This window comes from Oncorhynchus mykiss, chromosome 30 (assembly GCF_057628025.1).
Source record: "Oncorhynchus mykiss isolate SJ-2025 chromosome 30, ASM5762802v1, whole genome shotgun sequence".
NCBI lineage: Eukaryota > Metazoa > Chordata > Actinopteri > Salmoniformes > Salmonidae > Oncorhynchus > Oncorhynchus mykiss.
The window spans coordinates 38,744,865-38,805,812 of NC_143051.1; the positions used below are offsets into that span (position 1 = coordinate 38,744,865).

Consider the following 60,948-nt stretch of genomic DNA (forward strand, 5'->3'; position numbering starts at 1 on the left):
TTTGTTATATACCCATTGTTGGCAATGACAGAGGTCAAACGTTTTCTGTAAGTCTTCACAAGGTTTTCACACACTGTTGCTGGTATTTTGGCCCATTCCTCCATGCAGATCTAATCTAGAGCAGTGATGTTTTGGGGCTGTTGCTGGGCAACACGGACTTTAAACTCCCTCCAAAGATTTTCTATGGGGTTGAGATCTGGAGACTGGCTAGGCCACTCCAAGACCTTGAAATGCTTCTTATGAAGCCACCCCTTTGTTGCCCGAGCGATGTGTTTGGGATCATTGTCATGCTGAAAGACCCAGCCACGTTTCATCTTCAATGCTGATGGAAGGAGGTTTTCACTCAAAATCTCATGATACATGGCCCCATTCATTCTTTCCTTTACACGGATCAGTCGTCCTGGGCCCTTTGCAGAAAAACAGCCCCAAAGCATGATGTTTCCACCCCCATGCTTCACAGTAGGTATGGTGTTCTTTGGATGCAACTCAGCATTCTTTGTCCTCCAAACACGACGAGTTGAGTTTTTACCAAAAAGTTATATTTTGCTTTCATCTGACCATATGACATTCTCACAATCTTCTTCTGGATCATCCAAATGCTCTCTAGCAAACTTCAGGCAGGCCTGGACATGTACTGGCTCAAGCAGGGGGACACGTCTGGCACTACAGGATTTGAGTCCCTGGCGGCATAGTGTGTGTGATGGTAGGCTTTGTTACTTTGGTCCCAGCTCTCTGCAGGTCATTCACTAGGTCCCCCCGTGTGGTTCTGGGATTTTTGCTCACCGTTCTTGTGATCATTTTGACCCCACGGGGTGAGATCTTGTGTGGAGCCCCAGATCGAGGGAGATTATCAGTGGTCTTGTATGTCTTCCATTTCCTAATAATTGCTCCCACCGTTGATTTCTTCAAACCAAGCTGCTTACCTATTGCAGATTCAGTCTTCCCAGCCTGGTGCAGGTCTACAATTTTGTTTCTGGTGTCCTTTGACAGCTCTTTGGTCTTGGCCATAGTGGAGTTTGGAGTGTGACTGTTTGAGGTTGTGGACAGGTGTCTTTTATACTGATAACAAGTTCAAACAGATGCCATTAATACAGGTAACGAGTGGAGGACAGAGGAGCCTCTTAAAGAAGAAGTTACAGGTCTGTGAGAGCCATAAATCTTGCTTGTTTGTAGTTGACCAAATACTTATTTTCCACCATAATTTGCAAATAAATTCATAAAAAATCCTACAATGTGATTTTCTGGATTTTTTTTCTCATTTTGTCTGTCATAGTTGAAGTGTATCTATGATGAAAATTACAGGCCTCTCTCATCTTTTTAAGTGGGAGAACTTGCACAATTGGTGGCTGACTAAATACTTTTTTGCCCCACTGTATTTTTTAAATTCTTCAAGCTCTGTCAAGTTGGTTGTTGGTCATTGCTAGACAGTCATTTTCAAGTTCCTTTGCCACATTGTTTGCAGTTTTACTTTAGTGCCTTATTGCAAACAGGATTCATGTTTTTGAGTATTTTTATTCTGTACAGGCTTCCTTCTTTTCACTCTGTCATTTAGGTTAGGATTGTGTGGTAACTACAATGTTGTTGATCCATCCTCAGTTTTCTCCTATCACAAACATTAAAAACTGTTTTAAAGTCACCATTGGTGTAAGGGTCTGCATTTATTTTCTTAGTCAACCTTGTGTTCTGTTTCGTTGTGTTCTTGAACGTAGCCCTGTTTCTTTGTGTTCTTGAACGTAGCCCTGTCTGTCATTTTTGTTCATTGATTTCACCTGTATTTGTTACTCACCTGGTCTCATCAGCTCCTTATTTAGTTCAGTTCATTCTGTTTGTGCCTTTGTGAGGTATTGTTCGTTTTGACTCTACTAAGCCTTTTCCTAGCTCGTTTGTGAGAACCAGTTGTAGCCTTCAGTCCTAGTTTTGATTCACCTGCCTGTTTGCCTATCTGTGTATGACCACTGCCTGCCTGTGACCACGATTCCTGCTTTCTGCGAAGGCGAAATAAACACCTGCTGCTCTCTGCTCGTGAATCTACACCTTTTTCTCCCTGAGTATTCATTACAAACGGTTTCAAATCAAAATCAAATCAAATCAAATTTTATTTGTCACAAACACATGGTTAGCAGATGTTAATGTGAGTGTAGCGAAATGCTTGTGCTTCTAGTTCCGACAATGCAGTAATAACCAACAAGTAATCTAGCTAACAATTCCAAAAACTACTACCTTATAGACACAAGTGTAAGGTGATAAAGAATATGTACATAAAGATATATGAATGAGTGATGGTACAGAGCGGCATAGGCAAGATACAGTAGATGGTATTGAGTGCAGTATATACATATGAGATGAGTATGTAAACAAAGTGGCATAGTTAAAGTGGCTAGTGATACATGTATTACATAAAGATGCAGTAGATGATATAGAGTACAGTATATACATATACATACAGTGCCTTGCGAAAGTATTCGGCCCCCTTGAACTTTGCGACCTTTTGCCACATTTCAGGCTTCAAACATAAAGATATAAAACTGTATTTTTTTGTGAAGAATCAACAACAAGTGGGACACAATCATGAAGTGGAACGACATTTATTGGATATTTCAAACTTTTTTAACAAATCAAAAACTGAAAAATTGGGCGTGCAAAATTATTCAGCCCCTTTACTGTCAGTGCAGCAAACTCTCTCCAGAAGTTCAGTGAGGAACTCTGAATGATCCAATGTTGACCTAAATGACTAATGATGATAAATACAATCCACCTGTGTGTAATCAAGTCTCCGTATAAATGCACCTGCACTGTGATAGTCTCAGAGGTCCGTTAAAAGCGCAGAGAGCATCATGAAGAACAAGGAACGCACCAGGCAGGTCCGAGATACTGTTGTGAAGAAGTTTAAAGCCGGATTTGGATACAAAAAGATTTCCCAAGCTTTAAACATCCCAAGGAGCACTGTGCAAGCGATAATATTGAAATGGAAGGAGTATCAGACCACTGCAAATCTACCAAGACCTGGCCGTCCCTCTAAACTTTCATCTCATACAAGGAGAAGACTGATCAGATATGCAGACAATAGGCCCATGATCACTCTGGATGAACTGCAGCGATCTACAGCTGAGGTGGGAGACTCTGTCCATAGGACAACAATCAGTCGTATATTGCAAAAATCTGGCCTTTATGGAAGAGTGGCAAGAAGAAAGCCATTTCTTAAAGATATCCATAAAAAGTGTTGTTTAAAGTTTGCCACAAGCCACCTGGGAGACACACCAAACATGTGGAAGAAGGTGCTCTGGTCAGATGAAACCAAAATGGAACTTTTTGGCAACAATGCAAAATGTTATGTTTGGCGTAAAAGCAACACAGCTCATCCCCCTGAACATACCATCCCCACTGTCAAACATGGTGGTGGCAGCATCATGGTTTGGGCCTGCTTTTCTTCAGCAGGGACAGGGAAGATGGTTAAAATTGATGGGAAGATGGATGGAGCCAAATACAGGACCATTCTGGAAGAAAACCTGATGGAGTCTGCAAAAGACCTGAGACTGGGACGGAGATTTGTCTTCCAACAAGACAATGATCCAAAACATAAAGCAAAATCTACAATGGAATGGTTCAAAAATAAACATATCCAGGTGTTAGAATAGCCAAGTCAAAGTCCAGACCTGAATCCAATCGAGAATCTGTGGAAAGAACTGAAAACTGCTGTTCACAAATGCTCTCCATCCAACCTCACTGAGCTCGAGCTGTTTTGCAAGGAGGAATGGGAAAAAAATGCAGTCTCTCGATGTGCAAAACTGATAGAGACATACCCCAAGCGACTTACAGCTGTAATCGCAGCAAAACGTGACGCTACAAATTATTAACTTAAGGGGGCTGAATAATTTTGCACGCCCAATTTTTCTGTTTTTGATTTGTTAAAAAAGTTTGAAATATCCAATAAATGTCGTTCCACTTCATGATTGTGTCCCACTTGTTGTTGATTCTTCACAAAAAAATACAGTTTTATATCTTTGTTTGAAGCCTGAAATGTGGCAAAAGGTCGCAAAGTTCAAGGGGGCCGAATACTTTCGCAAGGCACTGTATGAGATGAATAATGTAGGGTATGTAAACATTATATTAGGTAGCATTGTTTAAAGTGGCTAGTGATATATTTCACATCAATTCCCATTATTAAAGTGGCTGGAGTTGAGTCAGTGTGTTGGCATCAGCCACTCAATGTTAGATGTGGCTGTTTAACAGTCTGATGGCCTTGAGATAGAAGCTGTTTTTCAGTCTCTCGGTCCCAGCTTTGATGCACCTGCACTGACCTCGCCTTCTGGATGATAGCGGGGTGAACAGGCAGTGGCTCGGGTGGTTGTTGTCCTTGATGATCTTTAGGGCCTTCCTGTGACATCGGGTGGTGTAGGTGTCCTGGAGGGCAGGTAGTTTGCCCCCGGTGATGCGTTGTGCAGACCTCACTACCCTCTGGAGAGCCTTACGGTTGTGGGCGGAGCAGTTGCCGTACCAGGCGGTGATACAGCCCGACAGGATGCTCTCGATTGTGCATCTGTAGAAGTTTGTGAGTGCTTTTGGTGACAAGCCAAATTTCTTCAGCCTCCTGAGGTTGAAGAGGGGCTGCTGCGCCTTCTTCACGATGCTGTCTGTGTGGGTGGACCAATTCAGTTTGTCTGTGATGTGTACGCCGAGGAACTTAAAACTTACTACCTTCTCCACTACTGTTCCATCGATGTGGATAGGGGGGTGTTCCCTCTGCTGTTTCCTGAAGTCCACAATCATCTCCTTAGTTTTGTTGACGTTGAGTGTGAGGTTATTTTCCTCATAGGTATTCCTCTTGTCCAGATGGGTTAGGGCAGTGTGCAGTGTGTTTGAGATTGCATCTTCTGTGGACCTATTTGGGCGGTAAGCAAATTGGAGTGGGTCTAGGGTGTCAGGTAGGGTGGAGGTGATATGGTCCTTGACTAGTCTCTCAAAGCACTTCATGATGACGGAAGTGAGTTTCCTTCCTCTCCGGCAACTGAGTTAAGAAGGATGCCAGTATCTTTGTAGTTACTGGGTATGTTGATACCATCCAAAGTGTAATAATGTTACAATACACAAAGAGATAGTCAGTGTCTACATTATTATTCTTTGCTCATCTACCAATAGGTGCAATTCTTTCTGAAGAAACTGTATAGCATATCTTGCAATAAAATCTTCTCTAAAAACAGTTGTACAATTTCCTCTACAATAAGATAACCAGAGTTTGATGTTTAAACCAGATTAGTTCTCAAATAGCAACTGCCCAACACCATGATGGGCATGCAGAATGTTGGACGCGTTGGAATAAAAGGTGTGGAGAATGATACAGATCCTGTAGGATTATAGAAAAAAACAGTAGGGAAATTAATGTTTGAGTTTCAAATAGTAAAGGTTCAGTGAATGTGAGTATATTTGGGTGGTTTACATTATTACATTTCTTACTAACCTTTTAAAAGATGACAGTGCCAAAATATTATATTCTACTAACTATGACTGAGTGTGGTTCTATTGTTAGGTTCTGAACAAACAGAGTAAAAATACGGACGACTCGAAAAAGCTCAAACCAAGTTTATTCACCCACTGGGTTCAACAGCTGCACAGATCAAAAAACGTTTTTACAAGCACATGTATTTATACCCACCTACTAGGCGGAGGCAACTACTTTCACATCTAGACAGCCAATACATCTCTGTTGCTAGGCAGGAACTTAATTGGTTCCTTTCATTGGTGTAGTCATGGCCCTGCCTCATGCCAGAGCCTTCGTGGGTGTGGAAATATGTGTGTGGGATAGGACTGTTCCTTCTCACTTCATCTGATCTGACCTCGGGCCGAATTCCTCACTCTTCCCTAATCCAAGGCTGTCCTACCTTATCAGTCACTGAAACCAGACAGTTGCCTTTTCCCTCCCTCAAATTAAAATCTAATTTTATTGCCCACATACACATGGTTAGTAGATGTAGCGAGTGTAGCGAAATGCTTGTGCTTCTAGTTCCAACTGTGCAGTAATCTCTAACAAGTAATCTAACAATTTAACAACAACTACCTTACACACAAGTGTAAAGGAATGGATGAGAATATGTACATATGAATATATGGATGAGCAATGACTGTGTGGCATTGGCAAGGTGCAGTAGATGGTATAGAGTACAGTATATAACTCGGACAGGAAGAGGTTGAAAATGTCAGTGAAGACACTTGCCAGTTGGTCAGCGCCTGCTCGCTGTACACGTCCTGGTAATCCGTCTGGCCCTTTGGCCTTGTGAATGTTGACCTGTTTAAAGGTCTTACTCACATTGGCTGCGGAGAGCATGATCACACAGTCGAGCTTAGAAGTAGTTTAGCTCGTTTGTTAAGGCTTGTGTCATTGGGCAGCTCTCGGCTGTACTTCCCTTTGTAGTCTGTAATAGTTTGCAAGCCCTGCCACATCCGACAAGCATCAGAGCCGGTGTAGTACGATTCGATCTTAGTCCTGTATTGATGCTTTGCCTGTTTGATGTTCGTCGGAGGGCACAGCGGGATTTCTATTAGAGTCCCACTCCTTAACCTCTTTGATCTCTAGGGGCGCTATTTCATTTTTTGATAAAAAACGTTCCCGTTTTAAGCGCGATATTTTGTCACGAAAAGATGCTCGACTATGCATATTCTTGACAGTTTTTGAAAGAAAACACTCTGAAGTTTCAGAATCTGCAAAGATATTGTCTGTAAGTGCCCCAGAACTCATTCTACAGGCGAAACCAAGATGATGCGTCAACCAGGAAATGAGCAGATTTCTGAAGCTCTGTTTTCCATTGTCTCCTTATATGGCTGTGATTGCGCAAGGAATGAGCCTACACTTTCTGTCGTTCCCCCAAAGTGTTAGCAGCATTGTGACGTATTTGTAGGCATATCATTGGAAGATTGACCATAAGAGACTACATTTTCCAAGTGTCCGCCTGGTGTCCTGCGTGGAATTCGGTGCGCAATTGCCAGCTGCTTGTACTTTTCCATTTGATTGAGGGGAGAAACCATGCTTCCAAGAACGATATATCAATGAAGAGATATGTGAAAAACACCTTGAGGATTGATTCTAAACAACGTTTGCCATGTTTTCAGTCGATATTATGGAGTTAATTTGGAAAAAAGTTTGCGTTTTGAGGACTGAATTTTCGTTTTTTTTTTGGTAGCCAAATGTGATGTATAAAACGGAGCTATTTCTAATACACAAAGAATCTTTTTGGAAAAACTGAGCATCTGCTATCTAACTGAGAGTATCCTCATTGAAAACATCAGAAGTTCTTCAAAGGTAAATGATTTTATTTGAAGGCTTTTATGTTTTTGTTGAAATGTTGCGTGCTGGATGCTAACGCTAATGCTAACGCTAAATGCTACGCTAGCTAGCTACTTTTACACAAATTATTGTTTTCCTATGGTTGAGAAGCATATTTTGAAAATCTGAGATGACAGTGTTGTTTACAAAAGGCTAAGCTTGAGAGATGGCATATTTATTTAATTTAATTTGCGATTTTCATGAATAGTTAACGTTGCGTTATGGTAATGAGCTTGAGTCTGTATTCCTGATACCGGATCCGGGATGGGGAGATCAGAGAGGTTAAAAGCGCCAGCTATAGCCTTTAGCTCAGTGCGGATGTTTTCCTGTAATACATGGCTTCTGGTTGGGGTACGTACGTACAGTCATTGTGGGGATGATGTCATCGATGCACCTATTGATGAAGCCAATGACAGATGTGGTGTACTCATCAATGCCATCGGAGAAATCCCGGAACATATTCCAGTCTGTGCTAGAAAAACAGTCCTGTAGCTTAGCATCTGCTTCATTTGACCACTTTTTTATTGATCACGTCACTGGTGTTTCCTGCTTACATTTTTTCTTGTAGGCAGGAATCAGCAGAATATAATTTTTGTCCGATTTACCCAATGGAGAGCGAGGGAGTAAAGGTGGTCCAGAGTTATTTTCCTCTCGTTGCAGATTTAACATGCTGACAGAAATTTGGTAAGACCGATTTAATTTCCCCTGCATTAAAGTCCCCGGCCACTAGGAGCGCCACCTCTGGGTGAGCGTTTTTCTGTTTGCTTGTGGCGGAAAACAGTTCATTGAGTGCGGCCTCAGTGCCAGCTTCAGTCTGTGGTGGTATGTAGACAGCTACAAAAAATACAGATAAAAACTGTGGTCTACAGCTTATCATGAGATACTCTACCTCAGGCGTGCAAAACGTTGAGAATTCCTTAGATATCGTGCACCAGCTGCTTACAAAAATACATAGTCCGCCACCCCTTGTCTTACCAGATGCCGCTGTTCTATCCTGCCGATACAGCATATAACCAGCCAGCTGTGTGTTGATAATTCCGTCGTTCAGCCACGACTCCGTGAAGCATAAGATATTATAGTTTTGAATGTCCCGTTGGTAGTTTAATCTTCCATTTTTCTTTATTATAAATGTCGCCAGCCAAACAAGAAACAACAAAAATGAACGTGAAGCTTACAAGGGCTATACAGGCCACTAACAAAGACAACTACCCACAAAATACAAAAGCAAAAAAGGCTGCCTAAGTATGACTCCCAATCAAAGACAACGATAGCCAGCTGTCCCTGATTGAGAACCATACCCGGCCAAAACATAGAAACACAGAACATAGACTTTCCCACCCGAGTCACACCCTGACCAACCAAACATAGAGAATAAAAGATCTCTACGGTCAGGCCCCCCCAAAGGTGCGGACTCCGGCCCCAAACCTGACACTATAGGGGAGGGTCCACAGTATAAATCAAATAAAAGAAAATGTATTTATATAGCCCTTTGTACATCAGCTGATATCTCAAAGAGCTGTAAAGAAACCTAGCCTAAAACCACAAACAGCAAGCAATGCAGGTGTAGAAGCACGGTGGCTAGGAAAAACTCCCTAGGAAGACCAAAACATAGGAAGAAACCTAGAGAGGAACCAGGCTATGAGGGGTGGCCAGTCCTCTTCTGGCTGTGCCGGGTGGAGATTATAACATGGCCAAGATATTCAAATGTTCATAAATGACTAGCATGGTCAAATAATAATAATCACAGTAGTTGTCAAGGGTGCAGCACCTTAGGAGTCAGCACCTCAGGAGTAAATGTCAGTTGGCTTTTCATAGCCGATCATTAAGAGTATCTCTACCACTCCTGCTGTCTCTAGAGAGTTGAAAACAGCAGGTCTGGGACAGGTAGCACGTCCGGTGAACAGGTCAGGATTCCATAGCCGCAGGCAGAACAGTTGAAACTGGAGCAGCAGCACGGCCAGGTGGACTGGGGACAGCAAGGAGTCATCGTGCCAGGTAGTCCTGAGGCATGGTCCTAGGGCTCAGGTCCCCTGAGAGAAAGAGAGAAAGAGAGAATTAGAGAAAGCATACTTAAATTTACACAGGACACCGGATAAGACAGGAGAAGTACTCCAGATGTAACAAACTGACCCTAGCCCCCGACACATAAACTACTGCAGTATAAATACTGGAGGCTGAGACCGGAGGGATCAGGAGACACTGTGGCCCCATCTGATGATACCCCCGGACAGGGCCAAACAGGAAGGATATAACCCCACCCACTTTGCCAGAGCACAGCCCCCACACCACTAGAGGGATATCTTCAACCACCAACTTACCATCCTGAGACAAGGCCAAGTATAGACCACAAAGATCTCTGCCACGGCACAACCCAAGGGGGGGCGCCAACCCAGACATGCATATAATTGGTACCATTGGATAGAAAACACTTTGACATTTGTAGAAATGTTTAAATAATGTATAAGACTACAACACAATAGATATGGTAGGATAATGTTTTTTGAGAGCCCATGCTCTTACAATGGAAAGTATAGGGGCATATCCAAATCCAGCTCCCGGATTGCAATTCCTATGGCTTCCACTAGATGTCAACAGTCTTTGTTCAAGGTTTCAGGATTGTTTTTTCCCAAACTAGGAATAATTTTGAATTTTAGGACTGGGACTCAGAGTTGGAAATCAGTCTGTGCGCACGTGACGAAGAGGACGAGCACCTGCTAATATCGTTTTCCTATTGAACATACTAATTTTCGTATTAAATATTATAGTTCAATTACATTTTAGGGTACCTGAGGATTAAATAGAAACATATTTTGACCTGTTTTAAAGTTTAGTGGTAGCTTTTTGGATTCCTTTCTCAGCATGTGGAATGAGTGGATTACTCAAATCGATGCCGCCAACTAAACTGACTTTTTGGGATATAAGAAGGATTTTATCTAACAAAACGACACTACATGTTGTAGCTGGGACCCTTTGGATTGCAAATCAGAGGAAGATTTTCAAAAAGTAAGTGAATATTTAACTGCTATTAGTGATTTTATGAAGCCTGTGCCGGTGGAAAAATATGTTTTTATGATTATTTATTTGAATTGCGTGCCCTCCAATTTCACTGGAAGTTGTCGACTGATGTCCCGCTGGCGGGACGCCTAGCCCTAAGTTAAGCAGTCCACCATAGTGCCTGTGCCCAAGAACACTAAGGTAACTTGCCTAAATGACTACCGACCCGTAGCACTCACATTTGTAGCCACAAAGTGCTTTGAAAGGCTGGTCATTGCTCACATCAACACCATTATCCCAGAAACCCTAGACCCACTCCAATTTGCGTACCTCCCTAACAGATCCACAGATGATGCAATCTCTGTTGCACTCCACACTGCCCTTTCCCACCTGGACAAAAGGAACACCTATGTGAGAATGCTATTCATTGACAACAGCTCAGCATTCAGCACCATAGTGCCCTCAAAGCTGATCAATAAGCTAATGACCCTGGGACTAAACACCTCCCTCTGCAACTGGATCCTGGACTTCCTAAAGGGCCGCCCCCAGGTGGTAAAGGTAGGTAAAACACATCCGCCATGCTGATTCTCAACACAGGGGCCCCTCAGGGGTGCATGTTCAGTCCCCTCCTGTACTCTCTGTTCACTCATGACTGCACGGCCAGGCACGACTCCAACACCATCATTAAGTTTGCCGATGACACAACAGTGATAGGCCTGATCACAGACAACGACGAGACATCCTATAGGGAGAAGGTCAGAGACCTGGCCATCTGGTGCCAGGACAACAACCTCTCCCTCAACGTGATCAAGAGAAAGGAGCTGATTGTGGACCACAGGAAAGAGGCCCGAGCACGCCCCCATTCTCATCAATGGGGCCGTAGTGGAGCAGGTTGAGAGCTTCAAGTTCCTTGGTATCCAAATCACCAACAAACTAACATGGCCTAAGCACACCAAGACAGTCGTGAAGAGGGAACGACAAAACCTATTCCCCCTCAGGAGACTGAAAAGATTTGGCATTGGTCCTCAGATCCTCAAAAGGTTCTACAGCTGCACCATCGAGAGCATCCTGACACAGACTGTTCTCTCTGCTACCGCACGGCAAGCGGTAGATGAGTGCCAAGTCTATATCCAAGAGGCCTCTAAACAGCTTCTACCCCCAAAGCCATAAAACTCCTGAACATCTAATCAAATGGCTTACCAGACTATTTGTATTGCCCCCCCCCCCCTTCTTTTACACCACTGCTACTCTCTGTTGTTATCATCTATGCATAGTCACTTTAATAACTCTACCTACATGTACATATTAATTCAATTACCTCGACTAACCGGTGCCCCCGCACATTGACTCTGTACGGATACCCCCTGTATATAGTCTCGCTATTGTTATTTTACTGCTGCTCTTTAATTTACTTGTTACTTTTATTTCTTGTTCTTGTTAGTTTTTTTTTGTATTTTTTATTTAATTTTTTAAACTGCGTTGTTGGTTAGGGGTCGTAAAGTAAGCATTTCACCTGTTGTATTTGGCGCATGTGACTAACATTTGATTTGAAATGCACTCAATCTTTATGTGGGCAGTACCACGTGTAATAGTACCATGTCTTCTGAGCGTATTCAGCGGACATTGACTCATGCATGTTTTAATTACATCTCTCTGCACTTTTGATACTGATTCATCTGACATGGTTAAAGAGGGAACATTGATTGTCCTCAGGATGTTTTCAATGCTGAGATGACAGAGTGAACCTATCATAGTTACATATATGCCAGATTATGAAGGCTGTGTACTTGGCCACGTTGCATTTAATTGTATTTATATACAAATAAACATGCTGTTTTTAGCCTGCCTCCTATTCGCCAGCTATGCACCATCCATAAAACTGTTGCTCTCCAGACTTCCTCTATTTAACCAGTATGTTATACATTGGATAACTCCTTATGAGTTACAGCATACAAAGACCAATAGGCATCTACAGTGAGCTCCAAAAGTATACTCCAACACTTTGGATTTGAAATGATACAATGACTGCGAGGTTAAAGTGCAGAATGCCAGCTTTTATTTGAGCATATTGTCACCCGTATTGGGTGAACCGTTTAGAAATTACAGCACTTTTTGTACATAGTCACCCCATTTTAGGGGACCAATTGTTTTGGGACAAATTCACTTAACCATATTCAATAGTATGCAATGATTACATCAAGCTTGTGACTCAACAAATTTGTCGGTGTTTGTTTTGGTTGTGTTTCAGATTATTTTGTGCCCAAAAGAAATGAATGGTAAATAATGTATTGTCTCATTTTTTAAATCACTTTTATTGTAAATAGGTATATAGTTTGTTTCTAAACACTTCTACATTCATGTGGATGCTCGCATGATTACAGATAATCCTGAATGAATCGTGAATAATGATGAGTGAGAAAGATACAGAGGCATAAATGTCATACCCCACAAAAAAATTCTTACCTCCCTTATTATTGTAATGGTGAGAGGTGTGTGTGAAATCCTTTCTACAAGAACAAATCGGACTGTTTTCATAATACCCCTCCTCATGTTTGTAACCGGGTGGAGGAGTTTTTTGGCCATTGCAGTTGTGCAAAGGAACTTTCGTAAGCACAGCATCCTTTATCAACCTCCATCACTGTGTACTTGGTCAACTTTAGAAATGTCTGTGCGCTTTTAAAATGTGAAGGGATTCAATCACAACTTCCTTGCTCCATTCCTAGAAACTTGGGCTTTTTAAAATAAAATTACAATACAAGTAGAGTATCCAAGGAATATTCACCAGTCAATGATACTCTCATGACATCACAGTGAGCCCTTAAAGGACTGATCAAAGAAAGTCCTTGAGATGACTGGAAATAAGACCTACGTGTACTAATAAAAATAAATAAAAAAGAGCCACAGTTGAACAAAAGCTGTGGCTTCAGAGTGAGGAATAGTGGGGAAGAGAAGAAAAAGAGCCCCAGTGTTCATCTGCGCATTAGCCGGTCTCCGCAGTATAACTGTGACAAAGATGGACTTCCTGCCAGCCCAAATATGGGCAGCCGTAGATGAGGTGTGCAACCGATGACTCATCTGCTAGCCACCCACGTACAATAGCCTCAACATGTGACAGATTTGGAAAGAGATACTGTAGAAGGGAAGAGACGGAAAATAAAGAGAAGCTAAGATGTACAGTACCACTGCACTGGTTTCCTTTTTTTAAAGTAACCTTGTGGACAGATATTGACCTGCAAACCGATATGCATGTTGGGCTACATCCATAGATCTGACAGGAGAGACAAAGATGCAGAGGGAAATGCCCAGTTTCTGCAGACTGTGATGTTATGGCTATTGTGCAGAGAGTCCTTTGTTCCAATGTAGGCAGTGAGATGAAGTACATGTTGTGAGCAGTGGTATGTGGAGTCCACCTACGCTGATTGCTCTATAGTTTGTCCCTGATACATCAGTATTATCCAGAGAGCTAGACAAAAATGATGCCCTGCATTTGTTTGTTCACAGGAGAAATATTGTGAGAGGACAAATCAGAGACGCCTCCTGCGATTGATAGTAAAGGGAGGCACAGCTGGACAATACAAATGCTGATCAATGTGCACAAAACCACCCAGCTCATACAGTAGTTTCGCATTTTTAACCACGTTAGATGGTGACAATCAATCAATGACATGGCCATGGATGTTTTGAAATCTCTGTGTTCGATGCCCAACACAAGTATCTCTGTCATCTGCAACTCAACGTGAGATATACACAAGGCACTCTTGTGTCAATGACACAGCTATTTCAAAGTTATATCAGGTTTTTAAATAAGCGCGGAAAGTGAATACCTGAAAGGTGCGTCGGGTGAACCTAAACACAACTGTAGACACCTTCGTCGTCTTCGGAACCTATTATTGACACAGCAGCGCTACTGTAGCTATGGAAGTGTAGGAGCGGTTGCAAACTAACTGCAAGCAACTTTAGCTAGCCCCCCCCCCCAAAAAAAGATCTTTCGACAAACATGTTATTGCAAATCCATTGCTTCAATGTGAGCACCATTGCATTGCTATCAGATGGTGCAGCATCTTTACAGGACCAGCACTACGGCTTCCTGGCAGAACTGTATAATCATGTATAATCAGGCCAGAGTGGTTCCCTTCACATGACGGCGTCGCAAAGTTATCTGTTCACCTCCCCCTCCATGTAAAAACGTTTCCTCAGTGCACTGTCCAGCCAAATGATAATGACTCAGAATTACATGATATGTTATAAGTTCCTTCTCTGGCACTGCTGTTGTTATTGTTGATCGAGAGACGAACACCAGGCTGGTGTCTTACAGATTTAAACAGGGTTTCCTTCGTTGGCAGGGTCTGTGGCAGCAGCGTCCTGCTGATCAGCACTGATACCAACACAAACACAAGCACCCTGTTGTGTCCACATTGACTCAACTCGGCACTGAGGCCCCATAAATTATCAATTGGAAAGTGATATTGACAGACAGCATTGCCACACAAGGTATCTTTCCACCTGTAAAAGTCATTCATTGAGCTGGACCTTGTGGTTATTATGTGGTTATGAAGTAAATGGTAATGACCACGCTGTTTCAACATATTATACTACAGCTGCACCATCGAGAGCATCCTGACCGTTTGCCTGGTATGGCAACTGCTCGGCATCCAACTGTAAAGCACTACAGAGGGTGCATACGGCCCAGTACATCACTGGGGCCAAGCTTCCTGCGATCCAAGACCTACAGTTGAAGTTGGAAGTTTACATACACTTAGGTTGGAGTCATTAAAACTTGTTTTTCAACCACTCCACAAATTTATTGTTAACAAACTATAGTTTTGGCAAATCTACTTTGTGCATGACACAAGTAATTTTTCCAACAATTGTTTACAGACAGATTATTTCACGTATAATTCACTGTATCACAATTCCAGTGGGTCAGAAGTTTACATACACTAAGTTGACTGTGCCTTTAAACAGCTTGGAAAATTCCAGAAGATGATGTCATGGCTTTAGAAGCTTCTGATAGGCTAATTGACACCATTTGAGTAAATTGGAGGTGTACCTGTGAATGTATTTCAAGGCCTACCTTCAATCGCAGTGTCTCTTTGCTTGACATCATGTGAAAACCAAAGGAAATCAGCCAAGACCTCAAAAAAAAAATTGTAGACCTCCACAAGTCTGGTTCATCCTTGGGAGCAATTTCCAAACACCTGAAGGTACCATGTTCATCTGTACAAACAATAGTATACAAGTATAAACACCATGGGCCCACTCAGTCGTCATACTGCTTAGGAAGGATATGTGTTCTGTCTCCTAGAGATTAACATACTTTCGTGCGAAAAGTGCAAATCAATCCCAGAACAACAGCTTGTGAAGATGCTGGAGGAAACAGGCACAAAAGTATCTATATCCACAGTAAAACGAGTCCTATATCGACATAACCATGAAAAGTCGCTCAGCAAGGAAGTAGCCATTGCTCCAAAACCGCCATAATAACGCAGATTGCGGTTTGCAACTGCACATGGGGACAAATATCGTACTTTTTGGAGAAATCTCTTCTGGTCTGATGAAACAAAAATAGAACTGTTTGGCCATAATGACCATTGTTATGTTTGGAGGAAAAAGGGGGAGGCTTGCAAGCAGAAGAACACCATCCCAACCGTGAAGCACTGGGTGGCAGCATCATGTTGTGGGGGTGCTTTGCTGCAGGAGGGACTGGTGCACTTCACAAAATAGATGGCATCATGAGGCAGGAAAATTATGTGGATTTATTGAAGCTTCATCTCAAGACATCAGTCAGGAAGTTAAAGCTTGGTTGCAAATGGGTCTTTCAAATGGACAATGACCCCAAGCATACTTCCAACTTTGTGGGAAAATGACTTAAGGACAACAAAGTCAAGGTATTGGAGTGACCATCAAAAGGCCCTGACATCAATCCTATAGAAAAGTTGTGAGCAGAACTGAAAAAGCGTGTGTGAGCAAGGAGGCCTACAACCCTTCTCAGTTACACCAGCTCTGTCAGGAGGAATGGGACAAAATTCGCCCAACTTATTGTGGGAAGCTTGTGGAAGGCTACCCAAAATGTTTGACCCAAGTTAAACAATTGAAAGGCAATGCTACCAAATACTAATTGAGTGTATGTAAACTTCTGACCCAATGGGAAATGTGATGAAAGAAATAAAAGCTGAAATAAATCATTCTCTCTACTATTATTATGACATTTCACCTTCTTAAAATAAAGTGGTGATCCTAACTGAGCTAAATCAGGGAATTTTTGCTAGGATTAAATGTCAGGATTTGTGAAAAACTGAGTTTAAATGTAATTGGCTAAGGTGTATGTAAACCTCCGACTTCAACTGTATATACTAGGTGGTGTCAGAGGAAGGCCTAAAATATTGTCAAAGACCCCAGTCCCCCAAGCTATAGACTGTTCTCTCTGTTACCTCACGGCAAGCGGTACCAGAGAGCCAAGTCTAGGTCCAAAAGGCTCCTTAACAGCTTTTACCCCCAAGACCCCCCCCCCCCCCCCCTGTTTTTATACTGCTGCTATTCGCTGTTTATTATCTATGCATAGTCACTTTACCCCTACCCACATGTGCAAATTACCTTGACTAACCTGTTCCCCCGCACATTGACTCGGTACCGGTACCCTCTGTATAACGCCTCGATGTTGATATTTTACTGTGCTATTTTTATCTGATTCGATATTTAACTTTAGTTTATTTAAGAAATATTTTCTTAAATCTATTTCTTGAACTGCATTGTTGGTTAAGGGCTTGTAAGTAAGAATTTCACAGTTAGGTCTACACCTGTTGTATTCGACGCATGTGACAAATACATTTGATTTGATTTAGACATGGTGTGGAGTTTGTAAACACTGCTGGGTATTGCATTAGCCGAAGTCATTTTCCATCAGTCGATCTCTTGTTGTCATTTCAAACGGCAAAGTCTTTCAGCCCAAATGCTCTAAGCTACATGTTCATATTGATCCCAATTCCCATGTATTATCTAACCAACGTTGACATTCAGTACAGTCAATCATTTCTTGAGCTCTTGGACAATGGCCCCAGAGTTCACCGTGACTTCTAGGTGAACTCCCATGGGGTCATTGATCCAAGCCATGGCTGCATCCCAAATGGTATCATTTTCCCTTTGTAGTGCGCTACTCTTGCTCAGGGCTTATAGGGCTCCAGCCAGGACTGGGGGGGGTGGTCTAAGTCTTACTGGTCTAAATCTTACTGATGACAAAAGTGTCTGCACTCATCACAAAAGGGAGAACAACACAGAGGAGGAGTGAAGGTAAGGTATATGGATAGAAGGCATCAGAGATGCTGGGGATGAGAGGAGGTGAGAGCGGGCGTCTGGGCAGGGACAAAGCAGTGAGCGGCTGCCTTGGCAACAGCTAATGGGGATCCTAATAAATACTAAATACTGTGTCTGCATGTGCACACTCAGGTGGTTTGTAATAGGTGTCATTATATATTGAGAATGACAATATTCTCTATTGAACTATATTCTATTATACTCACTTCAAAATGATTAAAACGTCCTGTTTAGACCCACTAAGTATTTAACAAACTAACATTCTTACAGTCTGCAGGCAGACAATTAATATAATGGCTTAGTTTAAGTATTTGAGGTTTTGTTCTTATCTTACAACGAAGAGGAAAAACGTTCTGCTAAATGGGAATTCTCCTTTCAGTGACCTTCCCTTCTTCCTTTCAGTGACCTTCCCTTCTTCCTTTCAGTGACCTTCCCTTCTTCCTTTCAGTGACCTTCCCTTCTTCCTTTCAGTGACCTTCCCTTCTTCCTTTCAGTAACCTTCCCTTCTTCCTTTCAGTGACCTTCCCTTCCTCCTTTCAGTGACCTTCCCTTCTTCCTTTCACTTCTTGCTCTGCACTCCTGTCCCTCTGCGAAGGTCTTATGTTTGAGGATGTACACCAGGCCACTCTGTCCCCACTAAGGATATCCAGGAATAAACCCACCCCTGTTACAAAGACAAAGAAAGAGATGAGTTACATAGATAGGTCATGGGGCACGCCATCATGTGTGGGAGAAAGATGGATCCTGGTCCCCATCGTGGTTAAAAATGATTGTTTGGTTTGGAGAAATAAGGTGATGGATCTACAGTACAGGGGATATTTTAAGTATAAAGGTCTTTATATGAAACCAGAAGGAAATGGAGACCAAGGGCGAGATTGCCAAGGGCGGGACTGTCCTCTCGGTGGTGGACCATTCTTGATAAACACAGAAAACTGTTGAGCATGAAAAACCCAGCGGCGTAGCAGTTCTTGACACAAACCGGTGCACCTGGCACCTACTACCAAACCCTGTTCAAAGGCACTTCCATTTTTTGTCTTGCCCATTCACCCTCTGAATGCCACACATACACAATCCATACCTCAATTATCTCAAGGCTTAAAATTACTTCTTTAACCTGTCTCCTCTCCTTCATCTACACCAGGCCTGGGCAAAGGCCAGCCCGGGGTCTGTACGACCTGATTCAATACGGCCCGCGGAATCATGCTCGGATCACATAAAGAATTTATGTATTTCCTTATTCAAATTAAAAGCCCAATGAATACTCGCCTTTGTGTAATGATTTAACTCCCACCTCTTGTGGGACATTTATTTTGAAGGCATGTATAAATAACAACTGCACGAGGACAGACAGTGACTGACAGGTTGACACACAAGTCACAGTTACAAATAGTAGCTAGCAAGAAATTGCGCAAAAATTAGTTTTTCAAAGATTTCAAAGAAAAGGAAAGTAGACAATGAATGTAGGGTGTTCCAGCAAGAGTGGACATCAACATATTTCTTTATTGAGGTATCAGGGAAAGCTGTGTGCTTTGTGTGCAAAGAGAGCATTGCTCTCTTGAAAGACTACAACTTGTCCCGACCCTTCCAGACGAGGCATGCAGAGAAATATAGGCATATGTCTTCTGAAAGGAGGGGAAGTGCATCGAAAGAGTTGCTTTCTCAGTTGCAAAAGCAGCAAGGACTTTTCACAAAACTGCAATCAGCAAACGACGGAATTGTGAGAGCTAGCTATGTACTGCCCCACAAAATTGCCAGACATAGCAAGCCATTCGCTGAGGGCGAATTCATTAAAGAATGTTTAATTGACTCTGCAAGAAAGAGCTGTTTGAAAATGTTTCCCTGTCAAGACGAACAGTGACACGGCGTGTTGAGGACATTGCAGAGAATATGGAACAGTTGAAAGATTTAACCTATTTTTCCTTGGCCCTTTATGAGAGCAACGATGTATGTGACACGGCGGAGTTGTTGATATTCTTACAAGGCATAAACCCAGACTTTGAAATGACAGAAGAGCTCGCTTTAGTGCAGTCAATGAAGAGCACAACCACAGGGGAAGGTTTATTGGAGGAGGTTAATAAGTGTGGGGCAAAGCTGGGACTGAGTTTTGAAAAGTTATCAAGTGTGACCACTGATGAGTGCCCAAACTTGACAGGAAATGGCGTTGACCTTTTGAAAAGGATACAAGATCAAGTAGCTGAGCTGAAATCAGATTAGAAAATGATTTTCCTGCATTGCATTATTCATCAGGAGGTGCTCTGTAAAGGTGTTCTGAAAATGAGCCATGTTGTGGATACAGTCACTAAAGTGGTAAACTTCATAAGAGCAAAATCTTTCAACCACAGGCAGTTTGACTCACTGTTGGAAGATACAGAGTCGGGTCATGCAGATCTCCCCTACCCTACAAACGTGAGATGGCTGAGTTTGGGGAAGGTGCTTAAAAGGGTGTAGGACCTGAAGTCAGAGATTGCTGAGTTTGGAATTCCAAACTACAAGGGAAGGGCCTTTTCACACATCAGATGTACAGCCTTGTCAAAGCCTTCAAGAGAAGATTACTCCTCCTGACCCGCCAAGTAGAAACCAACAATCTCACCCAACTACTGACACTACTAGTCTGTTCGCTATCAGATGACCAGCGGGAAAAGTATACATCGCTGCTGCGTGCTTTGAACGGTGAGTTCTCTCATCGTTTTGAGGATTTCGAAGTGTTGGAAAATTATATGCTGTTGGTTTCCTCTCCCTTCACCGTGGATAACGCTCCCACTGACCTGCAACTTGAGCTTATCAATCTTCAGTCTGATGCAGTGATTGGAGAACTATTCAAAACAATGTCGCTGACGAGGTTCTATGCTTCTCTCGAACAAAACTACCAAAGATTAGAAGTCATGCTCAGAGGATGTTTGTACTGTTTGGGTCAACCGATGTAAGGGAACAGACATTTTCCGTGATGAAATATAACAAGGCACAGATCATCTCTCACTGACTCTCACCTTTCAGCAATCCTGCGCATAGCAATGTTTTACATTTTTTAATTTGTAATTTTATTTCACCTTTATTTAACCAGGTAGGCCATTTGAGAACAAGTTCTCATTTACAACTGCAACCTGGCCAAGATAAAGCTATCAGTGCGACAAAAACAACAACACAGAGTTACACATGAACAAACGTACAGTCAATAACACAATAGAAAGATTCAATGTACAGTGTGTGCAAATGTAGAAGAGTAGGGAGGTAAGGTAATAAATAGGCCATAGATACGAAATAATTACAATTTAGTGCCAAGTTTGGGACCCTAAAATATATAATTGCCACATTCTAAGATCCGATGACAGTATCAGTAATGTGTTTTCGGACCCTCCTTTGGTCGTATTCTCGCTTGGAAGAAATCTCAGATCAATTGGTAAACTCTGATTTACCACCTCCAAAATATCCCTGCACAACATCTATTTGCGCCCCTACTGGATGGAAACTACAAGTGTAATGGCTGTGCTCAATGCAATGGCCCTTACAAATGTAGATCCTTTAAACACCCCCAAACAAGGAAACAGATCCCAATCAAAGGTGTCATCACGTGCTCCACTAAGGCAGTTATTTATCTTATAACTTGTCCTTGTGGTAAAAATGATGTGGGTAAAACAAAGCACGAATTAAAAGTATGTAGCATCGTAACACCATTAGGTGCAAAAAGTCAACTTACCCAGTTGCGGCCCACTTTTTGGAAGCAAACCACTCGATTTCGTCCCTACGTTATATCAGCATCGAACATGTCACCCTCCCTAGGAGACCAGGGTGACCTCGACAATTTATTGTCAAAAGGAGAGGCTGCCTGGATCTTTAATTTAAAGACCCTTGCTCCCTTCAAACTCAACATGGACTTTGATTTGAAGCCATTCTTGTGATTATTGTGATTTTGATATTCATTGTCAATGTTTATAGGCCTATACGAGCCAAATTGTATCCATGATCGTATGCTATCCATTCATGTTTTTGGTATGTTCTTTTTATATCTGAGAATTAACCAATGATATCAGGCCACCCCCGGCCATGATTACAGACACCTGTGTGTGTCCTTTGACACTATATAAAGTAGTCACCCCGTAGTGTTTGTCATTATACCCTGATGAAGACAGCTTGTCTGTTGAAACGTTGGTTATTAGGTTATTCAATTATTGCATCCGAGCTCCTAGAGTGTGCGGCTCTCCTTTAATTTACCAAAAAGCACCTGAACAGCTTCTACCCCCAAAGCCATAAGACTACTGAACAGTTAATCAAATGGACAATTTACATTGACTTCCTTTATTATTTATTTATGTATCTTAATTGTTTTGCACTGGCTCTACGCATACTATCTAGACTCTACCCACACACTGACACATACTACACTGACACTCCAACACACACACACACACACACACACTACATTCGCTCATACACACACACACACACACACACACACACACACTACATTCGCACACACACACACACTACATTCGCTCACACACACAAATGCATATGGACGCCACACACACTTACACATAGACACAATTTCACACATCATGTACGCTGCTGCTACTCTGTTAATTGTAGATCCTGATTGCCTAGTCACTTTTACCCATTCTCACATGTACATACTGTATTACGTCAACTACCTCAACTACCTCGTTCCCCTACACATTGACTCGGTATTGGTACTCCTTGTATATAGCCTCGTTATTGCTTTTATTGTGTTACTATTTCCTTTTTTATTTAGCAAATATTTGTCTTATTGTTTGACTCTGCATTCTTGGGAATGGGCTCTTACAGTTTTTTCCAACTGCTTACACACGTTTTTCAAAACTGTCTCCTTTTTTCAAAACTCTACACAGAATTCCCAAAACTGCACAGACAAAATGCAAAATGCCTCACATATCCTTCAAAATGTAACACTGCATTCAAAATGCCATAAACACATGTCAGAATTAAGCATTTGCATCAAATGGCAAACACTGCTTTGATAATTGTACATTTTTGGATATACCATGTAAACACTGCTTTTCTAAATCTAAAGCTCTTTGGTCTTTCATAGGCTTATATCTACATTTCAATACAATGTTCTACAGTGAAAGTAATCTGCTGAGAGGGGTAACAAGTACACTGTAAACACCAATGCAATGTAGAAACAGAAAATATTTATTAGGCCAAACATTACTGTTGTATACAGTAGCATACAACAAAACCATAAACATATGTGAACCAAAAGTATATTCTTCAGAATACAGTAAAGAACACAATTGTTTGTGTGGGGTCCCGGGGGGGTAGTCCAGGAATTTGTAGGGGGGGGGGGTGCTAAGCTACGCTTCATCTCTTCTCCGGCCTGGGTCTGGCCATAACACTTCGTCCACATCAAAAGATACGTTTTCTCTTGCCAAACATCGAGGGAAGTATCTCCTAGCATGGCGTATCCAACCTTGGACAGAGGCAACCTCTATGTCCCCACATGCGTCCGCCATTGCCTGGAGAAGCGGCTGTACATTACTGTAATGCTAAAATAGTCTTTAGATAGTTGCATACCTGTTCTCATTTCTGAAGGTTCGAATTATGGACGCCACTGTAAATCGACTCAAGTTGGGCTGGACTCTCAGTCCAGCCTCTCTCATGATCAAACCGTGGTTGATCACATGATCAACAAGTGTTGCCCTAATCTCATCAGAGATGGCTATCCTTCCTTCTCTTCTTTGCCCTTGTCCTCTTCTTCCTCTTCCTCTCCCTCCTACTCCTCTCGCTCTCTGTCCAATGTTGGCATCCATTGTGACCATTGACCTATTTATAGGCCTATACTACAGTAAAGCAGTGATTGGTTAGTGATCAGTTAAGCTATTAGTGTTTGCACATGTGAGGAGTGAGTGTGTGACCCTGTGAATAAGTGTAGCATTTTGATTGGTTGTGTTTGGAAAAGGAAAGCAAGTCACTTCCTGTTAGATTTCTGTGTTTTAGGTAGAGAATTGTGTGTAGTGTTTTGAAAAAAGTGTTTTATGCAATTGACAACTGAGTCAAAGGCTGAGAAATAGCTTATGGTTTTGGATATTTGGTGTGTAGTTTTGCACTTTGAGTGAGAGGTTTCAAAAATTGTGTGAAAAAACTGTAAGTAAGCATTTCACTGCAAAGTCTACACCTGTTGTATTCGGCGCATGTTACCAATCAAATGTAACTTGTCATCGAAAGAGCAGGTGTAGACTGTACACTTCTTGAAGATGACGTGCTAAACAAAAACAGATGTACATTAGAGCCCGTGGGAGTTGAACTATCGGTCTATCTCTCCAACATTAAGCACCAACATGATATTTACAACCCCTGTACATGCTCCACATTGTCTTCGTTTTGCTACACTTTTACAGATCAAAGAAAAAACATCAAACACGTTTCTCCTCAGCCATTACACAGTTTCCAGAGATTTCTGATTTTTAGTGCACACAGCATCTCTCTTCACTGTGAGGTCTCTTGTCCATGGAATATAAAAAGCAGCGCCCTCTAGAGTAGAGATCGCTTTACAACCACTTGAGCAGGAGAGAAGCCCGAGATGCAGCCTGCTGCTGAGAGAAATAAAAGCAAGTGCCGCACATCTAGCAGGTTGTGACAAGTATTGTGACTGATGGAGTTCATTTAGACATAAAGTGCAAACTCTAAGTTAAACAATGACCCATGGAGGCTGCTAATTTATTGACCCTTATTTTAACAGGTAAGACTACTGAGAACATATTATATTTTACATCAATGACCTGGGAAAGAGTTACAGGGGGAAGGAGAGGGGATGAATGAGCCAATTGGAAGCTGGGGATGATTAGGGGGCCATGATGGTATGAGGTCCAGATTGTGAATTGAACACTCCTACTTTTACAATAAGTGCCATGGGATCTTTAGCGATCGCAGAGTGTCAGGACATCCATTTTAACATCCCATCCGATAGACAGCACCCTATGCAGGGCAATGTTCCCTTCACTGCCCTGGGTCAATGGGACGAGTGTGCGCTACTGGACATCCAACAACACTTCCAGCAGCATCTGGTCTCTCATTTATTTTTTTATTTAATCTTTATTTAACTTGGCAAGTTAGTTAAGTGCATATTCCTATTTACAACAATGGCCAACACCGACCAAACCCCAATCATGGCCGGTTGTGATACAGCCTGGATCTCATGATCCGGGGACCGAACAGGACCGACCCTGCTTTGCTTCAGAACCAAGCCAGCAGTGGGAGCAGGGCGGTATGGTATTGCCAACAATGTTGCTCATGCTGATGATAAAGATAGTTGTAGTAGTAGTAGTAGTACTAGCAGTAGCAGTAGTAGCAGCAGGGGTAGTAGTGGCAGTAGCAGTAGTACTAGTAGTAGCAGCAGTAGTGGATGAAGCACTATTTAGTTAAACAACTATATTGTAGTAACCATCATAGTTTCCCACAGGCCCAGATTATTGTCATGGTTAACATGCAGCATTTTCTCTTTGTATACTACTAGTGCATTGTTACATTGTCGTGCATAGTATGTGTAGCTTGCCATTGTCAATGATGCAGGGGTTGCCTCTGTTTGGACACGACGCTGACTCTGCTACCGGGTGGAAGTGTTTCAAGCAGACTCTGAAATAGCATAGTGAAGGGCTGGCCCGGGCCATGTGGGATGGCTTATGCGGAGGCAGCAGTGGTTGCAGTGGTGGTGATTCCTCACAACTTTCCCTCCCACTGTTATGGGCATCTGTGTACACACCGGTAGCAGTAGGATGATGTTTGGCCATACAGCATAAGTTGTTAAAGTTGTTGTTAAATGCCCAGAAAAATACACAGTTCATTTTGTCTTTTTTTTCTCACCTTGATTTAACCAGGTAGGCCAGTTGAGAACAAGTTCTCATTTCCAACTGCGACCTGGCCAAGATAAAGCAGAGCAGTGTGACAAAAACAGCAACACAGAGTTACACATGGGATAAACAAACGTACAGTCAATAACACAATATAAAAATCTGTATACTGTGTGTGCAAATGTAAGGAGGCAAGGCAATAGTGGCAAAGTAATTACAATTTAGCAATTAACACCAGAGTGATAGATGTGCAGATGAGAATGTGCAAGTAGAAGTACTGGTGTGTAAAAGAACAGAAAAACAAAAACAAATATGGGATGAGGTAGGTAGTTGGTTGGATGGATGGGCTATTTACAGATGGGCTGTGTACAGCTGCAGTGATCGGTAAGCTGCTCTGACAGCTGATGCTTAATGTTAGTGAGGGAGATATGTCTCCAACTTCAGTGATTTTTGCAATTCGTTCCAGTCATTGGCAGCAGAGAACTGGAAGGAAAGGCGGCCAAAGTAGGTGTTGGCTTTGGGGATGACCAGTGAAATATACCTGCTGGAGCACGTGCTACAGATGGGTGTTGCTATGGTGACCAGTGAGCTGAGAAAAGGCGGAGTTAGCAGTTCTATCTTGAGGGAAAATATTGTAATTGAGAATGGACATTTCAGAATTTTTGGTGGCTTTCCTAAGCCAGGATTCAGACACGGCTAGGACATCAGAGTTGGCGGAGTGTGTTAAAGCAGTGAATAAAGCAAACTTAGGAGGGAGGTTTCTGATGTTAACATGCATGAACCCAAGGCTTTTACGGTTGCAGAAGTCAACAAATTAGAGGGCCTGGGGACACACAGGGCCTGGGTTAACCTCTACATCACCAGAGGAACAGAGGAGGAGTAGAATGAGGATGAGGGTACGGCTAAAGGCTATAAGAACTGGTTGTCTAGTGCATTGGGAAAAGAGAATAAAAGGAGCAGATTTCTGGGCGGGGTAGGATAGATTCAGACAAGGGTATGGTAGGGCGCAAGTACAGTGGAGGTACACCTAGGCATTGAGTGACGAGAGAGATTGCATCTCTGGAGGTGCCAGTTAAGCTAGGTGCGGTCTCCGCATGTGTGGAGGGTGGGACAAAGGAGCTATCTGAGGCATGTTGAGCGGGACTAGGGGCTCCGCAGTAAAATGAAACAATGATGCCCTAAACAACAGTATACAAGGAATATTGACATTAGAGAGAGGCATAAAGCAATCACAGGTGTTGATTGAGAGAGCTAAGACAACAACGGGTAAGACAATAATAGGTTAACAGCTAAGACAACAACAGCGGGTAAATGGCGATGACTGGGCAGAGAGGGTCAGCTAGCTACACACAGGGCCTGAGTTCGAGGCTGGGGCCGACAGATAAACAAAATGAAGTACCGTGTTAATGAACAGTCCTACAGGCATCAGCTGTGTAGCTGAGTGATCACAGGGTCCAAGGAGCAGCAATAGATGAATTAGGGAGCCGTTCGGTAGTCATTACTACGCTAGGCAAGCGGGAGACAGAGAGTTCAGAAAGCTAGCGGGCCAGGACTAGCAGATGGATCTTCACCGACATCCACGACGCAGAGGCCGGTTGAGAGCACATCGGACAAATTACGTCAGCAGACCAGTCATGATGGATCGGCGGGGCTCCGTGTCGACAAAGGGTCCAGGCCAATTGGCAAGAGAGGTATTGTAGTTGGTGTTCTTCGTTTGTTAGCCGGGAGATGGGCCTAGCTCGAGGCTAGCTCGAGGATAACTGGTGCTTGCTTCTGGACAAGGGTGTTAGCCACAATAGCCAATCGGTAACCGCTAGCTAGCTGCAATGATCCGGTGTGATGCACCAGAGCTTGCGGCAGGAATCCGGTAACGTAGTAGAAAAAAGCAGTCCGATATGCTCAGGGCTGATAACGTGCTGTGCAGACTGGCAGGTATTATCCGGGCTATCCGGGCTAAAGCGGCTGGTGTCTGAGCTAAAGGTAAAGACCGCTAGCAGTGGCTAACAATGACTAAATAGCTAGTAGCTAATTAGCTGGATAGCTTCTGATGGAGGTTCCAGTTTTAAGGTAAAAAAAAATAGCAGATCCATACCACATTGGGTGAGGCAGGTTGCAGGAAGGTATATTTAATCAGAAAATGGAAAAAAGAGATTGAAATATATTGAAATGTATACAAAGAAAACGGGGGGAAAATGAATATTTACACGGGACAAAAACAAACACGTCTTACTGCTACGCCATCTTGGATTGATTGACATGCTAGTGTGTCAGTTGGATGGTTTGCTTTTGTAACTGTATGGTGCCCAGCTGTCATCCCTCAGCAGACATCGCTGGCTCGTGCTCCTCTTGCCTTCTTAGATCCTAATTAACAGTGTTAGAGCTCTCCTCAGTTGTCCTCCGTCTGCCCTGTTGACCTGACATCAGCGTCTGTGTTCCAAATGGCACCTTATTCAATACATAGTGCACTCCTTTAGACCAGGGCCCTATGGTCCTGATTTCACCCGATGTTTTCCTGAACAGCGGGTGAAATCCGCTCTCCACTGCTGAGTGTCTAATGACTGATCTGATTACACAATTAGTGGACTTGACTTGGTATCTCCATGAGTTCTGTAAATTAATGTAACTCGAAGTCTGTGTCCCAAATGGCACCCTATTCCCTTTGTAGTGCACTACTTTTGATCAGGGCCCACTGGGACAACAACGCGAAACGTCTAGCAACCCAATGATTGCGTGTTCGAATCTCATCACAGACAACTTTATTATTTTTTCTCATTAGCAACATTTCAACTACTTACTACTTTTTAGCTACTTTGCAACTACTTAGCATGTTAGATAACCCTTCCTCTAACCCTAACCTTAACCTTTAACCTAACTCCTAACCTTAACCCTAACCTTAACGCTAACCCCTAAACTCTGGCTAACATTAGCGACAACAAATTGGAATTCGTAACATATAATTTGTTTAGCAAATTTGTAACATATTGTAAGTTCTGCTAATTCGTAATATATTGTATGTTTTGTAAATTTGCAACACAGGATGATAGGCATCTACAAATGTAACATATCATATTAAATGGAGTGTCGCAGATTTACATCTGAGATTTACGTACAGGATCATTTTGAAATGCCCTGAGACCGGGTTGTGTAAGAGCACACCTCTATGTCATTGCCTGCATGCCCCATAATTGTCCTTAAGGTGCATTTCAGACCTCATAAAGGATGTCAGTGCTGCAATGCTCAGATGCCATGACTCATCTCATCCCTCAACTCAAGTAATACTCACAGACCATGTTGTGTGCTCTAGGGTCGCCACAGCCACTAGTGAGTAGGTCTGCACTCCATTACTGTATTTTTGCCTCTTTCTCCAGGGGATGCCACACATGTCACATACTGTATGACATCATTACTTCCATAGTGCACGTGGGCTTTAAGCCCCCAATCTTCTATGACTCTTTACTACTCCCCTATGAGCATTCAGCCACGTGTCTGTCCTTTTGGGGACATCATGATGTTGCCATTAAAGCATATGCATTAAGACAAAAGGGATGATCAGTTAGGAGCTACAACTCGTGTTTCTTGTGGTTTATATAATGTTGAGTCATGTTGTCCGGGTTTTGGGTCTAAATCATGCACAGTCGCCCTCTTAAACAGTTGTAGGTAGGCTTGGATATAGCGCAGTAGGAGCCAATAAATCCAGCAACCTGACGCCCCCATTGGTGCTCTCCTTCCCAGCAGCTCACATGGAGGGACACTCGCATTCCGAACGCCCATTCAGAGTCATCTTACTCCCTAGAAGCGGGGGAGTGTATGGGCTGCTGCAACGTGTTTTCCCTCTTTCCGACATTAATTACGACCTTGCTTCAGCCTATCCCTACCACAATTTTTGATTGACGTGTTTCAGATTTTGCTGTGCCATATCAGAATCATTGGAAAAGTCATGCATTCACTATTAGATTACACAGCATATTGAACTGGGTTTTCTTTTCACTGCATCCACAACCGGGTCTCAGAGCATTTCGTACTATTCTGTACGTAAATCCGAGATACTCCATTTAGTATGATATGTTACAAGTTACAATTGATATTATGTGTTATGAATTTGCTAAATGTATAATATGTTATGAATTTCCAAAGAGTACAATATGTTATACATTTGCTAAACATATGATATGTTATGAATTCTAGCTAGAAGGCTAGGTGCTAACATTAGCTAGCTCAATAACATTAGCTAGGCTAGGGTTTAGGGGTTAGGTTTACATTTAGGGGTTATGTTAAATGGTTAAGGTTAAGGTTAGGGGAAAGGTTCGCTAAAAGGGTTAGGGTTAGGGGGAAAATGAGCTAACAGGCTAAATAGTCGCAAAGTACAGTAGCTAAAAAGTAGTAAGTAGTTGAAAAGTGACCATGATCAGATTCTAAATCACAACCGTTGGGTTGTTAGGCATTCGCAATATACGCCCACCCATCCACCCACTATCAATTAGTTTTTGCCATCTGCCATCTGTCTTATGTAACCATACCAAACATAACATATCATAATAAATGGAGAATCCCGGATTTATGTACAGAAGAATACGAAATGCTCTGAGACCAGGTTGGCATCTTTTATCCCCTATTAAAGCTTTTATTAATCTCTGCCCATGAAACTTAAATTGCCAAGTAACAAGCAGCTGCTCTGTCGATAGAAGCTTTATTGCATGCACCTGTAGTCCAAAACCATATAATATCCCCAAATGATGATGATTTGTTTTATTCTTCAAGGTATTTATCATGTAATTATCGCATTTTATACAATGGTGCATCACATATTAGCCTGCCCTATAGGCTACTTCGCAGATATGGTGTGTGTCATATAATATTATGTTAACTTGAGGCGCTTATACCATTATTTCCAATGATAGCCTATGCTTGACTTGGCGCAGGAGCTATCCAGAGTTGAGTACCGGCACCTCAACTGTTCTACTGCTTGAGCTCTTGTTCCTCTTTCAGAATACTAGCTCAAAAGTATTGTGGAGCTCCTGCACCTAAATATGAACGGTACCGGCACCCAAAGTGAGTACTGGCACCTAATTTCAATCCAAGTCACCAAGTCAAGCACTGATGATAGCCTGCAGTACAGACATAGGCTATGTAGACGACAGCTCCCCTTTCCGGTGCCCATGCTCCTGCGTCCATCTCTGCGTAGTTTGGTGCTCACATCGTCTTTCACTCTCCCTCCTTCTCCTGTCTCTCCCGCCCTCCCTTCTACACACTCACACGCACATATACATACTCCCCCCCCCCCCCCCCCCCCCCACCTTTGCGTTGTCTCATTCACTTCAATGTGTTATCCACGCAGAGACTCCGACTCAGAGCAGGGGGGGCGGGGTAGGATAAATACTATTGAGAAGATGCCACAAGGCACACTGAGACTGAAACCCACTTGCAGTTCAAGAACCACAAGCAAGACTCCGAAGCCGGGAGTAAAAGTACCAACGATATATTGGAGCTCATAAAGGAAAGACAAGAATACATCTTCTGCTATTAGGACTTTTTGGAGCTCCGATATACAATCAATTCGATATTTGGCTATAGTCCGTTTACCTGGATATAGCAACCAAGAAAAGTTGGTAGTACACTCTTTGGAGTTTGGTCAGAGTCGTTTTATTTTACTTTTGCTTGTGGAAGTGGACACTGCTCTAGAACTTGGGGTCGATCCGATACAGTCGTGTCTGGACTTGCCATTTACAGTTTCTGCCGTCGCCCCTTGCTGAACGTTTTGGCCCGAACATTCTGCGATGACAACGTGAAGACTCCGAAAGTTGCTTCCTGAATCCAGCTCGAAAAATTGTAGACTTTTGGATGGAGAGTGTGCACTAGAAGAACATTCTCAAGGTACAGTGATATCCGATTCTATTGGTTGATTCATGTTTTATCGTGTTTTGTTGCTTTGTCTTTTTGACAGTTCAATCATGTGGTTTGTCAGTAGTGCTTTGGTCAAATAGTTGGTATTGCAATGTTGTTGTTTTTCTTGATGTGTTTACATGGAAGCTTATGTGAGAAAGTTGTCACTTCATATGTGGAAAAACCTGCCAGACTTTTGGAGAGTTTAGGTACTGGAATCTTAGCATGACTTCAGTCAGTGAAACGGAGCACGCATTAAGACTCACTCGCTGTACACGGTGCTGAACAACGACATTCTGACTCGGTCGCTGTCCATGGTGCTGAACAATGAGAGTCGGGTTCAGTCGCTGTCCAAAACGCTGTCAAAGTACTTCCGTTTGTTTGCAATCGTCTTATTGTTGCATTATTGTGACTTCAGAGAACATTATTGCAGCAACCTGCACATGGGATTCATGATTAGCCTGCAACAACACCACACGGAATGACAAGCTTTAACGCATGTGAATCAAGCATGCAAATGCAAATCATTTCAACAGGTCTCTCATGTACTGCTCCACTTGTTCCTTCTCTCCCTCTAAATCGCCTTTAAGTTATTTTGTGGGAGCAAAGGAACTATCATTCCACCTTGAGAATAGCCGTTCAGATCCGTTTGGGCTGCACGAATCTGAAGGGTATGTGTTGCATTGTTATGATCGCAAACAATCGTCCACGTATTAATGATATCATGCAATTGCTTTACCCTTGGAGATATCAACTTGACGAATCCTTTGTAAGTTTGCACTCAGCCGGGCAATATTTCTCAATGTCGCTGTGCGCTATATGTCATTTCATATAGACACGGACACAGACAGACATCAGAAGAAACCGTGTGCAATGAGCTTGTAAATTGGAAGTGATTCTTGACGACAGCATGCATTTGATCATGTTTATTATGAATGTTATGAACATTTCCGCCGTGGGAGTGGTGATATATTGTCACATGGACAGCAACAGAAATATACATGCATCGGCATTTATCAACAGGTTGCTCTAAGCAAAGATTTCTCAATTATGTTTTCATTTAACTGTCCAGCATTCCCGAGCGTCACAATTATACCCTGCTGAACTCTGACTCATCTCTGAATTTGATTTGATTTAATAACGTCTGTTAAGAACCTATGATTTGATTATGCAACATTTGCTATTCATATTGCTTTAATAGTTTCATGTTTACCATTTCAGTTTTAGTTTATTCTATGACTATGGAACTAGAAAAAACACTTATCGGTATCTTCCGGCTTTGATGACCTTCCTAATGCATGATATCCGGTGCATGCATGTTGTTTTGTCATTTCTGTGACTCAGTATTCATGTAATGCTTCGGAAGTTAAGACACAGGAGCACATACAGACGACTTGTTTTCACATCAAGGTTTGAATTTACTAACTTGCTGCCTGCTGCCATTGCACAACATTCACCGAAAGTGCATTTGGGGAAAAACACACACACACAGTTGCCACAGCAACTGAACTGACTCTTACCATAGGTCTCCAAAACAAAGGGGGGCTGTTAGAGGCAGTAGTGCTTTATAATGTGAATAATTAGGACCATTTTGTTCCAGTGCTAACTAACAAGTCAGATCTCATAGAGAGACACAAAGGGTGTGAACGTGGAATGAAGCAAAGCATATTTAAAGGTTGCCGAAAGCTGTCTTGGCTTGCACATGGCACGCAATTGAATAGAAACAGCTTGAGCCATTTATTTGACTTGATGACCCCGAGAACGCGTTTATTTATTTTTTCATGTTTTTGCTTTTGCTGTGAAAGTCAGCAGAAAGAGAGCAATCTTGCAGAGAAATGAAAAATGGGGACACAAAAGTAGAAGTGACCTCTCCTCCCTCGTTCACCCCCCCCCCCCCCCCTCCTCCCCTCCCCCCTAGGGCTTCTATCACAGATGGTTCAGTTGCAGCTTGCTTATTCCCATCTTTCCCTTCTCCAACCTCTGCACAAAAATAGACAAAGTGATAGAAGATCTGGGGATTTGTTTGGTCACCTGCGGCAGCTGTGGACTTAATTGCCTGCATGTTATCTTTTCAGAAGAACCAAGGAGATGTCCCTGTGTTCAAACAGTTCATATACATATTACAGGCAGTGTAGAATAGAGCAAGCTGTGTGGCAATGTACTATGATTTGACTCTGATTAGAGTAGTCAGGACTTGACAGCCACAGGTATATATATCCTGCTGGCAGAATACTTGTCAACTGATCTATGATTGCCTTCAAAACAACCACATATGTACAAGGGGTAATGGTTTCTGTGGCAGCAATAGAACTCCCCCACGCACACCCAGTACTTTCTCACAGCTCTCCATTTTCATTAGTCATGCAAACCCATGGCCCTTCTGGCTTAAAGCGATTCTTCTATCTCTGCAGATCTCCTGTGAAGTCTTGAATCATTGTACTTCAACATAGATATGTTGTACACATTCCTAAGTCCACATCTCCGGAGAGAAACGGGAGTGTTTGTTTACTGGGCTGTTAGTGCTGATGGGTGCATGGTATTATGCAAAGCACAGCATCAGCTCTCTGGTGAAAAATGCCACTTGAAAGCTGTGCATCACAGCACAAACAGACAGAGAGCACCTGATGGTAATTTAGCTCTTTCCCCTCTTCTGAATTTTACACTAATCTGCACAAAAAAAAATCATAACAGCTGTTTCCATAACTACCACCTGATTACGCGTAGGCTGCCTGCTTTTGTAGAAATGTTGTTGACGATAGGGAGAGAGGTAGAGATGGAGCGATGAAGACAGAGATAGAGAGAGAGAGGGAGGGAGCAAGGGTGAGAGAGAGGGGCTGTAAATGTGACAGCCATACATGTTTTTCTCTCCTCAGTCCTCGCCCCATTTAAAGCCCATTTATGGAGCTTCCGGCTGGTTGCTGAGTGGCGGAGGGAGAAGAGAGAGTGAGACACATACTCCCACACAAGCAGAGGTCTACCTCAGAGGGAGAGTATAGGAAGGAGGCTGGTGCAGAGCATGGGCAAATTAATGATGGTCTAGCTTTGAAGGATGCAGGTGCATCGCTACTGAGAGAAGGAAGGAGGAGGCAATGCTGAAGTTGTATTTCAAGTTTTTTTGTATATCATTCTGCACCTGGTTGTACCTCCTGCTACCCCACCCACCCAATAACTTAGCCAAGGCTTTGAATCCCTTTGCAGACCTACTCATAACGTTTTAATTATTTGTGAATTACTCGGCATCAGTTGGTGGGTTAATAGTGTTTTAGGGCTTCTTCCGACATTAGTCACGAGCTCAAGGCGACTGGGCTGCCATAGAGACATGTAGCAGGAAGAATAGCCTTGCCCTGCATGCATGAGAAAGTTGTTGTTGAGCAACAGTCTTCTTCTCTCCTTATTCCCCCTTAGGCCCAGGGAACGACCAGAAACCTAAGTCACCATAACACCTAGACAATGTGTAACCTCATCAAGAATAAGGTGCCACATGGAGAGTCCAGTACAGGGATACTGATCTTGTGTGCTCTTTGTTCCAGGGCCAGATAGGGTTATTCCTATATATGACTTGACAGATACAGATGTAGGATCTTAATTTGAACCAGTTTGCTACTGCAGGAAAATAATCCTGCAGAAACATGCCATTTTAATTATTATGTGGATGACAATTAATGGAGATTTTTGTAGGAGTTGACACATTTTTTACAAGAGAAAATAAAGTCTGAAATTATCAAATGGGAATAACAAACCTCAAATACACTACAAGTTTTAAATGTGATCAAATTAAGATCTTGCATCTGTACCTCTCTCCACAGGGCATTGTAGTGCAGCAACTACATGCTGTATATGTTGGTTTATGTCTAAACACATTTAGGGTGGGAAAAGCAATGTTGCATGAGTGTCATCCCAATGCACTCCACAGCTGCATATTCTAGTGTGGGAACTGGCAATCGAATAGACCCTCCCTTCAGTCTGCCCTGAATGGGGCTCCTGATAACCAAGGCTTCTTCATTTTTGAGGGAACGCAATAGGCAAGGGTCAAACAAAGTTCATGCAACTTGTGGAGCTGTAAGTGAGATCAATGACTTAACCTTACCATGTTGCTCTTGCTTCTCAGATTCCTGGGCATTGTAGAGTGTAATTGACTTTAAGTGTTGTCTGCGGTTCCCAGTGCCAACGCGCCAGCACCAGACGTCAGCCTGACGCACTTCGGTTAGCATTTAGCAGCACATTCCCGTGTGTGGGAGGAAAGAGTGAAAGAAAGAAATAAAGAAAGAGAGGGAAATTGAGAGAGAGCGGAGGCTAGGACTGTAATTGCAGATCCACACACTGTTATTACACTCTGGACCCTCAGTGCATTTGTTCACTGGAGAGATCTGCTGCTGCACAGTATTGCTAATCACAGGCTCAACACTCAAGTGGAGATAGACGTAATCAGGAGACTGGGAATTATTTTTCCACCTTTATTTATACAGGTATGTCAATTACCTCAATTAAGACCAAATTCTCACTAACAAGGATGAGCTGTGCAGGTTGCAATGAGCATATGTATATTAGAAGTTAGTTCTGAAGAATTCCTTGAATTCACCATAGGGCCGAGGTACTTCTTGGTTGGTTCTGATCAGAGAATTGTTACACTTAGTGACCTGTCATGTATCTTTTTTTTTGTCTTCCCTTTTGTCCAAACAGACACATCTTTGACACATGGCTGTCTGTCTGTCCCACTGAAGCCTTTGAACCCCATCCAATTCCTCGGAGAGTAAACCAACAAGTTCCAAGCAACTGAAGTCACATCGCAACAAATTACATAAATAGAGGAGAGAGAAAAGAGTGAAATCGATTTGAGTCCCCTTGAAACGTCCTCTCGAAGCGACCACAGAATGGCGTGGCCACCTCCTCGGTCGGGGCCCTTAGTGGCCCTTGTGGCCCTCCTTTTCCTCGGTTTGACTTCCAGCATCCCGTCTGGCCCAGCCTCTGATACCTGCGCCACCCTGGAGCAGAGCCGCTTCTTTGGGCTGTTCTCTTCGACCGCCAACCTGCCCTCCACGCCGTGCTCCTGGACCCTGCAGAACCCAGACCCTCGCCGCTACACCGTCTACATGAAGATCACAAAGCCCTCCGACTCCTGCCTGCCCCGCCAGGTCAAGACCTTCCAGTTCGACTCCTTCATCGAGACCTCTCGCACCTACCTGGGTATGGAGAGCTTTGATGAAGTCGTCCGATTGTGCGACGCTTCAACATCTGTAACCTACCTGGAGTCTAGCAAGCAGTTCCTGCAGCTCCGCAAGGTGGCGCCAAGACACGGCCTGGAGATTGTGGAGGGAGAGAGCAGCGGTGAGTTCAAGGCCGAGTTCCTGGTGGTGGGCAAGAGGAACCCCAGTATGCCAGCCTGTCAGAAGCTGTGCCAGTGGCTGGAGAATTGTTTGTCCACCAGCACTCATCCCAACCCCTGCGGCATCATGAACACCCCCTGCCAGTGCTGGGAGACCCCCGTCAGGAAGCCCGGTGGCTGCTACCGTGGAGGCGTCTACCTGGAACAGTGCATCCCAACCCCCAGAGACAATGGACGTGACATTGTACGTGACACCGAAATCATAAGTGAGTAGAGTTACCACCACCTAACTGGCTTACTGTGTAATGCTCAATGTCCACGAATCCACTTGTCTGTTTTTGTTTTCCCATCCAATAGAGTCTAGACTAGATTTCTGTCTGGCTGATTGGAATCATGTTCCCTTGGAAGCACAGCCTCCCCATGCCGACTCAAACTAATCAACCCTCCCCCCGTTAATGATCTAAATTCTAGAGGTATAGAGAACGTGAGGTTCTGATGAAGATGTGCCCTTTGCTGCCCCAGTATCATAAGGCATAAATGAAGGGTGTTAGGAAGAGACTGTGCCTCCTTAAGGTCTAAGTGGTCAGATTGCTCCCACTGCACAGTGTTAGCTCGCCATTTTGTTTTCATGGATGGCGGACATGTTTGCTGGCTCTTTGCTGGGGGATTGAGGGATACAAAAGGCACACACACAGTGTACACAAAGCCCTCACAGTTAGCTGGCACAGGAAATCGAAGCCAATCACTTGCAGTAACCATAGCAACACGCCAGCCTTGCACACCGTGCTTTCCAGGGCGCTGGAAAGCAAACAATCATTTCAAATGAAAAACTTTTATCTGGTGTGGTTTCCTCACAAAGAGCTGTCCTTGTGCATTTCTCCTTAGCTCTCTGACAGGCACAGTAATTTCCCGTTACAGTTTTTACATCGAAATCCTTGAGAACACTACCTGAAAAAACATTTACAGTCTTACTGAACTGTAGCAATTTCTATATCTACATTTCTGAGCGGTAGGGCTTTTTAAGAAAGCTCCATCCACATCTATATACCATCTTCAAGAAGGATGTCTCTGGACTTGTGTGTGATGCCATGTGTCTCATGTTTTTCTCTTCTGCAGAGGGCTGGAATGGTTGGGGCCGCTGGTCTGAGTGCAGTATGGAGTGCGGGGGTGGAGTCCAGGTGCGCAGCCGAGCCTGTCATCCAGAGGATAGTGTGTGTGAAGGCGTGGTCGAAGAGGGGCGGGCCTGCAACCCTCAGCCCTGCATTGGTGAGTCTACCTGTCAATCTAGCTGTCTAGTTGTTTTCTTGGAAGTCTGTAATGTCTAACCTACTGTCTGTCTTTGTTTTGATCTGTTTGGAAGCAGCTTGAGTTTCAGCTCACTAATCATCGTTTACCTCCCAAGGTCAAGTGCGTGCCCGTAGCCAAGCCCTAGCTTCCATTGTTGGCCTGAAAAGAGAGAACGCTGATGTTCCTAGCACTGGAGTCGTGGCCCCTCAAACAGGTGAGATACACATTCTGGTGATAAAGGATACAAAATCCAGTTTTGGAGATAGTTGGAGAGGTGTTTACGATAGTATAATACATTTAAGAGACCGGTAGATCATTTGCAGTTATGTCATGTAAAGCTTAGCTCTACCATATAAGTTGTGTTACGGCCGCCGGACCTTCAGCGCTGACTCTTTGACCCCTGACCTTTTGTAGTGGACGCTGCTGCGGTTGCAGATGAGTGGTCCCCCTGGAGTGTGTGTTCAGTGAGCTGTGGAGAGGGCTGGCAGGCCCGCTCCCGTTTCTGTGTTACGTCCTCCTACAGCACCCAATGCACCGGCCCCCTCCGCGAGAACCGGCCCTGCAACAACACCATGGTTTGCCCCGGTAAGTGGTGGCTCATTTACCGGGGGCCGTGTTTAGGGTGGTGTTTAGGGTGTGTGTGTGTGTGTCTCTAGACACGTTGGCAACTCTGGTCAAAATCACAACTCCACCTAGTGGATAGCTCGTGAAATGGTCCCCTCCTTGAACTCACAGTCAATAAATAACCCAAAGACCCTACAACTCAGTTACCTATGAATAATTTATGTTCATTTTGATGGCAAAACCATCACGTTAAAAAAAATATATATGTTTGGTGACATGGTCTGAATTTTTCCTCTTGTTTTCAGTTGATGGAGCTTGGGACGAGTGGTCCCCATGGAGCCTGTGCTCTTCCACCTGCGGCCGTGGTTACCGTGACCGCACCCGCACCTGCAAGCAGCCCCAGAACGGAGGAGAACCCTGCAAGGGACCCATCAAACAGACCAAGTTCTGCAACATCGCAGTCTGCCCAGGTTAGCCTTATTACTTACTTAATTATGACATATGCCACTTGGCTGACTCTTTTATCCAAAGCAACTTACAACAGTGAGTGCATGCATTTAAGTATATGTGAACCTAGCGGGAATTGAACTCACCACCCTAACTCTTAATGAGCATATCTTTGTCAATGGGTTGGCTTTGTCACTGACCCCTGTGGGAAGAACTCTGACTGACTAAGAGACGTTCACTTTCAAGGCTTCTCTCTTTCGTCCTTCCTGACTTCCTGCCCGTTCTAACTCACATCTAAAATCCTTTAGTGATGGTGGTTATCGTGGGGAGTAAAAGTGTTGGTTTGGCATCACATCTGACGTACTGTATCTGCAGAACAAATACCTGCAGGGCTTAGTCATGGGCTATACAGGCAGTGAGTCATACACTCCTCATGGTCATCCTCACCACTCTCACTCTCTCACACACACACACGTCGGAGCTTCAGTTCTCTCTCTGGTGATACATGCACACCGCCCACTGGCAGTGAATGGTTAGTCCTCTTCTCTCTCTCACCTGAATGTTTAGTCAGTCTGATACCTAGACGTTTTTTAATTAAAATAACAATGGCTTTATATTTTGCAATTCCGTTATTCACTTAGCACATAGCTGATTGTCTGCCGCTCCTCAATACTTTGGAGTTAACTCATTCAATCTGCCTGGCCATGTAGTTTCATACTGTGGACAGCAGATGGCAATATGCACCACCAAGAGATGACCGCTGTAAATGAAAATCCCATTCTAACACTGGACTTGGCAGTGAGAGAAAAAAAAGGCTCCTGCATCATCCATGTAGGCTGATGGGATCACTTAATGAGGTGAAACTCGGGGAGTGATGGAATCCGACGTCCTCCAGAGGCTCCTAATTAGGCCTGCCATCCCGTGTTGGGAGACATAGACTGCATCTTAAATGGCACCCTATTCCCTATATATAGTGCACTACTTTTGACCAGAGCCCATGGGATAGCTATAGGGCTCTGGTCTTCCCATACGACACATAGTTGTAAGCCCATGTTGACCTCCAATGAGCGAGCAGACATTTTTCTCCCTTTAAATACAGTACACTTGATGAGGTTCTCCAACGACTGGAGGGTTTTGTGTGTCGTTTGAGGAGGGCAATTGGTTGGGGAGGCATTTAGAGTTAGAGACACCTGCAGTGGTGCATGAAGGGCAAACGAGAGCAGAAGTTGAGCTTTCACTGCTGCTCAGTCTCAAAGTAGGACATGTTGAAATGTTAATAGCATCTCTGTGCCATGATGATTACTGGCCCGAGGCTTGACGGTGTCCTAATTCTCCACCTCCCTCTCTGGTTCCCTCTAGTGGACGGTGCCTGGAACGAATGGTCCGGTTGGACCACCTGCTCCGCCTCTTGCTCGAATGGCACCAAGCAGAGGACACGTGAATGCAACGGACCGTCCTACGGAGGCTCGGAGTGCCGTGGTGATTGGCGTGAGACCAACAACTGCTTCCTGAAAGATTGCCCAGGTAGACAGCTAGCACCACCAAGTTTGTAATGGAGACCTCTTTTGTCATAATAACTTGTCAATCACCCTGTTCCAGACGTAGTCTATGTGTAAAAGGCCAGCATTGGGCCACTATGGCCAGTAAAAGGCCACTATGGCTACTGGTCAGTCTGTCGAAGGTCAGGGAAAAAACATTTGTTTGTCTCTCTCTAGTTGATGGACGCTGGTTATCATGGAGCTCATGGGGAAGCTGCAGCAAGACCTGTGGTGGAGGAAGCCAGCAGAGACAAAGGATGTGCGAAGGACCTTACTTTGGTGGAGAGCCTTGCCCTGGAGAGAGAGGAGAGCTGAGACGCTGCAACGAGAAAAGATGCCCAGGTCAGTGAGTTGAAACAACATGGCTGACATGTGGGGTGAAATCAAATTCAGTGGTTCAACACAAAACAACAGTTTTCTAATACAACTTGACCAAAGACAACCAAGCAATACTTTGATTCAATGCAACCAAATATGCAACCAAGTCTCCTTCTCTTCTCTTCAGAACCCCATGAGATCTGTCAGGAGGAGACCGACGGCGATGTTGTGTGGAAGAGAACCCCAGCAGGAGATATGGCGGCCGTTACCTGCCCTAGAGATTCCACAGGTCAGTACATTAACACATGTAGCCCATTATTCTTAAAATATATAAATGTACTTCACATGTTTAAGTAATGTAATCATCCCTGTGTATGATGATGCTGACCTCCGGTACTCTGTCGTACACACAGGCTTGACCTTGCGCCGATGCACCCTTGGCGCTGTAGGCCTTGCTTATTGGGAGAATCCGACCTACATCAAGTGCATCTCCAAGAACTACCAGGACATTTCCACATTGGTAAGTTGACTAGACCAGAAAGGAGTGTCTGGAGATGTATCTTCCAACAACCGTGCTAGTTATGATCGTCTATTGTTGTCTCACACAATTAGTAGTCAATCCTTTAAACTCTGAAGATGCTGCCCTTAAAGTCATAGCTACAAACCATTAGAGATGGGGCTCACTACAATGATAGATACCTAATATGAAGATTGTTGAAAACACATCTCCACAACCTATGATTTCCCGGCAGTGTACTCAAGCTACGTTGTATCAAACTCAACTCCGGAACTCAAAGCAAGTTCCACTGCGTTATTTCATTGTTCCCCTCTAATCAGGGACTGAAACAGACCTGGGACACCAGGTGCTTGCAATTAAATATGATCCAGGGGAGTTGAATGCTCCTGAACTAGAGTGTGACCTCTCTACTTACCCTCCCGTCCTATAGGCCCAGGATGGTGTTGATAAGGCTAAGAAGGGCCTGATGGCTGATGGGATTTCTGAGGTGATCTCCCGACTGAGGGCCACCTCTGATGAGGGGACCAAGTACAGCGGAGACCTACTGTCCATCATGGATGTCCTCAGGAACACCACTGAGATCTACAAAGGAGCTGGATACAGCCTGAGCAATGCCGATGTGGAGGTCAGTCCGAAATACTGTGTTGCTTTTGAATTAAGCATTGCAAATAAAATTGCAATGTGTATTGTCACTCACACATTATAAGCTATTCCTTTTGCCATTGTGTTATGTTCGGACACTCCTCCGGCAAAGTATGATTTGGGCTTGATCAAGTCTAACACCTATCGCTCATATCTCCTTCTCTACAGAACTATGCCCAGACAATCAGCAACTTACTGAAGGAGGAACATCATGACAAATGGGAGGAGGCACAGCTGGTGAGTGACAAGTTCTGAGAGCAGTGTATTTAGGCAATGCAACATGTGAATAGGTGCGAGTGGATGACTGTGTCACTGAGAAAAAGAGTGGTGGAGAAAGTTTTTCATCCTTTGTCAGGTTTGTGTGAGAGATGGAGTGGAGGAGAAAGTTCGGTCTGTGAGAGCGAATGGGGGAAAAAGTGGTAACTGGTGGTACCTCATTATCACCCCCCCCCCCCCCCCCCATAGTAAAAAACAGGACACTCCATAGTAAAAAACAGGACACTCAGAGAAAGAATGGGCAGTATGTGAGAGTATTGATTAAAAGGAACAGAACATGTGTCATTTCAATCCTCACCCCTTGACTTCCCTCACACCACCCCATACTGAAGATAGTGTTAGGAGCATTTTTAACATGTTATGCTCTGAATCAGATGAGCCTCGTGATAATTTTAAGGAAGACTCTTGGCGTTTTTTTTTCTCATTTGTCATGAGAAGTCAAATCACTTTCAGGACACAAACTAAAAACGAATTGTATAGTTGTTGTTGAGGCAACCACAAATGAGGACATTGTGCAATATTTAGTTTCTAACGAATGTCTGTGTCTTTAAAGGAAATTAAGTTAATGTATATATAATTTGATATACAGAAGAATATACATAACTGTCTTATGATTTATATTATCTTGTTTGACATCCCACTGTGATTTGTCTTTACCTTTTATGATTTTGTTACTTTAAACCCCTGTTCAAGTGAACTTTGACCTCCAGCCTCATGGATAGGATTAGTCCAGGTATTATTGTAATAGATATTGTGTTCTCAATAGCCTACTTGGTTAGATAAAAGTAATACATCTATTAGTATGGAAAACTCCAGTCACTAATCAAAAGGCTCCACATTCAGGGAATAACAATTTGCTTGTCAAATTGAAGATGATCTGATTACGAATTAGCCGTGTGTCAGTTCGGGGCAGAGAGAAAGAGCAAGGCAGACAGGGAGAATCACAACGCCCACTCTCCAATCTGTGCGTCTCCATACCAACCCACAGACCATGGTCGTTGTAAAGAAGGGACACATACACAGACACTGTACAATATGTATTACACAGATATACACACACCTTTCGCCCACATCGCTACAGTTCTGCGTCAGAGAGGCGCAAGAGCCCTCCCTCCCGTCCACAGAGAACAGAGAGAAAAAGAGGAGAGCGAATCAACAGCCTGCTGCCTGATGCCCATATATGTCCCTCCGGAAGTTAGGAGGCTCCACAGTCGATGATAGTGCTTTTCACTGCTCAGGAACATTGGTAATGTGAAAGACTAAGATACAGTATGAAAGGCATTACATATACAGTGCGGTATAAGGCCTATACGTTCATTGTTCCTCTTTATGCTCAGCATAGATAAGCGATGCTATGAAAAACAAATGGTCTCCCAGCCGGCAAAACTGGCATTGTAATAGTGACGCAATTTCAACCGGACAACAACAAGTTCTGGTTGTAAATTCATTGTAATGACGTTCATTCAACCAACTTCAAACAACCCAAGGATGTTTCTGAGTTTCCTTTATATAAACGTATGGTCTCCCCTCCTCTTTTCTTCCTTCTCGCTCTCTCCCTCCCTCCACTTAACTCTCCTCTAGATGGGCGCTTACGTCAAGGAGTTCTTGCAGCTCGTCGAGGACTTTGTGGACATGATCGGTATGCAGATGAAGGACTTCCAGGACATTTATGAAGTCACTGAGAATTTAGGTGAGCCCCTCATTTTTCCTGGCAGGAGCTCTCTGCTCTGACATCCCACGGTGATTTGTCTTTACCTTTTATCCGGCCACAGAGTGCATCAATCTTAATCATGTCACCGAAGAGAGGTTCTAGATTAACAAGAAAAAATGTACCTGTTATCACTGTGACATTTTGGCAGGCCCGTTAGTAGCAATCCATCTTCAAGATAGTTTTGTCCTATAGCAGCTGAAATATGTCACAAATCTTATCAAATACAATTTTATTTGTCACATGCTTAGACAACAGGTGTTGGCTAATAGTGAAATGCTTACTTAGGGGTCCTTTTCCAACAAAGCAGAGTTAAATAATTTTTTTTAATGAAAAAAAATAAACAATTAAATAGTGACACGAGGAATAAATTATACAGTGAATAACTAATAAAAAGAATGAGTAAAAATAACATGGCTACATATAGGGAGCAGAAAATAACATGGCTAGTAAACAGGAAGTACCAATACCGAGTCGATGAGCTAGATGCAAAGATACAAAGATAAACCCCATCCTGCATGTTACCAATTACGTGGGAGGAAGCTAGAATCCGATTGGGTTTTACATAAGCTCTCAGAGAAGGCACATACTGTCCAAACTGTAGAACTCACACTTATTTCTTGCCATGCCGCCTTGGCTATAGCAAAGCTGACATTCACAATCCCAGTTCACACAGGATTCAGCAGCAACTCCTCCAGACAGTTAAAAGAAATGATGTGTGACGCATGAAACCATAGCTGTCCTCGGCTCTTCACTTACCAAACCCTAAGGGAGTCGCAGTATCCTATACACACCATGTATTCCAGGGACACTCTTTGACACGACACCTTCCATCTCTTTTTCTCCTCTCCAGTGTTGAGCATCCATAAGCGCCCCACAGCCATGACCACCGACTTCACCTTCCCAGTGAAAGGATGGAGAGGCATGATGGACTGGGTCAGGACCTCAGAGGAGAAGATCACCGTCTCCCGCGACGCTCTGTCCATCGACCAGTCCGGTGAGAATGGCATACATACTGTATTTAAATAGTGTACATTCACAACCACTGATGCATGTATGGTACAGATAGTCTACAGATACACATGTGTGTACGTATTTGTGTGAAGAAACCGATAGCAGACAGTAAAACAAAACCGTTCTGCGGAGTCTCAAAACACCTCGAAGCTCTCGCCTGCTCTTGTTGACACCCACTGTTTTCTTCTCTCCTAGTGAATAATAACAATAATAATTGTGTATTTGTGTCTGTGACAGAGGGCACCACTGCATTTGTGACCGGGATCATTCTGTACAGAAACCTCAGCTCCATCCTATCCTTCCAAAGGTAAGACTTTCCTACTGAATGACTCCTACTCTATTCTAGCACACTTTTACAGTGCCCTCTTGATACACCTTGGGGGAAGGTAGACTTTACTCCATTGAAACCCGGGCAGGCACGGGACTGATTAACAGGCATATGGTTACTCACTGTACAAACCCCATTCAAACCATTTTAGCATTCCCCTGAAGTATTCGCCGTTGATTGCCAATTCATCCCATCAAACACTGGAAATGCTCCGACAGCACATTACCAGTACTGTGCTTTTGTTTGACCAAATGTCCTGTCTCTTCTCTCCTCAGTAACAGCAGCGTACTCAACTCTAAGGTAGTTACGGTTGTGGTCAAGCCCACCCCAGGTCTGCTCTCCACCCCAGTGGAAATCGAGTTCCCCCACCTCCATAATGTAAGTTCCCATTGGATACCCACCTAATGGCCCTTTAGAACTACAAGTCCCCTAAGGGTATTGTCGTTTTTTTTTTAAATTTTAAACAAGCAGCAGTACGTTAAGTCGCATGAATAAACCTTGCGTCATTGCGGTAATGAGGAGTGGAAATTTTAGTGCAGTGGGTGAGGTTGGGGGGAAAGAAACGTTGGATGGTGGTTAGCGCCATGCTGTTGCATCTCACGCATGTGATAATAGATTGTCCAATTGTGCATCCCCACGCATTTCCTTTTCCTTAGATCCTTACCCCGCCTTTTCTATTTTTCCCAGGACACCATCAATGAAACGTGCATCTCCTGGGATGAGAGTGAAACGTAAGTGGTGACTAATGTTGTTTACATCCCGTTTGTCTTTTCACATTCATAAATATCCATATTTTCATAATTCTGTCAACCCATTTGGTGATAGTTGATTATTCCAGAAAGCTCAAAGGCCATTCACTACTGCTTCTATCACTTGATATGAGCACTTTAGCTATATAAGTCACTGTGATGCAGCATTGTTGCAACTCTTGTAATGTCAATCATCTGGACAAGCAGGGACAGAGCATCAATAGATTATGTTGACATGACCCATCTCTCTGGGCTTTAAGGGTAACAGCCGCTCTTATCCTCAGAGCCTCCTGTGACACCTTTCACTGATCAACAAGTCATCTGGATCCATTCATACCCCACTAACTAGGCAGAGACACAACACAGAGGCTAAATTGATGTTAAGTTTAATTCCGAGTATAGCTATTCATCCAAAGACAATGGCAACTCTTCTTCTCCCATCTCTCCCGTGTCCATTTTGTCATTTTAGAGGTTAATAGATGTTAACAGGAAGTGACACATGGACTTTAAAAAAAAATATGTTTAGATGCATTTTAATGCATCCTGAATACCCCCCGCTGTTCAACTTACCCCCAGCTCTGGATCACCGTGGGGCATTGGGTGGATCCTAAATGGTACCCTATCCCCTATATCGCACACTACTTTTGACCAGAGCCCCATAGGGAATAGGTTGTCATTTTGGAGGCAGCCGTTACTGTGCCCTCCTGAAGCACAGGTGGGCCATTTGCATTTAGATAGATTTGTACACTTGTGGAGCTCAGATAAGCACTGCAATGCATTCAGCTGAGGTCCCGTCCACATCCGCATCCCTTCCCTTCCCCACCTGAGAGAAGCAGCCCAAGAGAAGAAAAACAGAGGTAGAGGAGAAAATGTCATTCACTCATACACTTTCAGAAGGGAGGGGGGTAGGACAAGGGAGGGGATACGTGCCTCCAGCCAAATTAGTTTCATTTTAGACAGCGGATGTGATTAATGCCTAGATGGAGGGAGGATAGGGGGAAATGGTAGAGAGGGAGAAGCCCTGGATCAGAGTTTGGGTCAAAGTTTACTTTGTGGAGGAGCACTTGTTTGGTTTTGAGGCAGGCTCACTGGGGAAATGCCATTATTCTACATGTCCATTCACACCCAACTGTCTATGCTATGCTACAGACACAGATTGAGGCCAAGTGCTAAGCTAGGCTATTCTAGAGTCAGTGTCCATCTCTCAGTGACATGCTATTATTATTAGATATTAGACTAATTCCAAGCTAACATACTCTGTCTGATCCCTTTTCAAAGCTACACAGTCAGATATTGCATAGTTACACAAACCATACCAAGGAACAATGCCTTCTGACCCATCTGAGTGATCTGAGAAATCGAGCAGGCAAGCAGGCATTAAACTGTACTGGCAGCAGAGCAAAGCCTCCTCTCCAAGTTGACTTTGCTGTTGACTGCAGTGACTCCTGCTATTTCCTCATAGTCTCCCTTCGATGCTCGACAGTGTGTGGACTAATGTCCACACATTAGGGGGGGGGCTGGCTGGTGGTGGTGGTGGTGATCACAGCCTTTTGCTCAGGCAGGCTCACCAGTTTGTGCCCGGGCCCACGGTTCAATGCCTCGCTCCCTTCTCTCTCCCCCCTGACACTCACATCATGTGAAACGCTGCAGGGTGGCAGTGTCTGCTGCTGCACAGTGCAGCCAGATAACTTTATCCCCATGTGTCATAATAATAGGGACTATGTCACAGAACTAAATGTAACGCTCTACTGTATAACCACTCATTCATGATGTGGAAAAGGGATTGTTGCCGTCTTAAGATTGTTGATTACAATGTATTTTAATGGTCACTGATGACAAGACGTTGCCCTTTGTCTCCATACCTAAAACTGGATATTCTGGGATGGAAAATCCATAGTGGCCATCTTAATAACTGAGAGTTAAAATTATACACAGTAGATGTTCAAAAGGTTTAGAGAAGACCCTATGGCAGTCTTAGAGGTCATGCGTGAAGCGAAGGGCACCAGTAGAAGGGCACCAATGAAATCCATCATGTTTCTTATTTTACTCATACTTTTGAGAAACTGTGCAAGAAAAATTGTATTCTCATTTACAACCTCCTCTTTCAGTGTAGGCTTGTTGGGGATATCCAGTGTCCACCATCTCGTATCTAATGTCTCTTGGGAAAGATGGTCAAGAATATAAATTAGACAGATTCTTGTTTATGTTTTTGGTATAGAATTAGCAGCAATAAAGTGTTCATCCCATAGCAAGGCTGCCATTTCAGGTGTTAGAACTACAATTACACTCCTAGTTATTATAACAAAACAGTTTTTCTTGTGAAAGCAACAGGTTAATTCCTATATGATTTCTGTGTAATGAGAACTTAGATTTGCATAAAAACTCGCACACATACCACGTATCTTATCAATCACATATCAGCTATATGAATTCCTCTGCATTTCAAATTACCATGCAAAACTGAAAGACCTGTGATTTGCTACTACAAATATGCCGGGCATATTTTACGTGGTTTTATTATAGACTAGGCTACAATGATTTTGGGGGGATGGAGAGGTTGATTTGAGACATTTCTCGGATTATGTTTCCTCTCTCATAACCCGCTGTTCCCTTTCACTCTCGCCCTGTGCAGTTCTTCGCTGCTTGGATCTTGGTCTGCGCGTAGCTGCAGAGCGGTCGCCGTTGATTCTTTCAGAACCAAATGCGTCTGTGACAGGCTCTCCACCTTCGCCATTTTAGCGCGGCTGAACCCTGATATGGTAAGTGTTGCGCTTATTTACCTTGTGTTCCTTCAATGTTGACGTCCGTTATGTGTGTGTGATGGAAGAATTCAATGTAAACAGTAGGCGTTGTTTTTCGAAAGGCTCGGTTTCGCGCTGCCAGCCTCCCCCTCTTTGTCTCTGTGCAGGTGCCATTGACCATAGATAGGTTTGATAGACTGGTGATTTGAATGGTCAGACAAATGCAAGTAACATGTCGATATTCGATACGAAATGCCATTTCTATCAAAATAACGATCGATTAATGTTAGGCTAATAATAGCCCTAATCGTTACATTTTAATGATGGTTTTCAACTAGACTCACTGTCTTATTCAAATATGTGCAAATAACATTCCCGTGTGTGCATTAATAATCGGAGATAATTCCGTGTCATTCTTATCAATTGAATGAAATTGATAAATTCATGTTTAAAAACATAAAGCTAAATGGTTTCGTTGTGACCTACAAATAGAGTGAAGCGTTTTCAAGCGTCACTTGAAAAATCATATCAGAATTTGTTCTACATATCAGAAATGTGTCTACATTTGTGCTTTAAATGTATTTTTCCATTTGATCAAGATTATTCATTCATGCATTTTGGGTATTCAAATTCATAGGGGATTGCATTGCATAGTTTTCACAGCATGCATTGACTTGGTGGAACATATACTTTGATTAGTGTATTCATTCTATCAATACTCAAAGAGCTCTATTGCGCAAAGGCAAAGTGTAATTTACCCCAGTTTAGATTGTGCCTCCATAGCAGTTCACTCTCTAGTTGCCCTGGTAACGACTTCTGCAGCAGCAAGCTTGGTCTGTGTGATTTTTGCTAACTGAGATATTGAGGGGGGGGGGGGGGGGAACCACCATGACCAAAACCACACTGACAATCAACAGATAGGACAGGCTATTACAATTCAGAGAAATGCAGGTTTTGTCTCAGATCGGCTTAATTGCACATAGGATTACCTTCCATTCCACTGCAAACATCAGATACTAACCTGTAGTGGGCTCAGCAGAATAGATATACAGCATGTCAAAGCCTATACACATGCACAGTCACTCAGTCAGTATGCTTGGACTGCATGATTCTATTGCATCTAGCAAAAGATGCTGCCAATCTGAACATAAGAGATGCAATCTGGGCTTTGTTTGTCTCTAGACCTGTTGTCATCGATTTGTTTGGTCTCTGTTGCCGGTCTGGAAAAGAGAAAGGTAGCTACAGCGCCCCCTGTGTTTGTGAGAAGACAACAAAACCAGCCACCCCTACCTGCCTCCCATAGTCGACGGCCAGCTGCGCCAATCATTTCGCCTGCCAATACCTCTGAATCCTCTTACACCCCCCGTCCCCCCCCACCCCACCCCATCCTCCTCCCTACCACCCCACCCCTACGGATCGCATATCAAGTCTCTCTGAAAAATGCCAAAGACTCTGGCCAATGAGAAGCGGATGTCTGGTTGTGCATTGACGGTTCCACCCGCCCACCATCCTTTGATGTGTGCTGTAGACATTTTCAATACTGTCCCTCCGGCTGCCAACTGTATGGGAGAGGAGAGAACAGCCAGACACTGCAGTGTTTCAGCTCTCATTTGATAAGGTCTGCTCCCTGGACCCTGCACCAACGAGAACGTGTCTTGGACACATGGTCAAAGAGGCAGGAGTGGCCCACCTAGTTAGTCAGTGGAGAGAACCTTGTCCACTGGACCCCAATTAGAGCGGTGCGCACTGGGTAATCAACCCTTATCACAAATGAAAATGCACACTTAATAGGCACCATAAAGGACTCTTTTTTTTCTCCTGTCCTGATTTTAGGTTTAGGAGAAAATGGGAACTTTGGGATTCCTTCAAAGGCAAAAGCAAGACATGGCTCATATTTAGATCAAACTCGCTGGATTACAGTTTCACTCAGTAGCCCATGGCGAAAGGCAGCATCAACCCAGATAGACAGACAAATAGGGAGGGAGGCAGTGAAGCTAGCATACTGCTGCCACAGTTATTTTTCTCCCTGGCATTAGCAAACGGCAGTTCAGCTCACCCCTCCGCTATCTGCCATCTGGTTTGGGAGCCTCTGATGTAGTTGGATAGATTTCTAAACAAATGTGCTGTGCTAATTTATCATTTGGCTGCCGCAGGCCCGGGTTTGCCAGCTGTGCTGTGATATGAGGTATGTCCACGCAGAGAGCAGATAGCGATATAGACGGCCCTCCAAGGCACCGCATTCATCCCCATTTTAGCCTCTCGGGCATTATCTGCATTTTCTGCAATGCCAAAGCGATGTGGCTCTTATGGTATTTCCTATGCTACAGACACAACACTTGATGGGTTTATCATAGAAATCCACTGGAGGGCGTAGCCAATTTCACTTTCCTCGCACCTCAGGTTTATCACGTTTGAAGCATTGGTTTTGATTTTTTTTCCCCTTCCTCAGCAATTAGCTCGCCCCTTAGCCTTTCCCACCTCTTTATATGTGCCACAATTCCTAACCCCGGTCAAAATGCCTCATTAGATTCTTCGCCTGTGAAGGCTTCCACATTGGGCGCCTGAACAGGGTTTGTCCGCGTCTCATTTGCACCTCAGTGATGCATATTCATCTATGGTGTTAAATGAACTCAACCCCTCCAAAGTCTATTCAAAGCACGGGGACGAAGCCCCAGCCAATTAGCTGGTGGGAGTGGGTGGGGGGCAATGGGTCCCTCTCATCAGTATTGGCGCCCTCGTAGCCCCCCAGGTGAGTCAGCATCAGGGCTAACAGGGTGCGAGACCTCTCCCGTGTGCCCGCCGCTAAGGGTTCAGTGTGCCAGGTCTGAGACACAGGCGGGCACTAAGCTGCTGTCAGAGGCGTGGGAGGTGATAACCTGTCCACTCCTACAGGGAGGGGTAACAAGACACTGGGCACACACACAGACACAGTAAATATCCCCTCATAGAAAGGCACCGCGGCATATAAATCCATGCAGATATCAGCTTGTAAGGAAGGCCCGGGATATTTCTCCCTCTTTCTCTCTCTCCCTCTGCTTAGTAGTGGGAGATATATGTTCTGTGTCCTCCATGCCTCATTTGCTGGTTCAAAAGCTCAATGGGAAAACGCAGTGACCTCGGGCCGAGTCTTTGGCTCGCCGCTCTATCTTTCTGACACGTTCACCTTGGGGTCACCTTGCCTTAGCCGTGGCCTAATTGTGCCATTCAGCTGTCTGCCCACAGGGAGCCGTCTGCTGTTGCAGATAGCGCAGCAGAGAGTAGACTCACTGCCTGTGTGTGTGTGTGCGTGTTTTTATGTGTTAGCCTTTTTTCATGTATGTGTGTTTGCTGGTGTGCAGCGTAGTAAGGGAATGTATTGTGTTGTCTTGTCTCCTCTCTACAGAACATGGATAAGAATCTTCTTCCCTCTGTGACGCTCATCGTGGGCTGTGGGGTCTCCTCTCTCACCCTACTGCTCCTCATCATCATCTATGTCTCCGTCTGGAAGTAAGTGCCCCCTGGAAGCAAAACCACTATTACACATTTCACGTCTTTGTGTGCGCAACACGCTTCGTCTTCCCCACCGTCCTCACTCTCTCCATTTCGTCCTCCAGGTATATCCGCTCGGAGCGCTCGGTGATCCTCATCAACTTCTGCCTCTCCATTATCTGCTCCAATGCCCTCATTCTGGTTGGACAAACCCAAGCTCGCAACAAGGTATGGCACAATTCTAACCAATCCCCTCTTCTTTTTCCTTCTTCTCTATGGCTTTGACCTTCTCTATGGCTTTGAGACCTTCTTTATGGCTTTGACCTTCTCTATGGCTTTAACCTTCTCTATGGATTTGACCTTCTCTATGGCTTTGAGACCTTCTCTATGGCTTTGACCTTCTCTATGGCTTTGAGACCTTCTTTATGGCTTTGACCTTCTCTATGGCTTTAACCTTCTCTATGGATTTGACCTTCTCTATGGCTTTGAGACCTTCTCTATGGCTTTGACCTTCTCTATGGCGTTGACCTTCTCTATGGCTTTGACCTTCTCTATGGCTTTGAGACCTTGGAGATTAACCGCACCACTGACACCGTTTTTCTCTCACTCTCTTTTTCCCTTTCCCTCCTTCCTTCAGGTGGTGTGTGGAGTGGTGGCCGCCCTCCTCCACTTCTTCTTCCTCTCATCTTTCTGCTGGGTGCTGACGGAAGCATGGCAGTCCTACATGGCTGTCACGGGCCGTCTGCGCAACCGCATCATCCGCAAGCGTTTCCTCTGCTTGGGCTGGGGTACGTACCTTAATAAATGGTTTTCTGTCTGTCACTCTGTCTGTATTTCTGTCCATAGAAATATAATTGCTAGAATTCAAAGTGTAAATAAAGTAATAATTTGTTTATGACTCTGTTACTGTCTCTATGTGTCTGTCTTTCCTCTTCCAACCATCTTTGGACATTCTAGCTGTACGTTTTCCTGTATTTCTGCCATTTATTTCTTGTTCAACCCTAACTCTGTTCCTTCTCTCCCCCGCTCTCTTATAGGACTCCCTGCTCTGGTGGTGGCTGTGTCTGTTGGATTTACCAAGGCTAAGGGATATGGCACCGTCAACTAGTAAGTTGAACCTAAATCTGTTTCTTCCTCCCCACCTTTCTTCCCTCCGCTCTCTCTCTCTAACTCCCTTTCTCCAGCTCATGTAATAATTGCTCTTGTTCTGTCTGTTCCCTGTAGCTGCTGGCTCTCTCTGGAGGGTGGACTCCTCTACTCGTTCGTTGGGCCCGCTGCTGCTGTTGTTCTGGTATATATCCCTGTATATCTAAAAATATTTCGAAAAACATAAAAATACTTATTAATGAATGCTTTACCATACATTCTCTTATGACATATGGTAGTTAAACCAATTTCTAACCATTGCTAGCCATATTGATAGCCATAGTTAAACCCATTGCTCACTACAATTGTCTCACTCATTGTGTCTTTAACTTCTTTCGAACAGGTGAACATGGTAATTGGCATCCTGGTCTTCAACAAACTGGTGTCCAAGGACGGCATCACCGATGTCAAACTGAAGGAGCGAGCGGGAGCGTCACTGTGGAGCTCCTGTGTGATTCTGCCCCTGCTGGCCCTCACCTGGATGTCCGCTGTCCTGGCCATGACCGACCGCCGCTCCGCTCTCTTCCAGATCCTCTTCGCGGTCTTTGACTCCCTGGAAGGTTTCATAATCGTCATGGTGCACTGCATCCTGCGTAGAGAGGCAAGCACAACGTTTTCACCTCGGAAGTTATTTTCCTACGTTTTGGTTTGTATTGAAGGGTGTTTCCGAATGTAGCTGACTGTTTGGTCATTTCGCCACTATTTTCATAGGTTCAAGATGCAGTGAAATGCAGAGTTGTTGACCGTAAGGACGATGGCAATGGAGATTCTGGCAGTTCCCTCCAAAATAGCCACCACACCCAGCTCATGGTGAGTGTCTTTGTTTATGCTTATAATGTCGGAATAACATAGTTATGAATGACTGAAACTTGTGTTTTCAATGTAAAAGTAAATACACTTTCGATCAGTACTAATGAAACCATCTCTTTGTATTTTGTTTTACAGTCTGATTTCGAAAAGGATGCTGACTCCAACAGACCTGGTGAGCCTCTTTCCTTTCATTCCTCTCCTAACCATTTTTCCATTCACTTACTTAAATGCCCTTTCATTCGTGGAGGTCATTTGTGTTGTCCATTTAGAATGAAGATATTTTAGAGGCAGGTTGCTACTTAAGCACTTTGATTACTTCTAAAATCTATTATTTACGTTTGACCATCCTTTCAATCAATGTGAATCAACAGACATGCCCAGCATCATTTTACTGTCAGTGCACTCTCTTACCTATTTGCCCCGACCCTCCTCTCCATTCCAGGTGGCATGAACTCCTCCTGTGAGGAGAAGATGCCCCTCCCACCTCAGCTACCCCTCCCCATGAGCTCCAACTTCCACACCCTGCCCTCCCACACCACCAAGGCCCACATGCAGGCCGTGCCCGAGTACTCCAGCCACACCCTCACCCTGAAGAGGGAGAAGACCCGGCTGCATGGTGGCATGGACCCGTCCTCCTGCGGGAAACCCGTCTACGTGTGCGAAGGCGAGCTCTTCCAGCAGCTGGACGCCAACCTGGCGCGTGGCCAGGCGGAGGGGAGCTGCCCCGACGGTAGCGGCTACTTGCTCCTGCCCAACACCACCTCCACCCTTCGCAAGGCCAAAGAGGACCCGTCCAAGTACAACATCAGCGTGGAGCAGCTTCCACAGACCAGGCTGGTTCATCTCAGTGGGCCATTCGCTGAGCCCCAGGCTGCCTTCGGACTCAAGACGCTACCGTCCGACCGGGTCAGCGTGTCCTACTCGGAGAGGGACTCTCCCGTCCAGAACATCCACAACATGTCCAGCGAGTCTCACATCACCCACAGCAGCCTGGGAGACACCTTCGACTCAATGAACTCCATGATGTCCAAGAGCGAGACCATCTCCACACTGTCCATGAGCTCCCTGGAGAGACAGAAGTCCCGTTACGCTGAATTAGATTTCGAGGTATGTATCATTATGTAACCAAGACAACGTTGTTATAGAACAAATACTGTATTGTCATGTTAATAGCACATCTGTAAACTTATAATAAACATGGAATAACTTTAAAGAGCTGAATGTAAGCAATCTCAAGTGTATATTTGTATATTAACCAATAATATGGATAGAATTCATCAGTAGGAAATTACATTTGTCTAAAATGGGGTCATTTTGTGCCATTTGCTGACTTACTATTCTTATTCCCATGTGTCGTGTAGAAGATAATGCACACAAGGAAACGTCACCAAAACATGTTCCAGGACCTCAACAGGAAATTACATCACGCTGAGAAACAAGACAGAGAGTCCCCTGCTTCAGACAGCAAGGTAAATAATCCTATAGGCATCTATTTTACAGTGTACACACAGATTCACATACAGTTAACTGAATTTTTTGTTTAAATGCCGCAGAAAATAAATGGGCAGTTGCTAGGCTAGACAACATTAATAGAGAACGAGAGAGACCATTCCAAGCAATGCAACATCTTCAATCATCTTTGTCATGCAGACATGCTGAGTCTTTATTTACATAAGAGTATTGTTCTGGAAGAAAACCTGACCTCAGCCAACCATATTGACCTCGGCGGTTATTGAAATTGCATTTAGCAGTCTTTTAAGAATGTTTAAATAATGATGTTTTTTTATTCTTTTTATTTTTCCTAACAGTCTGTGAGATGGAGTGTGTCCTCTGGAGGAAGTGACAAAACAAACCACAGCGTGAGTCCTATTACCCATACTGGTCTAACTGACTGAATATGCCTTTTCTGGCATTGTAAATAGGGCATACTCAGCATTGCAAGGCTTCACTAGCTCCCCAGTATGAGAGGAACAGTTTATCCACATTACGCAATCATATTAGCAATTTTTAAGTTACCTTTAAAAGGTAGTTCATGGCAAGCCGATTGACAGTTGTTTGGATTAAACAAGGAAAGACTACAATGACTGACCGTTGATCTGCCTATCAACCAAATTCACAATTTTCATTACAATATTAGGTCCAACTTTATTTCATTGGACTATCCCCAAATCCAATTTGGGCCCATTGATGATACCAATACTCATGGCCTTTTTTTGTTCACCTCTTCAGGACAAGCAACTGCCACAGGTGGAGAGACCCTGGGAAGGTGTCCAGAGGACCCAGCACTCGCCCCCCGCCTGGGTGCGGAAGGACCTGGAGCCCCTGGCCGCGTCGCCCCTGCATATGCAGCAGGTGGAGTGGGAGAAGGCTGGAGCCACCATCCCAATGGTCAGCCAGGACATCATCGACCTGCAGACGGAGGTCTGAGAGGAGAAGCCTGAGATTGTTCCTTATAGTTCCACCTCAGTCACCTATTCTATTGGTTGGGGGAGAAGAAGAGCCATGGATCCACGTGGATCGAGTTAGAGGAAGCCAATAATGAACAGGTGAAGAGAGGAGGGGGTAGAGAGAGCTGAGAGAGTGCTGAACCCAGAATCCATGTCTTCAGACCCTTAGCAAGAGAAAGATGGAAGGAGGGAGGCTATTGTGTTGTGCTGTGGGGATTTGTTTTCCAGCAGGGACTTGATAATGAGCAACACTAGAGAAGCACTGTGATTCTGACCTGCGGTTAGTGTCAGGTAGTGACGGATGGTTCCATGGTTCCAAGGACTGGTTCTGGTTCTGTTCGCAGCCCGACCACTGAGAGGTTTCTTACCGCCTGGGCTCAGGAGAGGTGTGGTCGACATGGTTAAAATGCAGTCAACATTCCCCTTTGACTCGTTTTAAAACGCCGGGTCTCACTTTACCCGGGAGCTCCAACCAAACGTAACATTTGTACGCCTGTGTTTGTGGCCAAGGCATCTTCCAAGTTAGCTAGGACAAGGCAAGAGGAGCGATCTGGACTCCCTTCAGACTTGGGGTCTGACTCAACGCGGTGGTTTATCAATCAATGCTTGATCATGCTTGCAGAGCTGAGAATTATTCTTATTATCATTATCATGTTGTTATAGTATTATGATTCTCATTCTTCTTCTTATTATTATTGTTGTCATTATCATGTTATAGTATTATGATTATCATTCTTCTGATTATTATTATCATTATCATGTTATATTATTATGATTCTCATTCTTATTATTATCTGTATTATGTTTGATTGTTTTAGCATCGATTTGAGTTTATATCTTACTACTGGTGAATTTACAGTTTTTTGCACTGTATATATCATTAGGCTCAAATATTTGATTTGAATTGGAAACCCCAAAAAAAGGACTGCAAAGCATTGGGACAGCCATTGGGACAGCCAGCATTGGGAGCACAACCCTGGTTCTGCCAGCATTCTGCCTCCGCAGCACATGGCATGACTGGAAGAACAACCAGCTTTTTTTTACAGGAATAGCAGTGCATTCTGGGAACTGCTGGGCAGCATCATCAGGAAGTGGTGGACAAAGACCACTCGAATCCCACCACTCCTCCTCAGCTGGCGGCAGAATGCAGGCTCCTCCGGGTTCATAATAAACAAGAGCCCCCACCATGAGATCTCGTTTCCATCCTGCTACGCGCGCAGCCTTGCAGACAGAAGCCCAGGACTAGAAGCCGTCGGGCACTTGCCAAAACGACATGACTTCACTTCCGCAGTGCCAGCTACTAAAAGACTTCAACACAACATATGTGTTTTAAAACCATCAGTGTGAAACTCGTGCAAAATGATGGGCGCTTGATGCTCAAGCAGGACTGATATCAGGATTATAAGGCCGATTTTTCTTAAGATGTTTCAATACTCTTTTATAACCTGTTCCTCCCATTTACAGAGCATATAGATACTTTATTGTATAACAAATCTGTGTTAGTAATGAAACTCATTCATTCAAAAGAGGTTTGCTTGTGTTCCGAGTGGAAGCGTAAGACTACAAATTATTTGGAGGTCTATGATTGGTAGATTATTGTAATTCTAAAAAACAGATGTTATATAGAATTAATAATAGCCTATACGAATATATCTAAAAAAAACTCTTCTTCAGGATAACTGTTTTGATTCCATACCTCACAGTGTGGAATAACTGAACCTCATGTCTTCTGTAATAGTGTTTTGGATCATCTTGTCATATTACCCTACAGTATGTGCCCAAAATCTTTCCTGTCCCCTATTTCTTCCTTCCTAGCCATAGCGCCCAATACATACCCCCCCGAGTTACTTGTATCAAATACCCATTTGTATCTACACTTCCCCTTAGTTTTTTTTGTTAGAATACAACTTTTTTTGAGTTTCTCTTGTTGTAAATGTACAGTTTTCAGAGCACAAGATGAATGTGATTTTTGTTCTAATAAAATTAAAACATATCTAAATGAGCTGTCCTTGTTAGTACCTGAAATGATGTTGGCAATGGCACAGTCTTAATTATTTACCAGGATAAATTAAATAATTTAGCTGGATCTGACACTCCACAGCCCTTAACCTGTACTGCATATTCACTCACCCCTAAAACAGCAGGGTGATATGGACAAAAATACATGTTATGATATGTTGACTGAATTATCATATCGATAAATAGAATGATACACAGCCCAGCTCTGACCCCTACTACCAAATAGTTCAACTCTCCATCTCATTTGTATGTGATATTTGGAAGGTTATGGAAGTTCTCTTAGTTAACCACAAAACCAACTCACCGTTTGGTCCTTCTACTTCTATCACAGGGCCATCATCCACCATGTTCTGTGATGGTGCTTCCAAGTAGAGCTGAAGTAGAGCTGAGCTTCATTGTAACTGATGTGGTACTGCTCTATATGCCAGGCACCAGCTCAAGTAATATTCTAGAAATAGGACAATAGTGCAATAAGTTCGAGAGGGAACTAACTAAAAATGGATGCCGATTTCGTTTGGTCGCATAGCTTTTATAATCATTTGGGTCCCTAAATATAGAACCAAGTCCCAGGTAAAAAGGAAATCTACAAGGTGATAAAAGTGTGCTGCTCCATAGTTCTATTTTCATTAGAGAAGAAAGCTTTGTGCCAAGTTGATGTGACCCATTCCAGAAATATGAAAATCAACACAGAGAAGATCTACATTATTATGCAGGAGAAGCCAAAATAGCATATATTGACCTTTTTCAAAAACACAACCCATCTCCAACAACCCAAATGTACTTTCCAGTTTATCTAAGTATTGTTGTTTGATATCTGAATTCCTGAATTCTGAGTTCCTGAATGTTAATTGAACACATCTAATTCTGCATAAGACCGAATAGATTTGCATTATCCGCACTGCTCATTTTCACGAGGTCATCTGGAGAGCGAGCTTATCTGGTTTGGTTGAGAGCTCTCTGCTTTAGGGGCCCTGGTCCACTGACGGAATTAAAGACGAAGCCATTTGCCATTTGCAACAGGGTCTTCTGATATTGCGACCCTCTTAAAGTAATAGGCATTCAGCCATGCATATGAGCAATTTGTTTTGGTGTAAGGACAGGAATCAGGAACTGAACCCCCTGCCTTATGCAACACCTGTTCCTGTGTGACTCAATTGGGACAGTAGGAGCATGGTGCTAGGAATGCTATACGCTTAGGGTTAGTGTTGTGGACATGAAGATAAGGTTAGGGCTAAGGTTAGGTTGGGGCTAAGGTTTTTCTCAGGTATTTTACCATATATTCTTTCAAATACATGTGGAAATCCCAAATTATCTGTAAATTGTTTAATTAGGAGTGCGTAGGCGTGCCCCTTTAACTTTCTGAATTCTGAAGAAATTCATTGTTTGCTTATCGGAAAATATTACCACCAATGTCCACATAGGACCATGTAGATTGGTTGTCTCTGAGACCCCACCCAACAACAAAAACAAGTGACAACAGCAATGAGATCCAGATGCAACATCATGCTCGTCATCACCCTCAATGCCCCACTGCTAATACCTTCCTAAAGCCCTCAAATGCCACTCTTCTGTTCATTCCTTACCTCTGTTCTTGTGCGTTCCAGTATGAAGTAGCACCTAGCTGGATACGGGGGGGGGGGGGGGCTGTCATGTAATTGAAGTCTGTTGCCATGGAAACTGCAGATGCTACTCCTGGGGATGGTTGGTGAAGCAGACAGAGCTTGCGTCCCAAATGGCACCCTATTTAATTTATAGTGCACCACTTGTGACCAGATTCTTGTGTCCTGGTCAAAAGTAGTGCACTATATAGGGAATGGGGCACCATTTGGGATGTAGAAGAGGCAACTGTGGTGGTGGCTTTTAGCAGAGAGAGGAGGAGAGGAGACACTACCGGTTCTTGCTGCAGGCAATCATGTTCCTGCCTAATGATTGTCAGCACTAATAATGGTATGAGATTGTGAAATGTAAAACAGCAATGTCATCTGAAGATGTCTCTAGTCTGTATTGCATTTGGCTCCTTCTAGTGATTCACATTGTCTCCCATAATCACTCTGTCGACTTGAGAGGAGAATGAAAAGAGAAGGAAAGCAATACGGGGTAGCGCTTTACTCTAGGCCCCCTATGTACAGTTCTGTATGCATTCATGAGACCTTTGTAACAGCTACAGAAGATATTATAGCATCCGACATAGCCAGTCATAAACATTGAACAAATAATGAAGATGTTATGAAGCTGACAGCAAAATGTGGCCCATTATTGATGAACTCTGTAAACTTGAGAGGAGAA

At 43.7% G+C, this 60,948-nt stretch overlaps 2 protein-coding genes across 2 annotated transcripts; one reads left to right on the top strand and one right to left on the bottom strand.

The window, feature by feature from the left end:
* Nucleotides 1-2,077: 2,077 nt before the first annotated feature.
* Nucleotides 2,078-6,133, bottom strand: LOC149970296 (uncharacterized). The gene is made up of 2 exons (XM_090228534.1): nt 5,456-6,133; nt 2,078-5,341 (listed from the first exon to the last, which is right to left on the bottom strand). Exon 2 carries the CDS (start codon nt 4,969-4,971, stop codon nt 4,210-4,212), a length of 762 nt encoding a protein of 253 aa, XP_090084660.1. The 5' UTR covers nt 4,972-5,341; nt 5,456-6,133; the 3' UTR covers nt 2,078-4,209.
* Nucleotides 6,134-30,831: 24,698 nt separating this feature from the next.
* Nucleotides 30,832-58,642, top strand: LOC110488487 (adhesion G protein-coupled receptor B1). Its single transcript, XM_036971450.2, has 30 exons — nt 30,832-31,311; nt 36,001-36,909; nt 37,760-37,909; nt 38,046-38,144; nt 38,345-38,515; nt 38,800-38,964; nt 40,301-40,465; nt 40,657-40,821; nt 40,985-41,086; nt 41,211-41,317; nt 41,745-41,939; nt 42,125-42,193; nt 43,814-43,922; nt 44,794-44,937; nt 45,192-45,261; nt 45,558-45,660; nt 45,970-46,013; nt 48,664-48,790; nt 52,155-52,258; nt 52,366-52,468; nt 52,878-53,028; nt 53,278-53,347; nt 53,465-53,531; nt 53,730-53,987; nt 54,098-54,196; nt 54,332-54,368; nt 54,639-55,303; nt 55,558-55,665; nt 56,005-56,055; nt 56,426-58,642. Exons 2-30 carry the CDS (start codon nt 36,192-36,194, stop codon nt 56,621-56,623), a joined length of 4,614 nt encoding a protein of 1,537 aa, XP_036827345.1. The 5' UTR covers nt 30,832-31,311; nt 36,001-36,191; the 3' UTR covers nt 56,624-58,642.
* Nucleotides 58,643-60,948: the final 2,306 nt, after the last annotated feature.

Excerpts from the sequence above, each read along its gene's own strand:
- LOC149970296 (XM_090228534.1), bottom strand. The coding sequence starts at position 4,971 with ATGAAGTGCTTTGAGAGACTAGTCAAGGACCATATCACCTCCACCCTA.
- LOC110488487 (XM_036971450.2), top strand. The coding sequence starts at position 36,192 with ATGGCGTGGCCACCTCCTCGGTCGGGGCCCTTAGTGGCCCTTGTGGCC. Across the intron at positions 40,822-40,984 it reads CAACGAGAAAAGATGCCCAG|AACCCCATGAGATCTGTCAG; the intron begins GTCAGTGAGTTG and ends TCTTCTCTTCAG. Across the intron at positions 41,087-41,210 it reads CTGCCCTAGAGATTCCACAG|GCTTGACCTTGCGCCGATGC; the intron begins GTCAGTACATTA and ends TCGTACACACAG.